At 38.7% G+C, this 60948-nt stretch overlaps 2 protein-coding genes and 2 long non-coding RNA genes across 24 annotated transcripts; 2 read left to right on the forward strand and 2 right to left on the reverse strand.

The window, feature by feature from the left end:
- The first annotated feature begins 20411 nt into the window (after nucleotides 1-20411).
- LOC148848461 (two-component response regulator-like APRR2) lies at nucleotides 20412-27154 on the forward strand. Of its 21 annotated transcripts, none has more exons than XM_088950031.1 (12): nucleotides 20412-20533; nucleotides 21379-21602; nucleotides 22441-22520; nucleotides 22648-22714; nucleotides 22991-23064; nucleotides 23171-23248; nucleotides 23368-23919; nucleotides 24088-24228; nucleotides 24778-25044; nucleotides 25390-25458; nucleotides 25571-25639; nucleotides 26437-27154. In XM_088950031.1, exons 2-12 carry the CDS (start codon nucleotides 21473-21475, stop codon nucleotides 26599-26601), a joined length of 1692 nt encoding a protein of 563 aa, XP_088806157.1. In that variant the 5' UTR covers nucleotides 20412-20533; nucleotides 21379-21472; the 3' UTR covers nucleotides 26602-27154. The 21 variants fall into 21 exon arrangements, with proteins under 21 accessions (XP_088806157.1, XP_088806164.1, XP_088806172.1 ...); XM_088950038.1 differs by having other exon boundaries at nucleotides 23018-23064; XM_088950033.1 differs by having other exon boundaries at nucleotides 20498-20637; nucleotides 23018-23064.
- Nucleotides 27155-47081: 19927 nt separating this feature from the next.
- LOC148848462 (putative ABC transporter C family member 15) lies at nucleotides 47082-59179 on the forward strand. Its single transcript, XM_088952646.1, has 11 exons — nucleotides 47082-47354; nucleotides 49752-52105; nucleotides 52539-52625; nucleotides 52713-53366; nucleotides 55001-55165; nucleotides 55293-55587; nucleotides 56202-56416; nucleotides 57177-57482; nucleotides 58273-58336; nucleotides 58419-58658; nucleotides 58818-59179. The coding sequence occupies exons 1-11, from the start codon at nucleotides 47348-47350 to the stop codon at nucleotides 58958-58960; spliced, it is 4530 nt and encodes a 1509-aa protein (XP_088808772.1). The 5' UTR covers nucleotides 47082-47347; the 3' UTR covers nucleotides 58961-59179.
- LOC148848463 (uncharacterized) lies at nucleotides 49416-53051 on the reverse strand. Its single transcript, XR_016101501.1, has 2 exons — nucleotides 52031-53051; nucleotides 49416-51951 (listed from the first exon to the last, which is right to left on the reverse strand). It is a non-coding gene; the product is annotated as an uncharacterized LOC148848463 (long non-coding RNA).
- LOC148848464 (uncharacterized) lies at nucleotides 55157-60472 on the reverse strand. The gene is made up of 2 exons (XR_016101500.1): nucleotides 60230-60472; nucleotides 55157-55729 (listed from the first exon to the last, which is right to left on the reverse strand). It is a non-coding gene; the product is annotated as an uncharacterized LOC148848464 (long non-coding RNA).
- Nucleotides 60473-60948: the final 476 nt, after the last annotated feature.

Consider the following 60948-nt stretch of genomic DNA (forward strand, 5'->3'; position numbering starts at 1 on the left):
ATATTTTTAAGGAATTAATTATATTTTATGTTTCTTGCATTTTAACAAAAACAATTTCATCCATATCTATCTATCTATCTATCTATCTATCTATCTATCTATCTATATACACACTTAAGAATTTCATGCCCAGGTAATTAGATCTGGTCAATTGGAGGTTAGATGGTTGAATATGCCTCCAGGATTTTTCTGTTAATTCATATAATTGTATTTTATCTATAAAAAGGACATGAGCCTCAATAATTAAATAAAGAGATTAATTAAAGTTTATAAATGACAAAATAATATATGATAAACCAATAAGATAGAATTATAGAAGGTATAATTATCCATAAGCAATGAATTCTAGGTTTTTAGAATTCAACAAAATAATAGCTAATCAGCTAACACCGTATGAACCTTTTATTAAGGTTTAAAATTTTGATATGCCTTTATGTATGGGTAAAAGTGTATCAGAGCTTAGAAATACACGGAAACTCCTTTTTTTTATTTTTTTTTTCAAAATTTAGTTTTTGGGGAGTTAAAAACATGTTTTTTTTTATTGAAAAAGAGTGGGGTCTTGAAACACTTGGAAACAGGCATATTGGGACCCACACGATATGATATGCCCGATATGGGGCGTATCTTATCGAAATTTTGAACCTTGCCTTTTATATTTCAAGTTTTGAGATCCAAAATTCTCAAATTGTTGAAACGACCAATCATAATGTTTTATATTATTAAAAATTATCCATCGTCAAAATTTCTTTCACTGATAAGATCATCTAATGAATCATCCATATAATTAATATTTAGATTTCTAGTTGCCTAACAATTTAGAAAAAAGTAAGCGGTTCCATTAATTTGATATATGCAATCAAAAACAATAAAAAGAAAAGAAAAGAAATCTGTTGGGAAGAGAAACAAGAGGTGAAACAAGGTAAGTGTATTTTGTTAAGAAGAAAATAGAAAAATTAACAAACCTAGAATACTAGATCACCCAAAATGTAAAATAATAAGGAAAAAATCCCACTTAATTTGACAAGAATGAAAAACAATGGAGGTTAATTTTGACCATTATTGCATTGAACTCTTATAAAACTCTAAGAGAAATTAAGAATTCTATTTACCCTATTGGCTTCTCATTTTACTCATTTTATTTGGCCCACAATTACTACCCATAATTATCAAAGTGCACCTACCATATGTTTTAAACTTATAAAAGCATAAACTATTTTTTTATTTATTATGTATTAAATTATTACTTAGGCCAAGTTTGAAAGTGCTTATGTTAAAAATAAGTGTTTAAAAACAAGTTCTTATTCGAATAAACACTTATTTGCATTTGGCACCTAGCTTTTTCAAGTGCTTATTTTAAAAATAAGCACCTATTTCATATTGGGTGTTTGGTGGTCTTTTTCTCCAATAAGCACTTAGTTTTTTTTTTTTCAAAATAGTAACTTTAACGATTGTGAAAAAACGACAGAAGACTTAATTATCGGCTAAGGAGGATTTATCATTTTGGATTGCAAAAATGACGAAAAAAAAAGAAGAAACCTTACTGGTTATCGACCAAAGAGAAGTTGTTGCCGCTGGTTGGAGTTGACAAAGAAGAGAACAAAATGAGAAGAAACCAAAGAGGATACAAAACAGAGGAGAAGAAGATTGATTAAAACAGAGTATACGAAAAAAACAAAGAGGATTGATTGTTCTAGGCTAAAAAACGAGAGAAAAAAATGAAATGAGAAGAAACCTTACATGGTTATGGGCCAAGGAGAAGGTGCCCTTGTTGGTTGGACAAGACAAGGGAGAAGAGAAGCTCAATAAGAGAACCCTAGATTTTTACATTCAAAGGGAAAAAAAGGAATTATAAAAATTAAGTGGGGATAATTTTGGAAGAAAAATATAGAATAAGTGCTTATTGAATAAGTACTTAAAAATAGGCTGGAATTTTGGGCTTATCTAATAAGTACCTATTTCGGGCTTATTTCCCAAACACCAATAGTGCTTAATGGTGTGGTCTTGGCCCAAAATAAGCACTTATTTTTAAGCACTCCCAAACTCGGACTTAATAACCACTAGTTCTCGAGGCTTATCCTTTCTAAGGATGGCAATTTTCCCTGTAAAATTGGGGCCCCTCCTTGCCCTGCCTCGAATGAGACAGGATTTCCCTAATATTAAACGGTGATAGGCTAGGGATGGGTTTGCATATAATTCCCCAAACCCGCCCTGAACCTAATCATAAACTAGTAAAATATTCCTCAGTTTAATACTATTTTCTAAAATTCCTCTAAGTTTCTCCCAAATTCTTAAAACTGTCGGATCCCAAAATTCAATTTTTTATAATACCCCATGCCATAATTCAACTCTTAAAATATCACAAATTCCCATAATCATATTTCTTAAATACCTCTAAATGAGATGTATTTTTAGGCAGTCATGTTGGGGTGAGGGAAATTCAGGAATTCCTAGTCCTCGATGAGGGTGTGGGTGCCCTGCCTCAAATCCATCTCGCCATTAGGGACAGAGAGGGGAGAGAGAGGGGGTTTCCTGCCCCGAACTAGCCCTGTTGCCATTCCTATTTTTAAGATTCACACCTTGAGGTTTGAGGCTTATGCCTCTTTCTTTATAAGGCTTAGATCCTTTGCCAAAGTTATGAGGCATACAAATCTTTTGGCAAAATCCATGTGCCTCACACAAGGCATACACCTTGTGTATGCCACAAATCCATATGGAAATGGGCTCCACAGCCCTTCCACCCATTTCCCACAAATCCATATAAAAAAATATAGGGAGATGGTTCAGCCCAGCGTCAGAATTTAGTTGGGGTAGGTGTCAGCTTGGAATTGATGCCATTTTACGGGGCGGGCACTGGTGTATAGGATGAAGGGTTTTTGAAATTTTGAATGTTTATAGATCTGCAGTGAAATTCAGAAATCTGTATTGGGCCTGTCCGTACTTTTCCGAAAAGTAAATTGTAGTTCACTCATAATTAAGGATGCGATTGGAGTTGGTCTGAGTTATAGAATTATGGCTAGGCCCATTCAAATTTTGACAAAATCCCAACCCAATCCCACTCAAATTACAACCCTACTCCAAATATATTGTAGTTCACTCTCTATAACGTATTTATATGTAACTTGTCCATCACTATAATCTTGGTTTTGGCTCAAAATACTCCATGCCAGATTAGAGATTAGCTTTCTTCTCTAGAGAATCATGACGAGCTAAATCTCTCTCAATGTATAACTGTCTTTGAAGTAGAATTTTGTGACTAGAATATGGGCCTCCATAGCGGCCCAGGCCTCAATAACATTAATACTTGACCAACTTTAAAACCCACACTCTCTCTGAATGTAACTCTCATTATTACAAATGATTTTTCCCTTTTTTATTATCTCTTTTCATTTGAAAATCCTTTGAGGATTTCAAAGATACATGCTCTGTATTATCTCATTATTACAGCAAAGTTTCATTCAAACTCTGTGATTTGGTTCTCTAAGAAAAATTGCAGTCTTGTAGAATTTAGTGAACTTAAAAAGCTATGGTCCAATTATATATATTTATATAGAACAAAAAGATCTGATCAATTTTCTAGCTAAGGTGGGGTCCATTCAATGGTGGGACATGGGGAATCTCCATCTGCTACCAACACAGCTTCCAATATGATATATTACAAGTAGGAAGATTTTTGCTAAGTTCTTGTAGAGAGAGTCATGTGACAGCCAAACCTAAACTTTGATGGTTGGTCCAAATAATGAAGAAACAGAACAATTTAGCAGCAATCACAAACCAACAGATCTGTTGGTTTATAGGTATTGTTTATATTGACTCTCTCATATTTGGCTTATAGGTATTGTTTATGGTCTGATCTGTCAATAAATTTTTCTTTGGGTGCAGTTGATCCACTGCTCTTTCATAGTTTATAGACTAATCCCTGCCGAAGCTTGAGATGGTGGTAATGGTTAATCTTGCTTATGGAGGGAAACCCAATTGATGGGCTCCATCTTAGTTCGCGTAGGGCAAAAGCACCCTAATTGATCTCTCTCTCTCATTAAAAGAATAAATCAGTAAATCAATTAGCTCATTTCATTGAGAAAAGTCCAACCTACGTTTTCTTCATTTGTTGAAAAGAGTTTACAATTTATCACATGACCATTGCTGACGAATGATGGGAACATTAGTAACATGGTCAGTTTACAGTTTAATCCGATCTTAGGGCATGTCCTAACCGTACATTAAGAACATCTTCCATACTTATATTTATTATTTGGAGAGATGATATTCTCAATACATGGTGGGATGTGAATGTAAGGTTGGTGTGAAGAGCACTCAATGAAGAGCATATCCTAATTCAATAAAAGACTGAATGAGAAAGCAACAAAACTTGCGCTATCATTATTAATTAATTAATTAATGGTTCCAATAACAAACACCATCGTCGTCATTCAAGTCTTATTTCAACTATATGTGATTGGCTATATGAATTTGTTTTGTTATGTGGTTCTTTTTTACTTGTTATATTTTTTATTAAATTATGAGTGACTAAATCATTACTTCCCACTTTCATTCATGTCCTTTTTGGTCTGTCCCTCGCCCTTATGGCCCTTCTCAACTTGTAATAGACTATTTTTTTTACAAGTGCTGTAGGTGATCTTTTTATCAGCCTATTAAGCTATATTTGGTTTGATCCAAAAAGTAGGAAAAGGTAGGAAAACCTTTACAAACTTTATATAGATTTCCCTACCTTTCCCTACCTTTCCCTACTTTTCCTTTAAATTTTTAATTTTTTTTATATTTTTTGTCAGAACAGGCTGGCCATTTGAGTTGAACGGTTGGACCGTTCGTACCGATAACTGGACCCCTGACCAATTCATTTTTAAAAACCATGCTTCTCACCCATCGAAAGTGATCGAGTACTCGTAGCTTCAACATGTTCACATAATACAATAACCACATTAAAAGAAATATACAATAAGGAAAGATATCCAATAAAAGATAGGACAAGACATAACTCAACATCTGATCATTGGTGAATTTCATAAGAAATAGCATAAATTGATGGTTGGGAGGTGGGAGATGCTTGATTGTGGTCAAAGTTTAATAATAAGTTGAAAGTGCATGTGATTGGTTACATTCAAGGTTCAAATTTTCAGTTGTTGGGCTAATTTAAGTTCTATTTGGTATCATTATCATTTTTACTTGTAACGTTTTAAGTTGATAAATACAAATTTTATAAGATTATGTATTTTTTTTCTACCACAAATGTTTTGAGTTATTCATAAAATATTGGATACCATTGTTGCTTATTCGGGAAAGTAAAATTTAGGGTTTTTATTATACATAGTAACACCCTAATTCAATGTCAATATTACTTTTAGTGTAAGTGATTATCTGATGTAATATGACAAGACAATTTCTCAAAAATTTGTATTGACCAAAACGGTGTTTGACAAGTAGAAGTGACAATAATATCAAACACATCATTAATAATTTAAAATCCCTAAAAAATTTAATAATTACTTAAAGTACGTCTAAAGTTTTAGAACCCATTTTAAAGACTCTTATGGTAGGTATGATGTAATATGACAAATACTATACACCTCTTTTAGCTATCTGTCATATTCCCTTTGCATGTAACATTACGACAATTTTAATATATTTTAGAAAATCCAATTTTCCCTTTATTTAAACAAATCCTCTCACAAAGAGAAGGTTTTGACCTTGACTGATACAATTCCCCTTCTTGCTCTATTTGCTCCATGCGAGAGCTTGATTAAAGCATCCGCATTCTACCTTAATTGGAGCCAAAGTACTGGAGCTAATTCTTTGAACAATAGCATTCCCATTTGGTCGTAGGCTTAAAAGTTTGGGAGCTCGATTGCTATTGTTCCCACCATTCCCATTTTTTGTCTCTGGGTCGCAGCTAATTGGTTCGATTGGCCGAGTCGAACGGATGCATCGCATATACACACCTATAATATATATATATATATATGTTATATATTATTTTATATTTAATTTTTGTTTTTAAATTCAGTTTTTATTTTTATTTATAAAATATTAAAAATTGTAATTTTTGGCCTTCGAAAGTTTATATGCATTGAGTATGCAATCTGCAACCTGGTCATTGGATCGAACAAATCAATAGTTGAATTGGCTAGGTCAAATGGGTCTTGACCAAGTCAACGTTTTTTTATTATTTAACGGGTTTTGACTGAACCAAACTTGGAATCTTTGTAGACCGACAATTCGAACAGTTCAACAGGTTAGATCAACAATGGTTGAAAACATTATTACAACCACCTACCTCACGTTGTCAATTGATAGAAGTGATCATGGTTGGGCTGGGCTTTGCACTTACAATAAGGGATATAGCCAAGGCTTAGGCCCGGTCCCACTCGGGTTCGATGCTTAAAACATAAGTTAGGCTGAAGCCTAAACGGGCCCAGGCCAGGCTTGAAGTAGTAGGCCCGGCCCAACCCTGAAACCTAGAATTTTCAGGCCAATTCGGGCTGAAATAATCACCCTTATCTATTAGGGAGCTAACTGTGCTCCATCAAACCAAGCGGTAGACTACAACCTCCATAGAACCGGCCTTGTTGATGCTCTCATCTCTATTCTCTTCATGACCTGCATTCTGTCAATTATCAATTGCCATTGTAGTTCCATAAGATGATATATACACCATAGCATCTTCATTCCAACAGAACTTGGAATTGCAAGTGACATCATGGGGAAAATCAACCTTCTCCGATCACCCAAACAAATCGTTTTTCTCATATTTCATTTTGGCGATTGCTATCGGTTGGCCTCTAGAGGTGCAGCCCATATCTGGTCCAAGAACTAATGTTTTCAATCCGTCATTAATTCGGCCAGTCGAATCATTCGAATTTGTCATTTGGTCAAAATTTCGGTTCCTATTCAGTCAAGACATGTTAGACAGTAAAAAATCGTTGACTTGGTCAAGAACCATTCAATCTGGCCGGTTTGATTGTTGATCCGTTTGATCTGGTGACCGAGTCGCAGGTTGTACAATACATGCAAACTTTCGGAGGCCATAATTTTACACTCCAATGTCCGATTGGGGTATTTTTTTATTTTGGGTAACTTTTCAAGATCTAAACATCCCAAGGTGACATAGGCACCTTGCCCCACTATTTTCGCGAAAAAACCCCTTTTTGGCTTAAAATTACAAATTTTAATGTTTTTATAAATAAAAAAATTAAAAACTGAATTAAAAATGTAAATTAAATATACAATAGTACATATAACATATCTAAAACAGATTTATACATTTATACACTATTTATTGCTAAAATATATATTTACACATACATATATATATATATATATATATATATATATATATATATATATATACATATATATATGGCATGGTCTTAACTGTTCGACTCGGCTGGTCGAACCGGTGACCCATAACCCAGAGGCAAGAACAGAATTGGTAGGGACTGAGCATTGACCATGCATGTGGCCAGTGAGGTAGGTCCTAACAATTTGAATTGGTCAATTAATCCCTTTGCATGGTTGAAGAGAATTCACATTGAGAACATTCTCGTATTCGCCATTGGGACTTGGAAGATGTTCCCAATACATGGTTGGGATGTATAATTGGGCGTCAATGCGATTTCGAAGTAAGAATACCTACCACTACCAAGCCCAATTTTTCGTAATTTCATAACGATATTCCTGAAGCTTGGAACATCACCACAGTTTTAAATTTAAACTAATAAATAATGGAAAAAGAACTGAAGGAGTTGCAACTGTAATGGGAAGCATTACTACAAGTAGACCTGTTCATGACCGGGTAGTCCGATGGGCCAGTCTGGCCTGGCCTGGCCCATTCTAAGTCGGGCTTGGACATTATTTTAGGTTTGCGGGCTCGGGCTCGGGCTTAAAACATCAGGCCCGACCTTTTTTTGTGCCAAGCTTGAGCTTTCTCAAAAAAGTCCAGCCCGAACTCCGGCCCAACTTGATAATATATATATTATAATAAAAACATATTTTATTTAATAAAAATTATATGTATATATATATATATATATATATAGAGAGAGAGAGAGAGAGAGAGAGAGAGAGAGTATTTTTTCTGTGTTTCTCTTCTCTTTTTTCAAGTAATAGTAAGAATTTTTATTATTTTTGAGTTTTGAGGGTTTTTAATATAAATAAAACATTTTTTTATTAAATAAAAAAATCTGTTTTCAAATTTTTGATCAGGCACGGGCTTCAGGCTTTATATGGGAGTCAGGCTAGGACTCGACTCTAACTACAAATGTATAACCCATTTATCTTTGACTTAAATCTGTTATAGGTGGCATTGTTGCAGACCGCAAATTAATAGATCAGTTCCACTCAGCCAAATACTGAATTCTACATTGCCGCACAGTGTGCCACTCTCTCTCTCACTCATATTATTAGTGGGGATGGTAAAGAAAGGAAGATTAAAAGACCCACATCTACGGAGTTTGCTAAAAATCAGTTACAAACTTACAATTTTTGAAGGTTGATTTGCCCATGTAGTTAGTGGAGTTGATTTCTTTAGATAAATGGTCCATGTAGTTAGTGGGCCTATAAAATTGTAAAATATGGTATTATAGAAACATTGAACAATAAAGAACAAAGAGAATTATTAGAGAGAGACTGAATATCTTAATCTCTTCTTGGCAGTCAGGCTCACTTTTATATTAGCTCGTGTGTTTATATCATATAGACACAAATTGTTAATGATAAAATTAATACAATGGTGATGGATGCCTCGATCCATGAATTAGGTAGCGGGTTTCCTATCTACATAGAGGGTGTATTAATATCACCACTCCAAATCTTTTCTTTAACAAAGTGGTACTCTACCTCAATATTTGGGCTACACTAAGTCTTTTGTCGTATGACTCGTTGCTTTATATTTCGGCATTGTTTGGATATATTTCTATTTTTGTACTTTTAATAGTAACAAAGTATAAAATACAAAAAATGTTTTTACTTTGGCCTTTTTGCTTTAAAAATCGTTTGGGTAAAAAATTTGTAAAGTATGTTTTCTGGAACAAAAGAATCATTTCCTGTTTGGTAAAAGCACGTCTGTTCGTACTTCTGATGATATAGTTTCCAGTGGTTTGGTGGCTGAGACCGGTGATGGTGGTGTAATTCCGGTAGCAACGTACGGAGGTAGGGCCGATAGTTGTATCAAAAAAGGTGGTTGCACGTGACCACCCGTTCGCACGAAAATGAAAGTACTATTTCGTCAATGGGTTTTAAAAAGTATAAAAGTAGAAGCATAAAATATACAATACAAATACTATATTGTACTTTTCATATTTTTATACTTTCAAAAGAATCTACTACAACAAAACAAATATTTGGATGAGTAATGCCAAGTAATTTAGCAATTGGTTTTACATCCTTCTGAAACAAGCTTGGTATTGTGATTCATAGGTGTATCAACTAATTTACATCCCATCATACTTGTCTCCTCAAGTTGGAAATAGTTAGATGGCATGACTTAGATAAATTTTAGAAATATTGTTCTGCTTTTTTTTCTTTTTTTAATTTTTAGCTAGATATAACACTTTGTTTAGAGAAGGTCTTATTTTTTTCTTCTTTTTTTTTTTAAATCTTTAAAAGGCAAATTTTATTCAGTGGTTTCCAGAATACAAGCAAAGAAAGAAGTTGAAATAAAGCAACTCAGTCTAAAACATGACAAAATAAAGATAAACAAACCAAATTGCAAAGAAAGAAAATTGAGTATCAGAAAAACCTCGGCAAGTTAGGCCATGAATTGGGGTTTTTCCATGCCAACTTATTTGAATGGAAAATAGGATTCATTTGAATGGATTTTCAAATTCTAGGAAAATTTAGCATCTTTCTAAAGAAATCAATAAAACTCCTAAATGGATGAGATGAAAGACTTATTCTAGCATGGGTTTGAAATTTTGTTTCTTCTCCAAATGGAAAATTTGGAAAGTAAGGTCGGGCATTTATTGCTAAACTTGAAATTTTATTGTGTATCTCAAATTGATATGGATATGCCCTTCATAGATTGGATAAGATCTGTAGACTTAGCAAACTAACTAGCCGGGTTATCTCCAACTAATTATTTTTACTTTTCAGGAGAGAGAGAGAGAGTTGAAACCTCCAATAAATAAGTCTAGCTATTAAAAGAATTTTGATGAGACCATCTCATCTCTTTCCTCCATTGGTCAACTACTTATGTATTGTGTGTGATATTAGTAAATTTTATCCACACACTCAGCGAGGGTAATAAATGCCTGATTACTTAGCCAACTTGGATATTGATGAATGTCGCTTTCAGGTTATTGAAGAGGGATCTCATCTTTCCGAAAAATCTCTCATACCTATTAAAACAAGACTACATGAGAATTCCTTCATTACGTTTCGATTGAGTTTTCATTGTTTTCATTGAGTTTTCATTGTTGAATACTTGAATTTGCGAGGGAGAGATTTGTATTCTCGGATTCTAGGGTAAGGCGGGTTATGTCCTCCACTGTTATTTATTTTTCATTTGATAATAATTAATAAAATCAGCTTAAGAACCCACCCTTTTACCTGTAACAGAACTTAAAATAAAAAAGAATCAACTGAACACTCAATAGTTAGCAATAACTTTCATCCTCAACCTTTATAAAAGCCAATCTCAAAAGTTGAAACCATGTTTCCTTTCTAACTCCTAACCATGGTTTTAAAATTGGATTGGACCGGAAAAATCGAGAATCGATCAGGTTCTATTTTATCTAGAATGGTATTATTTTGCTAAAAAAATTAATGATTTGGTCAGTAAACCGTTGATCTAATAGGTCCAATCATTCAAAATGTTTGAACTATCCAACAGTTTTGATCATTTTTTTTTATTTTTTAATTTTTTATCAAAACAGTTCATCCTTTCGATTCAAATGATCAGACCATTCCACCTGAGAATTAGATTCCTGATCAGTTCATTGTCCTATTCAGTTTTAAAAATGATAAAGACTGATTTTAAAAACAATGGGCGGCACCCATGTGCATGTCTCCACCATCTTTAGGCACATTACGAAACTGGTAAGACTGGTTTCAAGCAATCCAATTTTTATGATCCACCAACCATGAGTGGCCCATCACAAAAAGCTTTTCTAGACCCCCTCCTAGCTTTTCAGCTCGAAGGCTGAAGGACTTTAACTGCTTGGATGACACCCCAATCAAGCATATCTTCCAGTTCCTCGGTGCATAATATTCTCTTTTCTCTTTTTGGACTTTTTGGCTATTAATGGTGGCTTTTCTTACTTTTGCAAAGCCTGAGGACTTTTTTTTTTGCCACGTGGCAAGGAGAATTGCTCAACACCTGTCACATTGGTTAGTCGATAGAGAATGTATTTTTTTTAGAAATAAATAGACTGCATTCAACCTCAGAAATTTGAAATTACAGTCCCCTTCTAATCTTTAATAACCCCTTTATAAATCACATCCTACCCGTAAATTTAACATCAATTCACGGTCAGAATTCATTCTACCTATACGATGAAACTCAAATTTATGAGGTGGACTGAAAAATAAAAAACCCTTTTTTTTACTTATCACGTGTGTGCAAGTGCAACAGAAACTGTCCACCTATCTATCCTTCATGCACGATAAGGGCATTTTCGTCTTTCAGCGAAACAGTAATTTTCGGCAACGACCACTCTGGGTTATTCTCGTGAGTCGTGAGTCGCAGTGTCGCACACGGTGCATCCGGTCACGGTTCTCACGTCAGTATTAAGTGGTGATGCCGGATGCCTCCCAGTCGCACGTGATCGTGACCCTTTTAATTTGTGGACAACCTGTCTAAATTTCACTCCTTACCTTTTTGACCTTTGGGACAAGCTTATCTCCGATCAGGAAAAATCTATCTGCCGGAAAGACATTATTCAAATCTTCGATGAATTTGATTAAGGTGATGTTTGGCATTCATGTTGATTCTTCTTTATTGATTTTTCAAAACCAGTGTTTTTTAAAAAATCAATAAAATTTGTTATTTGATATAATTTTTGCCATTTAAGTTGATTTTTGAGAAATCGGCTTCAAATCTGTTTGGTATTGATTCTCAAAGGGTGATTATTTTTGCATTAGAGGCATTATTAGTCGGGAGTTGTATGATGCATAGGATTTTTGACTGAATTGCAAATTAGAATTAATGGGCTTTTAAAGAGCCCTAAATACTTATAAACATGTTACCACAAAATTTCATAGAAGATATTCTTCATATAACCCTTCATCAGATTAAGATTTCAATTTAGGTTATCTCATTGGCCAAGATATCCATTCCTTATATGCCCTTGATCACACCATTTATAGACCAATCAAGTGGTCATAATATATTAATGAGTTATATTTATTAAATATATTAATAGGATTTATTAACATTATTTATAGACCAATCAAGATATCCACTTGTTATTTTTAATGAATATAACTCATTTATAAACCAATTAAGATGTCAATTTGTTTGGTTCATTGCCATAACCCCCAATTTACCCGTAACACCTTATCAAACCGTTCTCTTCGAAGCGCCTAAAAACCCCTGAACACTGCCATCAAACTCAGAACCTCCTAAAATACATATCCTTCAAATTTCAACCCAACATTCTTTTATCTACCCTTTCATCAAACCAAGATTCCCTTTCGGATCCTCTCGTTAGCCTATAGCACTCACAACCCAGATCTCCTTGATCCTGACACCTCGGAACCGATCAAACTATACGATTGGACCCTAAACACACCAAAGTATCTATCCATAAACCATAAAGTTTCAACTCAAAATTTCCTTATTTGCCCCTTTATTGAACAAATATTCTATTTTGGATCCTCTTATTGACTCAAATTTCTAGGATTTTGGCCTTTTGGAACCAATCATGTGTTGCCATCAGATTCTAGACATTCCAAAAACCAAACCGACAAAAATTTAACCCAAAATACTTTTGTTTGCCCTTCCATCGTACCAATATTCTGTTTCATAGATCCGAATTGACCGAATCAAGCCCTTTCAAGATTTTCCCGATTTGGGTGCAGTTTGGCCAATTTGACCCTACTAATCAACCCAAAATGCTCAACAACACCACCCTACCAAATTTTAACAAACAATTCTCTCATTTCCCCCTCCACCACACCAAAATTCCATTTTAAAACTCTATATTGATTGAATCACTATCCTTCTAAATCTACCTAATTTGGGCGTATTTAGGCCAATATGACCTAACCAATAAATTCAAAATGCTAAAAACCCCACCCTATGAAATTTTAGCCAAAATACCTTCATTTGCCCCTTCCTAAAAAGAATCCATTTTGACTAAACTTTATTGGCCCACATACGCAAAACTGCTACATATGCTCAGATTTATCTCTACCCTTCATTTCTTTTACTCAAAATACCCACCATTAGATTATAATTGTAATTTTAACCTCCTTAGACCCGAGTTTACCAAAATATCCCCTAAAATTACCAAAATACCCATTGAAAATCCTAAAATTATGAAACTATCCTTAGCTTCCACTATAAACTTTTCATTGGAGTTTCCACTATAAACTTTTCATTGGAGCTAATGAGTTATGAGTTATAATTATTAAATATATTAATAGGATTTATTAAAATTATTTAATAATAATATTTGTTAAAATGTATAAGAAAATTAAAATTACTGGAATTTAGCATAATTTATTTATATTTTCATTATTAGATAAGTATAAGAGAAAGTACAATAATTTTTGGTAATTTTCTGAAATTCACTCATATCTTTTTGTGATTTTTTTAAAGTTATTGGATTTTAGTAAAAATAAGAATAATTTGATAGTTTGTGTTTAGTTAATAATTTCTGAAAATACTGATAATTTATTTACGGTATATTCTTTGATAACTTTTAGTAATTTTCAGCTTTCAATTTTTTTAATAAATTAACTAAAACTATAAAAGCTTTATATTTCACTAATTATTATTATGGAAATACTTGTGATATATTTTTGGGTTATTTCTAATAGCTTTCTAATAAAGGTAATTAATTTTGGTAAATTTAATTTCCAAAAAGTAATCATAAATTAATAAGAATAAATAAATAGAAATTATTAGTGTTAATTATTAAAATATATCAATTATTATAAAAAATTATAATTAAAAATTTGTGTTGCATATAAATTAGGTAATTTTTTTATAACTTTTGGTAATTTTTGATAATTAACATTTTGGTAATTTTAAATGGCTTTATAATAAAATTAATTATTTTTATTAAAGTTAATTTTTAGAAATTACTCAAAATTAATAACAGTAAATAATTATTAATTATTACTACGAATTAATACTGATAATTAATTATTGATAATTAACGATTAACAGTATAAATACTGCTAATTAATACTGTTAATTAAATTAACAGCAATTATTAACGACATTTATTTATTAAAACGTTCGGATATGTGTCGGTTTAGGCTCATATCTACATCGTATCCAATCCATTTAACATAGGCCATGCCACAGAGAGAGAGAGAGATCATCTACTTCGTGCTGACCTTCTCCGGAAATTGAGAGAAAGAGAGAGATTAGGGAGAGTTTAGAATTTAGCCAAACAGATTGATTGAAAGTTTATAGTGGTTATGGGAAAGACATACTTGAACCATGAAGTCACAATACACTCACAGAAATCTACGGAAAGAAATCAAAGAATGCCAAGAAAGAAATAGAGAGAATAGGGAGACGATGGAAGAGAAATATAAGAAATATAAGAAACAACTTGAGGCAATTGAGTGTGAAAGACAGAAGAAAGAACTTGGGTGATGAAACTGACCTTCAAACTGATGAATTGAAGAATAGAGAAATATAAGAAAGAAGAACTGGTGGTTGAGCTTCGACCCTTGTATTTTGTCAAAAACAATGTCTTCCCGTTATTACTGTTCATCAAAAATAAAGATGGTTTACAACAGAAAAAAAAAATGTAAAGAATAGAGAAATATAAGAAATATAAATTGGGCTGACCTTCGATCCTTGTTTGAGATGATCTGGGTTCTGATCGTGAGAATAGCGAGTAAGAAGAGTTGCAATAAAAAAGAAAAATTACAGAAATTGGTTTCTTAGTTGAATACTACTAGGAGAGATGTGATATATCAGGTTTCCTAGAATCCTGATCATATTAAATCTTACCGAAATTTGATCAGTGGCAATTCTATGACGTGGACTAGGCCTACTGAGGTGTTATTATGAGAGAGCGAGAAGGGAGTGACGAAGTGGCTTCATGAGGGAGCAAGAAAGGCTGAAATAAAGATGGTCTGAAAGTTCTAGGTTGGGGTAAGGGAAAAAGCTCAAGCTATGATGTGGCATGTTTCTATTTTAGTATGTATATATACACAACATGCATGAAACACAATATACACAAAACGTAGTATACACAAAAAATGGCTTCATTCACTATTCAACGTTTGTCTTGTACAACTTTTACAAAATTTTGTATTGCCTTGAAAAAAAACAACAAAATAGATGGAAAGTATTACAACAATAGAACAAAAAAGAAGGGGGGAAGTCTACGCCTGTGCCTCATCATTGCAAGGAGGGGGAATGGCGTCTTCGGTTAGTTGGGCCTCGGTAGGAGCGTCAGGGATCACTTGTAGTCACTCGGCATCAAAATCTGGTAGCACTAGTAGAAGTGCATTCTCGGCGGCGGCGGTTGGCTTTTGGAGCTTCTCCCTTTTCCTCTGGAGCTTCTCCTTCGCGGTCTTCTTCTCCTTCTCGGCCTTGTTGGCATGACCCATGGCCAGCCTTGTTCGGTCCCCTAAACCGATGAAGTGTAGACAGGCCTGCCTCAAAACCGATTAGCGAAAATAAAAAATAAAAACATATACCTAATGAAATATTGAAGAACGTCTTACCTCGACCAAATGGTACAGGCCCTCGTCGTAAATGGATTGGGGGTCGCTTTGCAAAAGGCGGTAGCGATCCCTCAGTAGGATGGATCCGCTAATCAGCTCCTGGCTGACCCCCTTGTCACGGATGGAGTCCCCCTCTGGGATCTGCCATTGGGGGCAGAAAGTCTTACCAGCCCCTTCGGTCCTCTCGGAGACACCTTGTACTGATGGAGGGGTTGACGAAGGCCCGGATGGGTGCTCCCCAGGCATGGACCTCTGCATCACCTCCTTGGCCTGCCTATCTGTGTTGGCAAGCTTCTGCGGGGGCTCCTCCCTCGGCGTGCCAGCAGCGGGCCTCTTCCTTCCTGCCTCGAGCCCCTCCATGGGCCTCTTCAGTGCCTCTTCCCCAATGGCAAGCCTCTTCGGTGTCTCTTCCCCGATGGCAGGCTTCTTTGACGCTTCTCCCCCTTCAGCGCCTCAACCGTCTTCACCAACAAACATTCCTTGGCATCTGTTGGCACTTCTGTGAAACAACAAAGGAAAACAGTTAGCACATTAGTGAAAAAAGAAAAGAACGTGGAAGACGCACTAACCACAGAACCTCTCCTACTGAAGGGGGTTGGGCTAATCCCAACAAAGACTAGGGGGACCTCCTCCTCCACCAACGACTTCACCTGGAATGTCCCCATCACAAGCAAGTGAACTACTATTGCAGCCTCTTCATCTAAGAGCGGTGGGGGACATCTCTTGACGATGACGTAGGCCTCCCCCCAGTCGAACTTGAAGCGCCAGCCCTTGGGGCAGGAGAGAAGAACTTATCCTTCCACTAATGAATGAACGAGGGGTTATGCACTGGCTTCCCCCTCCTTGGGTGGAAGTAATACATGTTGGCCTCGGAAGCATGCTTCCTCGGTACGACAATGGTGCGGAATAGTCTCAACATCAGCTCACAGTGGTCCTGAGGGCATTGAGTATGAGCTGGCTGATAGTGATGTCGTACCACTCAAGCATTTCAGAGATTAAAGTTTGGAGGGGAAACCTAAGGTCAGATTCTAAAAAGTGCTGGTAGATATAGATTTCCCCCTCCTCAAGGGCCCATGGTCTAAAGCTCACGTCGGGGACCCACAGGTTATAAGACTGGGGTATGTGGAACCTCTTCACCAAGGATTCGACCTGGCACACTTCTAAGGAGCTGTCAAACTCCGAACGTGGGACACCAGCGTCAGCCACCCTTTGGGCAGCACTCCCTCCCACTGGTCCGACGACGATTTCCACGGCATCGTCCTGGGAGAAAGGAGATCCCTCAGGCTCCCTTGACGATGTTGAGGCTGTGCTTTCATGGGGAGAGTCCTTTCCTTGATGACTGACCTCATCATCCCCCCGAGGTTAACCTCTCCCTCAAAATGACTACTTCCCGTTGAAGGGGAGCTAGAGAACCCAGAGAAGACAAGGGAGAGGGGGTTGCGGGAGAGCTCCCTCCTGAGATGTTCGGGAGTTCATGGCACTCAGGACCAGAGTCTAAAAATGACATGTCTTGATTACCTAAGAGAGGGTGAAATGTCCCGAAGAAGGGAAGAAGTAGAAAAGTTATGGAGAATTAAGACTTAGGAAGCTGCGTTCACTTGAGAATAAGGGTGTCTAGGTTCAAATGGAGAAGAAAGTCACTGCCAAGGCCCTTATTTAAAGGAAATGAATGGCCTAGATTTCTCTAAATCTGACAGCTAAAACCAATATGCTCCCACTATCCAACTGTGATGCGTCACCTAGCGTAGACCCTTGGAAGACGAAATGACGCCTAAAGTAACGATTTAGATCAATGTACACGGATGTGTGAGCCCCCTAGCGCAGGCCCTCGGAAGACGAAACAACGCCCAAAGCAACGGTTCAGATCGACACAGATCCAACAGATGCGGGAGCCCCTCTCTCCTGCGAACCAATCTCATTGCACCTCTTAGCGCATGCCATCGAAAGGCGAAACGATGCTGGGTGGACCACGAAGATCGCCCTCAGCAACCTGCCGAGCGAACCATAAGGCCCACTCATCACGGACCACTGGGCGGACCGTTCAACCTGGCAAACACAAGACCCCTAGGACAGTCGTCCCCTGCATGGTAGCCCTGCTAACGTGACTTGCCCGTGCATGAAACGGGACACCCCCGCCAAGCCAAGGCATCCACATCGCTCACGCTTCCGAACTGAAGAGGGACGATGCAAACAGTGAAAACGATGCCACTGCAGGACATCCCTCGGCTGATGAATCCGGAGGCATAACAACCACCACTCCCAACGACCAAAACTGAAGCCTTACTTCGGTTACTACCATCATTACGGCAGAAGCCAAGGCCTCGCCTCAGTCTTGGGAGCCCAACCCACTAACGCCTGTTAGCGTCAACAGCAATCAGGGAGCCCTACTGCCACTATACGGAGCCAATCACATAGTTTTCTAGTGTATCCGCCAGGGCTTGCAGGCTGACCTCGTACAGATTTCATCCGAGGCGTTCATCTACACCTACCACCAGCACACTTAAGTATAAATAAGAAGTAACTGCCCCTTAAAAGGGGCTAGAACAGAGTAACTCCAACATCACTCACTCATTTACTTCTTGCACCTACATTGTCCTCCTATCATTAATTCAGGGAGATCTAGTGCATCCGAGAGCTCTCTCCAAGAGCACTTTTGCACTCTCCCCTGCTTTACACATCGTACTAACTTGAGCATTGGAGCCTCTGCCTCGGGTATCCATTCCAAGGCCTCTGACACTCCTTGTCTTGCAGTAACTTTGGTCACCAGGAACTTTGCCTCGGCTTGTGGTCCTCGACCACCATAGTCCTCGGAAGGAGCACCTCACCTCGGCTTGCAGTCATCGGCTTTGGGCAACACTTTTCGAAGCCTTGGGGTCCTCGACCAACCCTCAGAACGTGAAGAGTGAATTTACCTCGTTATTTTTGGTCAATCCGTGTAGAAACGATTACCTAGGTAAGCTTTTCATGAGAAACACTTACCCGAGTAAGTGCATTTACCCATGTTCTTTTATTTCTTTTGTAAATAAGGCAATGACCATTCAAACCATCAAAATTGTTGAGAACATGAGCTATCTCTCGGCGGTGAATTCCATGATCAAGCAACAAAGTAACCTTAAACCAATGAAGAATTGGGGATCTATAACAATTAAAAGACATTTGAGCTTTAAGGGTCCGATCTGACCTTCCAATTCATCCCGAACAAAGCAGAGTAGCGGACCAATTTCTTCTGCCGTTGGTACACTTAGGATGTTTGGTAATTAAGCGGTAGAGAGAAAAGCCATCAATCCCAACGGAACACAGGGAAAGAAGTTGGGTCGCGAAGGAATTCCAAAGATGCAGACCTCAAAAGTGGAATTTTGTGAAAGAGAACTCCTACTTCTCTCTCTTCAAGTCCAATTTCTTGAAAGAAGGGGAAATATGATCGGAAGGCTGAAACCTCCCTTAAAATAAAAATTATTTTTATTTAAGACAGAAATGGAATACACAATTTAATGATAGTAGTAACAGCAACAACATCAACAGCAGTAGCAACAACAACAACGATGGTATTATTATTCTTATTATTATTATTATTGTTATTATTATTATTATTATTATTATTATTTAAAATTTATGCAGGTAGACATTTAATACAAGCATTTAAATTTATTTTTAATCATATTGTTACTTTTATTGATTTTTAATTTCTATCATATATTTAAAATTCAAATAATTAATATGAAAAAGATTTGATACATGCAATGCACGTGCTTAATTACTAATTCTATTAAAAAACACTATAATGCAAAAACATATCTTCTCATCTTATAACGGATCAAAATATAGCATACCGAAAACTATGATTCCAAAATACACCACGTTGGTGTAGTGTGTTATGGGATGAAGGCCATGAAGCACACCTTTTCTAACCATACAATAAACAAACCCTAAAATCCTTAAATTTAGGCTATATTTGGTTTGAAGGAAAAGGTAGGAAACCTATACAAAGTTTGTAATGATTTCCCTACCTTTTCCTATTTTTTCCTTCGAATCAAACACAGCCTTAGTGAAGTTGCTTCATTAAAGGTGTGGCCACGACAATAAATCAAAGACTTAGATTTTTAGTTGTTTCAGCGCAAGCACACCTTTTCTAACCATACAATAGAACAAACCCTAAAATCCTTAAATTTAGGCTATATTTGGTTTGAAGGAAAAGGTAAGGAACCTATACAAAGTTTGTAATGATTTCCCTACCTTTTCCTATTTTTTCCTTCGAATCAAACACAGCCATAGTGAAGTTTCTTCATTAAAGGTGAGGCCACGACAATAAATCAAAGGCTTAGATTTTTAGTTGTTTCAGCGCAAGTGTAGGCTGATTATCTATGAAACCAATGGGAAGAAGTGTGACTACGTGTTAGGAGGGCCGCTCCCATTGGATCGAGGTCAAAAGTAAAACCATGGAATCACGGGAGTAGAAAAGAAAAGGATAAAAAGTCAAGGGTAGATATGTAATTTTGTTGGATCATGCAATTAACGAGAGGAGAGCCGAATTTGGTGTCGTTAAGAATCTAGGTGAAAGTGTGAAGTAATTTTTGACCTTTTGCGGGAAGACTGCATATTCTGTGGCCTGGAGCAATCGACAGCAGCTGTACATAGACGCCACCATAAAGCGCACTATTACAAGGTGTAATTTAGCATTCTCTCTCTCTCTCTCTCTGCATGTTTCTGTTTACGAGTAAAGAAGAGTGATACCAGCAAATGTGAAGAGTTTGTTTGTCTCCTTATAACGTATGGGTTTGCATTTACAGTGTCTGGATTCTGTAATGACTGTTTTTTTCTATTTCTAGTTTGCTTTGCTTGATTCTCCACTTTTGGCTTGATCTGTCTCTTCCTATTTTTCTTGAGATTTGTGGGCATTTTCTTTATTAATGCTTTCTGAATTCTGTTTTTAGAATTGCGTAAATACTTTTCTTTCAATTTTCATTTGTGAATGAGTTTGGAGGTATTTGTTGACTATCATTCAATCAATAAGTTCTACTATTTCAGTAATTTTGGAATTTTGTTTGCTTCTTTGTTTATTCCGGAATATTTAAAATGGGTTTATCTTTGAAATTCTTGGTTTTAGAACTGGGCATTCACTAATAGGATCTTAGAATTTGGTGGGTTCTTCTTCCATAAACTTCTAGACTGATCCCTGAATATTTGTCGGGTTCGTCATATGGGTCCTGCTGAATTGTTATCTCGTGCTTGAAGCTGTTCTGTTTCCGGGCCGGTCTAAGGCTGTCTTTTAAGAACTTGACTGGTTTTTTCCCCTGGATTTATCTTGAATTTTCTTGGGAAGTTGGTTCGACATATTGAAGTTCTCTCAGACGTTATCTTGTACAGTTTTTAGCATTCAAATGTATCTCCAGTTCTTAGGAACTGTAATGTGTTTTTCTTAGTTATTATTTTCCTCATTCTTCTTCATAAGATAAAGTTTTAGATTGAGGACTGAGGATTTGATGTGGTCTTCTCTTTTTTGTCAAGCAGGGTTATGATCTGGGTCCTGCATAATTACTGGGATGCTGACAATTGCTGATCCTGGACATTCTTAGCTGACCCGAGAAAGGATGCCAAGAGAGCTATGGTTTTCACTGCCGATGATCTGCTGGGCTGGAAGGATTTTCCTAAGGGCCTCAGAGTGCTTTTACTTGACGAAGACAGCATTTCCGTGGCTCAGACAAAATCGAAGCTCGAAGAAATGCACTATATTGGTTAGGCATTTGATTTTCTCTTTTGTTCTTTTAAGCTTTATATTAAAAAATTCACCTCTCCTAAACTAGCAACTTGGTGTTTCTCTCTTCTGCATGTCTTAGCTTTCCTTTTTCATTTTTTTTGGCTGCAATTGGTGTGTGCCATTGTCCAACATGGTTTCAGGTTTTATTTGGTTTATGCATCTTAGAATAAACTGTGATGGTACGCAGGGGAATATCTTTTTTTAATGCTAAAAAGACTGATAATTAGATTTTTAGCACCAATAATGTTAAAATAAATGGAATTGTTAGGAAGAATTTCCAGACAGTTTTTCCTTTTTTTATTAACCATTTAAAAATCTCTCTTTTTAGCCAGTTTCAACCCAAATTTTGTTATGAGATGTTGAATACTCGTTTGAGAAATACTACTCATGCTTTTTCATATATTTGTTCTGCTGGGTTGTTCTGTGATCTTAATAGTTGTGTGTGTGTGTGGATAGTTGAAACTAGCTAGGAGTACATCTCTTAGGATTTGGGAATATAAATCTCTTATCTCTGTTTCCACTTTCCTATTTGTTCTCCATATACCTTAAAACTTCTATATTTGCTACTTACCTATATCAATGCATTCCTCTGCTACAATTCCTAAATTATCCATCTCCACACGATAAACTCATGTTTAAATCTCTGAAGGTGTTTAACTGATGTCAGTTCCTAACCCCATAACCACCCCCACCCAAAAAGAAAAGAAAAGAACTAAAGATAATACTCAGTCCAATGCATCTGGAGGGACAAAAGAAATTGATTTGATCTCAGATCTCATTTTCCTTTATTGTAACATTGTTTTTGCTGTTTTCAGTTTCTACATTCTCCAATGAGAGTGATGCTTTGACAGAACTTGTAAACAAACCTGAGAACTTCCATGTTGCAATAGTAGAGGTAAAGAAGTTTAATTGTAATCAGGGTTCTAAAACATCTGAATTAATATTCTTGTGCATTATAGACATAAAAATAATATATGTTATGGCATCTCACATATATGCCCATCTTGCATTTGTGGTTACAGGTGAGTGTGGGCAAAAGCTATGGGAGTTTCAGGTTCCTTGAGACAGCTAAAGACTTGCCAACTGTCAGTAAGTTTAATCAATTCCTATAGCTATTCCATTTTAGATATTATGTTTTGACATTGGCTTAAATTTTCTTTTTCTATTCTGGTTATTATAGAGTTAGCACAATCCTATTTTTCTTCTCTTTCAAGTTTGAACCATTGACTATTTCTAATTATCAAGCCACTATTCTTAGTCAATGGGAAACTAGAGAATGTTAATGTTGCATAAGAAACTACAAGAATGAGGTGGAATACAGATGATTCGGAGTTATCTTTCTCATCCCGTAAACATATTTTACAGCTGATGTATGGATAATTTCTGCTGCAGTGACCTCAAATATTCATTGTCTAAGCACTATGATGAAGTGCATTGCTGTAAGTTCTCCAATCAAGTCTCCTAATTCTCAAAAACGTTCTTTGGAATGTTTTACACATATTTTATCTATTCTAATCAAAGTCTCTAATTGCATAATATTTTCAGCTTGGTGCAGCAGAGTTCCTTCAGAAACCATTATCTGAAGATAAACTTAGGAACATATGGCAGCATGTGGTCCATAAAGTAAGATCATACAGAATAATTCCTGGGTTTGGGAAATTTTGATCTTTTATTTCTACTCAAATGCACTGCTAATGCCATAAACTAAATATTGGAAAATTTTCTGAGTCTATCCTGAACAGGCCTTCAATGCAGGGGAGAATGCTGTCTCCAAACCGTTGAAACCCATCAGAGAAACTGTATCTTCAATGATTCAACTCCAACTGGAAACCACCAAAGTGGAGCAGAAAAACATTTTAGAAGCAGAAAATGAGATTCAGGTCCACAAAAAGGGTCACGAGCAGTCAGTAGCCACAGATAGGTTGCCAGCACCTTCAACCCCACAGTTGAAACAAGGGGAAAGACTTTTGGATGATGGGGAGTGTCATGATCAGTCTAACTTTTTATTAGAAAAAGAGATTGAGGACCAAGGAGATCCCAAATTTGTTGAAACTACTTGCAACAACACAGTTGTGGAGATTACTGTTAAGGCAGAGCCATCACCAAGATGTGAAGAGGGTGGGATTATGGAAGAGGATGACTCAACTGATGGTTCTAAGACTGGAAATAGAATATCTTCTCCTCCACAGGACAAAGGAAGTGCAGAGGATTCTAGAATTGATGCTGGAAACTCAAAGAAAGCATCTGTTATTCCTAATTCATGTAGGACCAATATTAACAAGAAGAAGATGAAGGTAATTCATGCATATCCAGGTTGTCTAACAATTTGACTTGAAAGGCATAAGAATTACTTAACCCTGCCAAAAACAAGTACATTTTTTTAACTTCCAGCTATGACTAATAGATTTTAAAGAATGAAATTTGCACCAATTTTATTTGTTTTTTTTTTCTTGGGATTTCAGGTAGACTGGACACCTGAACTGCATAAACGGTTTGTGCAGGCAATTGAGCATCTAGGTGTCGACCAAGCCATCCCTTCTCGAATCTTGGAGTTAATGAAAGTGGAGGGTTTGACAAGGCATAATGTGGCAAGCCACCTCCAGGTCAGTGTAAGAAATGCGGTGTCAATATAACTTGTATTAACAAAATTATAAAAAAAAAAAGTTATTTGTATTAACAACATTAAATACAAAGAGTAGTATCATATTCCTTTAGCTATTCACATTTCAGGGGTTGCCAATTCTTTTTATTTTGAGTTCTCAAGAATTTTTCATGGTATTTGAACGCCATCGTTATAAAAGTTCCTTTACTTGAACATAGAAATTCCAAACGTGAATTCCTTCAGTGATTATAACCAATTGATCATTCCCGTTTTTTGCCATGCATAATATAATTGTTCTTTATTTTCTTTCTTAGTTTATAATCTAGATCAATGTAGGAAAATATCTGAGTATGATGCGCTAAAAAAATGTGGTTTAACAGTTTTGCAAAATGTTAATTATTAGATGGATGATTGTCACTGATTGATATGATTTTGAGTTACAATTATCCATGAAGTGGTTTGCCAATTTAAACAATCTTTATGCTATAGTTGTAGGAACACCATTGGCCCCTGATACAATTATCTGAGTGATTATTTCTTATCCCTGCAGAAGTATCGAATGCATCGAAGACACATTATACCAAGGGAAGATGATCGGAGATGGCAGCTTCCTAGAGACACCATCCCAAGGGTTTATCCTCATAAACCTGTCATGGCCTTCCCTCCTTACCATTTTGGTCATGGTTTCTCACCCAGTCAATACTACCCTGCATGGAGCCATCCTAGCAGTCACCCTTCCAGTGTTCAAATTTGGGGTCACCCCAGCTGTCCCACGTGGCAGTCTCCAGAAAGTTGTCCATGGAAGACTTATCCAGGGGTAATGTTGAAATCTTATACTTCCCAAGTACTTCAAGTGGTTAGATCCATCTTCAAATATTTTAAGTAACCCTAGAACATCATTCTAAGTGTTAGGTTATACTTCCCATTGTTAGAGTGCACTTTTATCTTTTATTGCAGCTTCTTGATTTAGCAATATTCACCTTCACAGGAATTGCCTCGTATACAAACATAATATAAAACAGAAGTATGGCCAATGTTGGTCCAGCACTGTCAAAAAATTAGTTCTATTGATAATACATATATATATATATATTCTATTTGGTTGATTATAATCTTGTACACATTAATGACTGTCCTTTACTGTTAACATCACCGTGTTCAGATGCATGCTGATGCATGGGGTTGCCCTGTGATGCCAATGCCTCAAGGTCCATATTCTACCTTTCCTCAAGTAAGTATGCTGATATATATATATATATTCATTTTTGCATTGTGTGAATATATATGTACAAATGCCTGTGTAAGGTTTTTATATATTACCATTGACGGTTGTTTGATTACAGAACTCCTTGGGATTTCAGAGTTTTGAAGACAAAGGCAACTTACTGGGGAATTACATTGACCTTCATCCGGTAACTAGAACTTGGAATTACGTGTTTGTTTCTACCTTAATATATCTCTGCAGTAAGTGGTGTAAAAGTGGGCTTACTTGGTTTACTCCATTATGACCCCTTTATGGATAGAACTGAAATAAATAAATACGAAATGGTAGACTAAGGACTGCAATCTGTGATGATTCTCAGAATCGGGTCAGGTTTGGCTTGTGGAACCAGATTTTTAGTGTTCATATCATAGCCTGAGTATGATGGTCCGACTGGGTTTGGTAAGTTGGCACTGGGGTCACTATTTGCCATCTTGTCATTTTTAGGCTAATTTGTAGTTCTCTTGCCATGAGAGTGCAAGTATATCATCTTGGATGAACCAGCCAGGAAATGATTGTGATTAGAAGTTTTGAGTCCACACTCCCACACAAAAAGAAAGCAAGAAGACACCCAATAGGTTAGTCTCTGAACCATGTAAACATCCAATCTCAATGTGACTCCATTGAATGGGGGACCTATGATACCTGGATACCTGCACAAGGGTGCCACATTGTGTCAGATATTTCAATTTCAAGTGTAAATTCCATATCCGATACCGTATCCGGCCATATCGTCGCCGGATTTGGGTAACGTAGACTGGGGGTTCAAAAGAACTTAGAAATTGGGCCGTGTACATTAATAGTTTGGTAACATAGTAGTGGACCTATCTCATCATTTACAGCACCCATATGCATGCACTAATAATGTCTATGAATGTGATGGTTGGTTGAAGTTCATATACTAAGATGCCCCTGTTAGTTGATGAAATGCCATCTTGTTTTATGCAGGCAGAGGAGGTAATAGACAAAGTTGTGAAGGAAGCAATAAGCAAGCCATGGCTGCCATTGCCCTTAGGCCTCAAGCCTCCATCAACAGAAAGTGTTCTTTCCGAGCTCCATAGACAAGGCATCTCCTGTATCCCTCCTTACAAGAACACGAATTCCTCCTGCTGACATGGCGCCAGAAACTTCTTGCATTAACGACAAAGACAGAAAAGTCTCTGATCCTATCCACCGCTCCTGACAAGAGTAGGTGGACTGTCTATTAGTTGAGATGATTTGGACGGTGGAGAATGGGCCACGTGTATGGTTGGCAATGCAGAAGAAAGTTGTGGCTGTGAATAGAGGATGGTTCAAACGTTCAATAGTAAGAAGGAACAGAAAAGGATAGATTAACAAACTTGATGGAACAAAGCAAATGCAGTAGGGAACGTTGGAGTTGTTTGTTTTTCTCTCTTGACATCATGAGACGGTGATAGATCTGGTCTGGGGGATGGGGCCTGCAGTTTCAATTTGTGCAATCAAGCGGACGGATCTCTCTGAAATCTGAATCCCTCAGTGGGGCCATAGACATGTTATAAACAAGAGAAGGGACACTATCATTACTCAACTGATGCTGCCGTGGCTATTTCTGTAGATAATGAGTTGTGAATAAAGTTAGAACTGATTTTGATTTTTGACTTTGAAATCAATTTATCCATTTATATGGGCTATTTCTCTTGAGAAATGTTCGGATTTGCAGATAGATGCTAGTGGGGACACGATATATGTGACAGCGCCTATAACTTGCCACGTGTCCTTTTTTTCCTTGTCCACCATTGAATGGGTCCCAACCAAAACGTTAAAAATTATATGGTTATAATCATAAATCATCTGATGTGCTGATTTTTTTTTCCTTTTTTGGCATGGATAAAGGCTAAACTACTAGTAGGGCCCAGCCCATTCCATTTTGGGTAGAGAAAATAAAAGAAAAATGTGCTTGGTCTTAATCTGATTTTCTTCCATTTCTAAGGGATGGTAATTTCTAATTACCCGTTCATACCTACCCGCCTTGATTTTTTTTTTTTTTTTTACTTAATATGGATTTTGGGGTGAATATGGGTTTTAGGATTTTACAACATTACGGGTACGTGTAAAATATGGTATTAGGCTAAATTCAACCCTCCTTGACCTTCAAATTATTAGGAAGCATATGAATTTTATGTATTAGATGTTGAATTTAATAATATATTGAATTTTATGTGAAGGATAATTAGTAATTTGTGTTTTTTATATGTCTTAATCAAATAATTGGTAATTTTGCTTTTGTTCATGTTATGTTACTTATTTATTGCTTATACATATCAAGAAATAATAAGAAATTAGATCCAAGTTCTAAACTCAATCCACCCTACCAGGGATGCAAACAAATTGGATTGGATTTGAGTCGGGAAATATCCGAATCCAATCTGATATTGTTTATGTTGGATCCAATCCGATCTGATCGGATCTGATAAGACTCTATTTGAATTCGAATCCTATCGGTAAGTCAGACCTTCAGATCTAATCCAATCTGACTTGTTTCCTTTAAAAATTAATAAATTATTAAAAGAAAAATAAAATATACTAATTCAAATAAAGTAAAAACAAAAAATACAAGTATTTTTTTAATTATTTTCATCATATATATACATGTTTTTATAAAAAAATATATAATATAATAAATTTATAAAAATATAATATAAAAAATATACTTATAAATAAATAAATAACATATATATATATGTATTATATATATTTATATTTATAAATATATAATATACATCAGATCAGATTTTCTCGAATTAGATAGGGGTGATCTGAATTCGACCAAATAGGATCGGATCTCAGATCCAATTGGATCATGATCCTATCCATTTTGCACCCCTAAATGCAAGGAGAATAGGTTCATGAGGGTTTTGCATTTTCATGTATGGAGAAGGTTTGGATCCTCAAAATCTGATCTACTATGGGTTTTGGGGCGGGTATGAATTGAAAGGTTTTAGGGAGGCGGGTAAAGTCTAGAATTTATAAAACCTTCCCAGAACCTGCCCCATTGCCATCCCTCTTCTGGGTTTTTACTATTGTCTCCTGCTAATATTAGCATTTAGTGCCATTTGGGAGAGCTTTCGTGCAAAGGTTTCTAGTGACAAGCATTGCAAGGTGGACCTCACACATAAAAGTTTAAAAGATATGTTTGGTGAACAGCCCAAAAAACCAGAATATGCTTTAATTAAAATTAATAAATCGATTTTCTGATAAAGCTAGTTTTCAGGAAAAGTGGCTCTGTCAATGCAGTTTTGGATTACATGCCAACCTCTGATTAGGCCCAAATTTGACAGGTGGCATATTTAGAGAATAAGGTGTAATACGAGGAAGCCATTAAATTACCAACTGATGGTGGCTTAATTGATAAATTACCTGGCTAGTTGTAGTGAAGACTTGTGATAAAAGCCCATTGCAACCCAGGGTTGGGGATTATGTCTAGGGGAATGGGCCCCAACCAAAACAGAAACCCATTAATTTAGCCCACATAAAAGAATCGGCTGATTCACCTGCAGTTAGGAATGGAATGGATTTTTGGATCAATCCTACCTGAATCCAATTCATAAGAATCAAATCCTATCCATTTTAAGTTAAGACAAATATAAATTCAATGATTCAATCTGACCAGCCCCCAAAAAAGTATCTCTTTTGTCAAACTGATAGATTTTCCCTTACACATAGTCTTTGATGGGCTTACAAAAGTCTTTCATTTCTTTCCCTCTTTGTATCGAGGAGCATTTTTAGTATCAGATTCAAGCATTTAGAATCCCATAAAGACATTTTAGAAAATTTTTGATATTAAAGCTACCAATGCAGTCTTATATGTTCAAGGATTAAACAGACTTTGGTAGTGCTTAGAAACTTGAGGGGGGGTTTAAAAATTTTCCAACAGCCATCCTTCCTCTTGGTAAAATCGTCTAAAAATCTTTCTAAATTTGTAAGTTTTAAATACCTCCAGATTTTTCTATTGGTGCTTGAACCAATCTTAGTGAACCTTACTTTTAACTTTTCAAAACGCTTGGGACATTTACCACAAAACTGGAAAACATTTTACTTTTGGGTTGGTTTTGAATTTTGTATTTTATTTATATCATAAATAAAATCTTATAAACAATTCTTGTCTATTATGTCTAATTTTTTATATAATTAATATAAAATGTTAGAGATGTGTCCAAATGTTTTCTATATAGTTTTTATTCTTTTCATATTTTTATATTTTTATCTTTTTAATTTTTATTATTTAATTAATTATGAAATCAATTGTTGACACATATGACCCAAAAGGTTGAATTGATGATCCGCTACAAGGAAAATAATTTAATTTTTTTGGTTCATTTTAAATTTTAAATTTTATTTTTAACAATAAAGCAATTATTATTTGTCATACTTGTTTTTTTTACACGATTCATATAAAATATTATACAGGTGTCTAAATGTTATTTACAAAACTTCATATAATTACATAATGTTTTTGTATTTTTAGATTTTTATATTTTTATATTTAATTATGATATCAAGGGTTGATACATTTGATTCAAAAGGTTGAATTGTTGACCCACCACCACAAAAAATAATTTTTATTTTGGATTGGTTTTAAATTTATATTTCATTCCAACATGAATAAGAATAATTATTATTTATCACACACTTTTCTTTAATATATATATATATATATATATATATATAGAGAGAGAGAGAGAGAGAGAGAGAGAGAGAGAGAGAGAGAGATGTGCCAAATACTTATTATTTATCACACAAGTATATAGGATTCAATAAAAAAATAAGGGATCCAATTTTTGCAATCACTATGTGCGGTTGTTGTATGGTTACAACTTGTTAGGCATTTTTCTTATTAGTCATATCTATCATACTAATTTTAAAATAAACATGTGTGATTCCTCTCTTTTTTTATGTATTTGAAAATGATTTAAACATAATAGAGTATAATGTACTTTGAAGTAGACTTATATTTATTAGAGTTGTCATGGTTTTATGTAAGGGAATTGATTTGAAAAATACGGTGATGCCAAACATGATTCTGATTCTGAGAAACAAAATGACATGACTATGCCAAACACATTGAAAATTTTTTGAATGAAAATTTTCAAAATCCATTCTTCTATGAAACGATTCTAAGAATGAAAATTTTTAGATTTGATTCCAAACAGGCCTTAGTGGCGAGCAAATTTTGAAAAAATCATACAAGTAAAAGATTCTTTATCAAGGCATCTCGGAGGCAGAGAGATTTTACTAGCAATCGAAGTTTTGGATGCATCTTTATTGTAGCTGGAACTGGTCGTGAACTTGTTCCCATGTGGTTGGTGCTTGAGGAATTGGTGAGTAAAGATATTGCAGTTAGAGAGGTCCTCTCAGTGGGGTGTTGAGCCATTGCAATATACTATAACCATTGGGTTCAATAGTCATTACGATTCATTAGCATCAAATAAAACCAACACCATATGACTTTTATTAGAATTTTCTCTGTTAGTTCCTATTGAGTTTCAAGGGAAGCATAATATCTTAATTTCCTAGTTTCAAGCAAAGAAAAAATTGATCTTCTTCATCTTCTTCATGGTACAGAAGATTGTTAAATTTATCACGGTGATTTTGGTGTGTTAACAAGAACGATGGATAACAACCAAACAATATAAAGGAACATGGAAAGTGAAGGTATCGGTTCAATTTTATGTAAAATAGTGGTATTAATTAGTGATGTTGTCCGATCCGAGGTGTTTCGAACCAAGGACACAATTAGATAATCCTACCAACTAGACAATGCTGAGGTGGAAGGAGAAACCCACACTAAGATCTGCAACCAGGAGAAAGGTCAGAGGCCCGAGGAGTTAATCCCCAAGTAGGTACTTCGACACTCAAGTCAATTTGATGTTGTCCGAACCGATGACACAATTAAATAATCTTGCCAACTAGACGAGGCTGATGTGGAAGGACAGAGTCATGCACTGAGATATGCAACCAAGAGAAGGGTCAAAGGCTCGAGGAGTTAATTCCCAGGTAGGTATTCCAATGTTCAAGTCAGTTGGGCGGAGAAATATGTAGTTGGGCAGAGCACACATCAAGATGGTAGCACAATAGCAAAGGATGGCTATGCGCTATAACTCCAAAGTCTAGAGGAGGGAATTCAAAACAGGAGACCTCGTCCTCTTTAAAGTCATAGTGCCCAAACTAGGAGAAGGAAAGCTTGGACTTAATAGGGAAGGACCGTATAGAGTGACCAGAGTCCTCGGCCCGAGCACTTACAAACTAGAAGACCTTGATGGAAACTGGTGCTGAGGAGCTAGAACACTAGGTGTCTATGGATGTACTACCAATGATTAAAGATGAGCATTAGCTGTATGCAGTTCAAGAAATAAAGTTTCATTTTGTGTTCAACATACAAACGTACAAGTTTCATTTTGGAGCAATTGATAGACCTGGCCAAATTGAAACGGCCAAGACCTAAAGCCAAATGAGCCCCAATAGGCACAACAGGAACAACGTACCTATCACAATGGCAAGAGGATGAGCACTGAACTCTGCACACCTAGCCGACTAATGATCAGAATAGAGCCAATCGAGGACCACGACTAGCCCACTCAAAGAGTGCAAAGCTCCCCAAGACTGGGTGCTCGGAAGCACTTCAGCCAACATAAGACCAGGGCCACAAAGTCAAAGACCCCAACCATCCAATGTCAGGACCAAGACCTCAGTCGGCATAAGACTAAGGCCACTAGGCCAGAAACCTTAGCCAGCGAGAATTAGAGCTAAAGAACTTGACTGGCATAAGACTGAGGCCGTTGACCAAAAAACTCCAGCCTCAGTGTCATGTTCGAAACCCAACTAGCCTAAGTGCAAATACAGAAGCATGGCCTATGGTCCTCATTGACCAACCTAACTCTGAAGCATAATAACTTAGAAAAAAAAGAAGGAAAAATAACATAGAAGGTGCGTGGCAAAAGGACCAAATTTCCATTAATGGCAAAAGATGATACAACGATTGTAAGCTCGACATACCGAGCTATGCACAACAGAAAAGAAGAGAAATATATAAGAAAATCAATCCAAGCTGGCCGTGTCATCTATAGGGTTCACTTCCTCAAGGGTAACTACGCCTTCGTTCGGGGCAGATTGCTTAGACACCTCAATATCGAAGGGACCATATTGCTCCACAGCCGCGATAATATTGGGATGCTCACGTATGACCCTCCTCTGATAGCGAGCAAAGTCGGTCTGCTAGGAGTCCGTAGCATAATCATCGAGGTCAATCTAGAACTCTTCGGACTCCTTGGACTTAGCGACCGCATCCTCCTCAACGTGCAGTAGCTTCGCCTCAACCTCCTCGGCCGCCTTCCTCACCTTATCACAGTCCCCCTTCAGCTCATGATCACAGCTCTTAAAATGTCATAGCTCCTTGTCCTTGGCCACCATTGCTTGTCTCGATCATCGCAGCCACCTCTACTTGTAAACCAAAGAACTCGCCCTCCCAAGCCTCGGCCATTTAACGAAGGACATGCATCCTATCGACCAGCATCGTCACTTTGCAAACAACCTGAAAAACACAAAGTTAGGGAGCATGGCCAAATAAATAAAAAAACTGAGGAGACAACCCTAATATCTCACCGCAATGTACTCCTAGATGGCCATGCTCTCTAGTACCCCGGTCGTGTAGTTGCTGGTCTCTCTTTGGATGCTAAGCAGCAAGATGCCCCTAGCGAATTGCTCGAGCATGCCCTCGGTCTCTAGAGTGTCCTCCAGACAAACCCTCCAGCTCATCCTATATACCTCAACCGCCAACTCTACCAGACCCGGAGATGGGACATCTAAGCCTTTTCATGGCATGGATCTCGGTGGAGACCCATCAAATCCAACGTCTACCATGTCCTCTTCTGAAGTTGTTTAGGTTACAATAGATTTTAGCAGACTAGTCTCTTTTGCTTCTTTCTCTCTTCCTCTTGCAGGTTTGAATGCCATATCTCAAGAGAAAATCACTTAATGAGTGCATGATCTCCACTCAATGGATTGTATGGCCCCTCGGACCAAGATCTACTGAAAGAATACAGTGAATAAGGGGCATTTAAATTTGGTAGAAAAAAGGCCAAGACATAAAAAAACAGAAAAAATTACTAGAATAAATGGAAACAATCCTTATGAGGAAATTCTGAACATCAAAATTGATTGTGAAAACAAGGTGGTAGAAAAGAAAAGGGGAATAACCCATGTCCAGCGGTAGTTAAGAAATACTAGCAAAAATATGACCACAAGAAAAGTATGAAACAGTACCATTTGGAAATATCCCCAAAGTATGTATTGGGTCAACAAAATCGGATATTTCCTAACAAAAACAGTAAAGTATTATGTAAGGAACATCAGGATAAGAAAAAATACGAAGCCACTGTCCCAAAGGGTAGCATTATGAAAATTGATATGTAGAACGAGGGCAAAATGGACATTTTAGTGTGTAGCATATTAACAGGGGCAACTGGAAATCGGTCAGTTCAAATTTCAAATGAAAGCTACTGGCTTCACGGGTAAAACAATAGAGGGAAAATTCAAGGGATTATTGCTGATAAGGACAACTTTTGGCCCCTAATATCAATAAAAATAATTATTTTAATATAATTGTTGGAAAATGTTAAATTTTTTGAAAAAACATCAAAGTAGGGAAGATATACTATTCACCTTCTTCCTTTGAATGGTGAACAACGGGTGGTAAATCTCCCCCACCTCCTTTCTCCCTCTCTCTTTCTCTCTCTCTCTTCTTCTTCTTCTTCTTCTTCTTCTTCTTCTTCTTCTTTTCTCACATATGAGTTCTTCCAAACTCAGAACAGAGCAAAATGGTGAGATCCCTATCCACTTTTCTATGATGCGAATGATGAGAAAAAAAGAAAGAAAGAGAAAGAGAGAGGGGAAGTACAAACAAACAACTCACTAGGTTTGTTGAAGAACATTTGCCGCACCTGAGTGTGCTGGGTTTGCTGGCTTCCCATCTACGACGACCTAAGTTTGACAGAACGAATAGGTTGTGGTTAGAACTCAGAAGAAGAAGAAGAAGAAGAAGAAGAGAGAGAGAGAGAGAGAGAGAGAGAAGTGGAGAGGGATCTCACCATTCACTGTGCCGAAGAAGAAGGTGAATAGTATATCTGTGCTTTTTTTATATTTTTTCAAAAAAAAATAATCTTTTCTAGATATTATATTAAAATAATTATTTTTATTGATATTAAGACTTAATTTGGAAGGAATACAAATGCAAATTTATAGAGTGCAAAACCTTGTATTTTATTTTATTTTGTATGTTTGCACAGTACACATTTGTATTTTTACTCCTACCAAGCTGAGCCTAAAGGCCAAAATTTGCCCTTATCGACAATAACCCCATAATTTTCAAAAATAATTTTAATATAAACAATCCCTCATTAATGAATCAAAATATTGACTCTTGGTTGGAAGGCAATTGTGTCGGCCAGCCAACCTCAATGAAAATAAAAATAAAACAAGAGGACGGCCCCATCAATGCATGTGTTCACCATGTAGAGAGCGGCTTAAAAAACCGTGGACAACCACATAACCATGATAAGCCATGCAGGGAGCCCAATGGGTGATAAACCCATGCAAAAACCATGGGAAGACTATACTTGGAAAAAGGTTAATAAGGAAGATGAAAGGTGGGATCAAATGGATAATACACCTCCTACAGATCCTTGTAGGCTAGAAGAGGATAAAAACGTTAGGTTTATCTCGTTGAACGAGATGGATGATAAGATAAATTTTAAGGAGCTCGTAAATAGGGAGACCAAAATAGGTATATAATAAAGGATACAAGGAGGCTATGACCCTTGGAAATAATGATAATTCAAGTATGAAAGAGCATGAAGCGAATACACATGGAAGAAGCATAAGAATTGGTGGTAATCTCATAAAGCCAATAGAGAAGAACCTAATGATCACTAAAGTTGAGAAGACTAGTGAAATAAGCAAACCCAGAGACTTGACCACTCTACAGGATAAGTGGTTGGAAATAGACCATTGCAAGGACTTGATAATCGCCGGAATTTAAGATTAATCTAATGCATTTTATGGAAAGGGATGGGCCAAAATTTTCGCTCACATAAAAGGATGAAATGAAACACCATCGAGAGTAAATGAAAACCTAATGGGATGGGAACGTATTTGCATGGAGTAGTAACTCGAGCCAGAAAAGAGAAATTTGGAAGCACTCCCAAAGAAGATAACCCAGTTGTAAAGAACATTAATATCAGAAAGATTGATCCACACAAGGAAAACCATGGTCTCCAAAACAACTCTACCATGAGACATAAAGGACCATACAGGAGAAATCAGAAATTTAAAAATAGGGAGGGCTCAGTTGAATGGAAGGATCAAGAGACTGCTGGTATGGATATAAAAATGAATCTTGAAAGTTCAAGACACTGCAGTGATCGAGGAGGATTATCATGGGATTGTGCTTCATTACTAGTAAAGAAAATATCCTTTTCCTTAGCATTCAATATTGAGCCAGTTAGGAAATCTCCCATTACATGTAGTCAATCAATAAAAGTCAATTATAGGACTGATGAGTTTGATAATGTTCAACCACCAATCTTAAATGAAGCCAAAGTAGATGATGAGGGCGAATTTGGAACTCCAATGATGTTGTGACACATGGCACCTCGGAACAACTAGGTAATATCCGGAACTATTTTGGCAACAACTTGTCTTAGTCAAGTTGATGGTGTCCCGCCTGGCGGCCCAGGCATGGCATGGCACAGGTGCGGCCTAGCCCTGGCGCAGCCTGGCACAGGCGCGACCTGGCGGCCTGACCCAGGCGCGATCTGGCAGCCTAGCATAGGCACGACCTGGCGGCCTAGCACAGGCACCGACTTGGCGGCCTGGCCTAGGAGCGACCTAGTGACTTGCAAGACATGCTCGCCGACGAATTCAGCATGCATATCCAAACACTCCCACGATCCTTGAAAGTTGGCTCACATGCCGAACGATCTGGAGGGTGGTCAACGTGCATGACGGTTACCTCCAGGAATCTCAGACCAGTTAGACACGACCTTCCGGAGCTCTCAGGGGCAGTACATGAGCATGGCCTATATAAAGGCACCAACCCCAATGACAAGGGGCAAGCAAGCATGTAAGCAAGTTCTAGCTCTCAGACTTTGTGATTTTTAGCTCACAGTTTACTATGAGAGTACTGACTTAAGCATCGGAGCGACCTCACCGGGTTAGCCACCCTGGATCCTTTGACATTTGGTTCCTTGTAGGTCTCTAAAGAGCAATGAAGCTCATCAATTCAGCTCGCCACCAGGCAACTCGGCACCTTGTCAGCCCAGCACCTCGCAGGCAACTCGGCACCTCACAAGCAGCTCGACACCTCACAGGCAGCCCTGCACCTGGTTAGCCTGGTGCCTCACAGGCAACTTGGCACCTAGGCAGCTCCACTTCAGCCTCAGAGTTATCGACCACTTGGAAGCAGACCAAATGACGAGGTACTTAGCCAAAAAAGTGATACATTAACCAAAAATTGTTCATCAATTGGCATCGTCTGTGGGAAATACTACAAAAAGCTAAGTTCTCATCCTCCGAAAGGCTAAGTCCTCTTCTTCCAGAAGTTCTCACCTTTTAGAAACTAAAAGCTCTCACTTTCTAGTTTCCATCTTTTATGAACTCAAAGACTATGCAGGAAGTTGATGGCTAACAGACTAAGCAGCTCTACCAACTTTATTTCAACTCGGATAACGCCTCATCAGTCCTCTTTGCAAGGTACCCTCTACAAAGATGAGCTCTTCGTGGCTTTTGCGGGAATAGGCGGCCAACAGACTACATGGATGCCCCTGCCGATCGAGCCTTCCAAGGCTCCCATGCGAGTTGGTAACCTAAAGTCTGTAGTGTTGCCCCCGTAGGTGAAGCTCCTAATAGCTTCTTGTAGGAGTGGGTAACCGACATCACTAACGAGGCTGATGCAGTGCAGCTGTAGCTCTAAGGAGCTGACTTGGCCCAGGCGTGAACTGGCGAGCTGATAAAAGACTTTATCTCCACATAAGACCTAGTTGCCTCTTCGGCATGGGAAAAATAAAAAATCAAGGAGACTGGACTACGAGTCGCTCCCAGAGCCTAAGGGCTAAAATACTGCATAAGACCCAGTCCCTCTTCGGCATGGGCAAGATCAAGGAGAGTGGATTACGAGTCGCTCCTAGAGCCTAAGGGCCAAAATACCGAACTAGTGAAGACCTCCTCACAATATAAGACCCAATCGCCTCTTCGGCATGGGCAAAATCAAGGAGCAGACTGCAAATCGCTCCCAGAGCCTAAGGAATTGAATCGACGCTTACGAGCTCATCGAATTATTCATTCTGGGCGAAAAGGAGAAATCTACTCCCTTCGCCGAGTTATTTTCGGCTCAGGAGTGGGGGGGCAAATGATGTGGGCGGATTTGGCCCTCCAATGATGTTGTGGCACATGGCACCTCGAAACAACTATGTGACACCCGAAACCACTTTGGCAACAACTTGCCTTAGCCAAGTTGATTGTGTCCCACTTGACGGCCTAGGCGTGACCTGGCCTTAGCGCAAGCTGGCAGCCTGGCACAGGCGTGACCTAGCGGCCTAGCACAGGCACCAACCTAATAGCCTGTTCCAGGTGTGACCTGGCGACTTGCAAGACGTTCTCGTCAATGAATTTGACATGCATATCCAAACACTCCCATGATCCTTGGGAGTTGGTCCATGTGCCGAACGATCTGGATGGTGGTCAACGTGCATGGCAATTACCTCCAGGAATCTGGGACCAGTTAGACATGAACTCCTGGAGATCTCGGGGGTGGTACAAGAGCAAGGCCTATATAAAGGCACCAACCCCAATGACAAGGGGCAAGCAAGCAAGTTATAGCTCTCAGACTTTGTATTTTTAGCTTGCAGTCTACTATGAGAGTACTGACTTAAGCATTAGAGCGACATCGCCAGGTTAGCCACCCCGGGTCCTCTGGCATTTGGTTCTTTGCATGTCTCTAAAGAGCAATGAAGCTCATCAATTCATCTCGCAACCAAGAAGCTCGGCACCTGGTTAGCCCATCACTTCGTAGGCAGCTCGGCACCTCACAGGCAGCCCTGCACCTGGTCAGCCCAGCCCTCATAGGCAGCTCGGCACCTAAGCAGCTCCACTTCGGCCTCTGAGTCATCGGCCACTTGGAAGCAGACCAAATGACGAGGTACTTAGCCAAAAAATCAATACATTAACCAAAAATTGATTCGTCAATATAGATTATAAAAAGTGAAAGAGTGCAATACAATGGACTATGTAAATCCAAGTGCTCAAAGTGGTGAGTTCTATCCAAAAACTTATTGAGAAATCTTAAAGCTTAACATGGCTAAGTCAAGCAACTCAAGTAAGGCCAGGAGAAATCTGGGTAGCCTATTCCTCAAGGAAGCTGAAAGAAATAAGGTAGAAGAAAAGATTAACAAGTAATCAATAAAGACTCATGGAAAAGGGTTGAGAGCATGAATTTGGACCTCTTAAGCGAAAAGGATGACGAGAATGAAGAGAACACTGAATGGGAATTGATGAGGGCAGATTTGGCCCTCCAATGATATTATGACATGTGGCACCTCGTGACAACTAGGAAAACTCCCAGCCAACAAACTTACAAAGTTGGTGACCCACCCGGGCACCAGTCTGGCCGGTCTGGCACGACCTGTGCGCGGCCTGACGCGCGCCTGCGCAACCTGCGCACGGCCTGCGCGACCTAGCCAACTTGGACCAGCCTAGCGCATGATTCGGCCAAGGCGCCCACCGACGAACCTGGCCTAGACACTGACCCGCTGACTGACACAGGCGCCAGCTTGACGACCTGATCTAGACACTGACCCGCCGACTGACACAGGCGCCAACCTGACGACCTGGCCTAGACACTGACCCACCAACTGACGCAAGCACCCCTCTGACAACCCGGCCCAGGCGCCGACCTGGCCGCCAAACACAAGTGCCAGCCTGACGACCTAGAGGAGTTCACCACCGTACCCCGGTTTTGACAGGATGTGACGAGTCTTACCGTTTGGAGGCTTTTCACCCACCTAACCCGCGATGACTCCGGTATATAAAGACCTCACCCCCCAAAGGGGAGGGGGAGGAAAAAGAAAGAGAAGTAACCCTGCTCTCTAGCTCTCTCATATTATCTTCAAAGCTCTCTACAATAAGAGTGCTAACTTAAGCATCGGAGAGCCCCCACTGGGAAAATACCCCCGGGACCTCTGATTCAATTCTCGCAGGTCCTTCAGCTCCTGCCGCCTACGAAGAGGAGGAAAAGATGCAGTTCTTGGAAGTCCCTCAGCTCCCGCCACCTACAAGGAGGAGGAAAAGATGGAGTTCTCGGAGGTCCCTTAGCTCCCGCCACCTGCAAGGAGGAGGAAAAGATGGAGTTATCGGATGTCCCTTAGCTCCCGCCACCTACAAAGAAGAGGAAAAGATGGAGTTCTCGCAGGTCTCTCAGCTCCCGCCACCTACAAAGAGGAGGAAAAGATGAAGTTCTCGCAGGTCCCTCATCTCCCGCAGCCTACAAAGGAAAGAAGACCACCTCATGCTGAGGGCAGTCGGATTGCGTCGCACCAGGGAGCTCCAACATTCTCTAAGGCATCGGCCGCCTAGTAGGGAGTTCGCCAGGCAGTTCGCCACCAGGGAGTTCGCCACCAGGCAGTTCGCCCCGAGGCAGTTCGCCACCAAGGCAGTTCGTCACCAAGGTAGTTCGCCCCCAGGCAGTTCGCCACCAGGGAGTTCACCACCAGGCGATTCGCCCCCAGGGAGTTTGCCCCCAGGCAGTTCGCCCCCAGGGAGTTCGCCACCAGGCAATTCGCCACCAGGCAGTTCGTCCCCAGGCAGTTCGCCACCAAGGCAGTTCTCCCCCAGGCAGTTCGCCACTAGGGAGTTCGCCACCAGGCAGTTCGCCCCCAGGCAGTTCACCACCAAGGCAGTTCGCCCCCAGGCAGTTCGCCACCAAGGCAGTTCACCCCCAGGCAGTTCGCCACCAGGGAGTTCGCCTCCAGGCAGTTCGCCCCTAGGCAGTTTGCCACCAAGGCAGTTTGCCACCAAGGCAGTTCGCCACCAAGCAGTTCGTCACCAAGCAATTCTCCCCCAGGGAGTTCGCCACCAAGTAGCTCGTCACTAAGGCACGCCACCACCGAGTCGAATAACGAGGTACTTTGCCAAAAAATTTTACATCACAAAACATTGGTACGTGGCCAAAAACGGTTACATCAATTGGCGTCGTCTGTGGGAACACGCTACAAAAAGCTAAGTTCTCATCCTACCAAAGCTAAGTTCTCATCTTGCCAAAACTAAGTCCTCACTTTTTAGAAATTGAAGATATCGCTTTATAGTTTACATTTTTTATAAACTTAGAGACTATGCAGGGAGCTAACGGACTAAGTAGCTCTACCAACCTTACTTTCAATTCAGATAATGCCACATTAGTCCTCTCCGCAAGGTCCCCCCTACAAAGATGAGCTCTTCATGGCTTCCGCGGGAGTTGGCGGCCAACTGACTACATAGGCACCCTTACTGGTTGAGCCTTCCAAGGCTCCCGTGTGAGCTGGCAACCTAAAGTTAGTGGTGTTGCCCCCGAAGGTCGAGCCCCTAGTAGCTTCTTGTAGGAGTAGGTGACCGGCATTACGAAGCTAATGCAGGCCAAGCCTACGGGCCACCTCACTACTTAAGACCCGGTCGCCTCTCCGGCACGGGCAAAAGTAAAAAAAGAGTAGACTACGAGTCGCTCCCAAAAGCCTATGGGCCACATTACTGCTTAAGACCCGGTCGCCTCTCCGGCATGGGCAAAAGTAAAAAAAGAGTAGATTACGAGTCGCTCCCAAAAGCCTATAGGCCACATTACTGCTTAAGACCCGGTCGCCTATTCGGCACGGGGAAAAGTCAAAAAAGAGTAGACTACGAGTCGCTCCCAAAAGCCTACGGGCCACATTACTGATCAAGACCCGGTCGCCTCTCCGGCACGGGCAAAGTCAAAAAAGAATAGACCACGAGTCGCTCCCAAAGCCTACGAGCCACACTAGTAATTGGATCAGCACTTACTAGCTCATCGACTTACGGGCCAAAAGAAATCTACTCCCTTCGCTGAGTTACTATCAGCTCGGGAGTGGGGGGCAATTGATGAGGGCAGATTTGGCCCTCTAGTGAAATTGTGACACGTGGCACCTCGTGACAACTAGGAAAACACCCAGCCAACAAACTTACGAACTTGGTGACCCACCCGGGCACCAGTCTGGCTGGCCTGGCGCAACCTGCGCGTGGCCTGACGTGCGCCTGCGCACGGCACGTGTCACAGGTGACCTGCGCGGCGCACAACACACGTGACCTGCGCGGTGCGCACGGCACACGCGAATTGCGTGAACTGCGCGCGGCTTTGCGCGACCTGGCCGACTTGGACCAGCCTAGCGCATGATCCGGCCAAGGCGCCCACCGACGAACCTGGCCTAGACACTGACCCGCCGACTGACACAGGCGCCAGCTTGACGACCTGATCTAGACACTAACTCGCCGACCTGATGACCTAGCCTAGACACTGACCCGCTAACTGACGCAGGCACCCCTCTGACAACCCGGCCCAGGCGCCGACCTGGCCGCCTGACACAAGCGCCAGCCAGACGACCTCGAGGAGTTCACCACCGTACCCCGATTCTGACAGGATGCGATGAGTCTTACCGTTTGGAGGTTTTTCACCCACCTAACCCGCGAGGACTCCGGTATATAAAGACCTCACCCCCCAAAGGGGAGGGGGAGGAAAAAGAAAGGGAAGTAACCCTGCTCTCTAGCTCTCTCATATTATCTTCAAAGCTCTCTACAATAAGAGTGCTAACTTAAGCATCGGAGAGCCCCCACCGGGAAAATACCCCCGGGACCTCTGATTCAGTTCTTGCAGGTCCTTCAGCTCCCGTCGCCTACGAAGAGGAGGAAAAGATGCAATTCTCGGAAGTCCCTCAGCTCCCACCACCTACAAGGAGGAGGAAGAGATGGAGTTCTCGGAGGTCCCTCAGCTCCCGCCACCTACAAGAAGGAGGAAAAGATGGAGTTCTTGGAGGTCCCTCAGCTCTCGCCACCTGCAAGGAGGAGGAAAAGATGGAGTTCTCGGAGGTCCCTTAGCTCCCGCCACCTAAAAAGAGGAGGCAAAGATGGAGTTTTCGCAGGTCTCTCTGCTCCCGCCACCTACAAAGAGGAGGAAAAGATGAAGTTCTTGCAGGTCCCTCATCTCCCGTAGCCTACAAAGGAAAGAAGACCACCTCATGCTAAGGACAATCGGATTGCGCCGCACCAAGGAGCTCCAACATTGTCTAAGACATCGGCCGCCTAGTAGGGAGTTCGCCAGACAGTTCGCCACCAGGGAGTTCGCCACCAGGCTGTTCGCCCCCAGGGAGCTCGTCCCCAGGCAGTTCGCCACCAAGGCAGTTTGCCACCAGGGAGTTCGCCACGAGGCAGTTCGCCCCTAGGCAGTTCGCCACCAGGCAGATCATCCCCAGGCAGTTTGCCACCAGGCAGTTCGCCACCAAGGCAGTTCACCCCCAGGTAGTTCGCCACCAGGGAGTTCGCCACCAGGCAGTTCACCCCCAGGCAGTTCACCACCAAGGCAGTTCGCCACCAAGCAGTTCGTCACCAAGTAGCTCGTCACTAAGGCACGCCACCACCGGGTCGAATAACGAGGTACTTTGCCAAAATATTTTACATCACAAAACATTGATACGTGACCGAAAACGGTTACATCAGGAATGTTGCATGCATGCTAAAGTTCTGGGAGATCCAGTATCATTGGAAGCCATAACAACCAAAGTAACCACATTGTGGAAGCTACAAAAATGGGTGGACATCCAATCCAAAGTATAGGTAATGGATTCTTCCTCACCACCTTGGTTTATTATAATTACCTAGTTCTTATGAAATGGAGAATGGGGTTCAACCTCCTCACAGTTATTATAGATGAAGCCAGCATTTGGGTGCACCTATTGGGACTCCCTATGGAATGTTGGACAAAGAAACATCTGTGTAATGTACTTAGACAAGTGGGTCCAGTTGTAAAATTGGATAAAATAATGAGAAGAAATTTTGAACTCTATTTCCTAGAGTTTGGGTAACGGTTAATCTTAGGAGGCCGTTAGTCCTTGAGATTCTTGCTACTATAGGGGCCGTTTGTCCTATAACTACCCTAAGATTATAGGGGATGGTGGGACCGAGGCAAAAAATATGTAAGAAAATCTCAACAAAAAGACCGAAATTTGGAAGAAATGTAGACACCCGAATCAATAGTAAATGTCATAAAGCTTCATGGTTCAATGGAACAAAGAATAATATAGTTTCCAAAGCCAAAGCTTTATCCAAAATCTAAATGGTTAGGCATGGTTGTACATTGTTGGTGCCCATTCAAAATGAGCTCCTATGGGTTAAAAAAAACTACAAGCAACCACTCAGCTAGTCGCTCTGCCCTCAGTCTCGATAACTCAGGAAAGGCAGAATGACAATGAAGAAGATGAGGAATTGAAGGATATTGAGGGTAGACATGGGCCATGACGCTAATGCAATCACGATGGACAAACTATCAGAAATACAGGAAGATGAGCAAAACAAAATAGATGCTCTTGTTTCTACATTCCCGCGAGCCTCTGCATTAGATAGTTGTGACAAAGGAAAAAAGAAATTACACCCAACGGAGGAAATGTGTCCCAACTGATCTCTCCAACAATGGAATCATGAATAAAGATGCTAGCATGGAATGTTAGGGGTGCTGGGAGAATGACACTCCAACGACAAAGTCAGAGACCTAGTTCAATATAATCAAATTGCTATTGCTGCATTACTTGAAACTAGAATTCAGTCTTTCGATGTTAGTAAATTTTCTAGAACTATCTTGTGAATAGTGGTTTAATGTAAAGCTTGTTGGCTACTCTGGTGGCATATGATTAATGTGGAAAAGCAGTCTTCGTAATGTAGATACCATCTACTCAAATGATAGAATGATCCACCACTTAGTTAATGACTGTGAAGCGCAAAAATTATGGTCATGCACCTGCATTTATGCTCCGCCAAAAAAAGAATGATTAATGTGGAAAAGCAGTCTTTTACTCCTTGTCTCATTTTCTTGTTTAACTTGCGCCCCCTCCTCGTGCCCCCCACCCCACCCCACCCCACCCCACCCCACTCCCCCCAAAAAAAAAAAAAATTCTTGGCTCTCCTTCTGTTTAGGCTTTCAACAAAGCCATTCTATTTTTCCATATGATGGCAGAGGGATTGCTAAGGCCATGCTTGCCATGTATTATTGTACGAATATATTATAGGAAGGGAAAATCTATGATACAGAAAGACATGGTACTATAATAGATTTGACAAATGCTACCACATAAAAATAAATATTGGGAATGCTATGAGAATCAAATTGTAACCCCACAAATCCCCTCACATCGGCATACGTAATACTACTTTATGACTTCAAGACTTTGTTTGCTTTTTGGTACATTAATTACCCGGATAAATGCAATTACTTAGGTAAGTTTTTCTTGGGAATCATTTATCCGGATAACTGCATTTACCCATATAAATAATGTAATGCCCATTTTAGCCATATAAATTTATTATTAAAAAGGGCATTTTTGTCCCATTCAAGTGTTGGCCATTTTCACCATAGGTGGAAAAGTTATTTACCCACTTAAAAAATTGGTATCACTCCCACAAAAATAAACTTTTCCTGGTCCCCACATAAATCTAAAAAAAAGAATATGGGATTCTTGATCAAAGAACCAAACCACCTTTTCCCATCTCAAAATACAAAAAAACAATACTCCCCAAGTCCCACTTTATGATTGACCTCAGCTCCAATGGCCCTATGAAGATGTCACTTCATGGATATGTAAAGTTCACGCACTTTGGCGTGCTCTTGCTCTTGGGATCCGTAAAGTTCAAGTTTTTATGAATGCCTAATACGTAGTTAAAGAGTATAGCGCCCGTGGTCGATCAGGTAAAATGGGATGAACAAACCTTCTATGAGGAAGTGAGAGACGTCTTGAATCTTTTTGAATACTACCAGTTAGTATATGTTCCATGACGTTTTAGCATAACATGGGCATTGAAGGCTAGAATAGAGAAAAAGAGAATTGAATACAATGAAGATGCTCCTAATTGGACAAGAGGTCTACTTTGTAACCACCCAGTCCTGGAGCATATTTGTAAGGTTTTTATGTGATCAATGAAACTATTGTTCGTTGTGCCAAAAAAAAGAGGGTTGTATAACTCATTTCTTCTGCTAAAAAAAAATAAAAAAAGATTAGGACAACCTGGGTCAACAGTTCAACCATTTGAGTTGAATGGTTTAGATGGTTTGACTAGATTAGGGCAAATGTTTATGTGGTTGTCTTTCTTTTCTGAGGAGAGGCTGAGACATAGATGGTTGTCAGCTAAGAAAGAAGAAAGAAAGAAAACAAAAAAGGAAGGAGAGAAAGGAAAAAAGAAAAAAAGAAAGAGAGAAAAGAAAGAAAGGAATGAGGGAAGGACGAGGAGCATTTTGTGTTCACCGTCAGTGACAGCAATGGTGGCGATGGCCTAAACGATTCCTGAGCCAAACGGTCTAACTGTCATGGTAAACCACGGTTGGAAAACACTACTATTTATTCATTAAACAAAGACTCGGTTTATACAAAAAGAGACTGGTTTTGCTGGGTGGGTCAATTGGACTATTGGACAGCAAAAGCCTAAAATCCCCCATGAATCTTCCTCGTGGCTGCATGGGTGGGCTGCCTACTAAGCTCCCACTAAAAACCCCAAACATGTAAATAGTTATTGCTTTTGTTATGTTGTGGTTAATTATTGTTAAGATGAAGCTAGTGGCGACTGAAAAGTGTTGGGTTGGGTGTTGCCTTCGACCCCAAGAAAACAAAATTAACTAATAATTTAGAAAAGAGAATCTCTCCTTCTGTTTGATAATCAATTAATTAATGTAACATCGATATGGAAAAGTTCAACAATTTCTGCAAAATATTCTATCCCTTGCGAGGAGTGATGAAATTTCCACTGAAACTAACCAGTCGTCGTCGTCGACGTCGTCATACAAATGACGAAAACAATTATACATATAAAACTAAGCTCCATCCCATCGTCGATACTTCCTAAATAGAGCCAGCCAGCGAGCCACACATTATTATAAGCAATTAACAACAAAAATAAAGCGCATGGGTGCTAGGCATAAATAGATATATAATTGGAGAGAGTCCTCCATTCTTTGAATTCTAAGTTCCGTGCCCCAATATATTGCTTATAGAATATTAGACTGAAGCGAACTTGGTATATCATGTATTCTAATAAAACAAATATCTGTTAGTTGAGTTCTTTCTTTGATACAACAATAGGTAGATAACATAGTTGCATGCACAAAGTAAGCACACAAAGTCAGTGTGCTGACAGTAGTAAACCACCTCCCATGCACCCATCCATTCAATGACTAGTTCAAACACACTTACAAGAGAAGATCTCACGGTTTATTCACTACTCATTATAGTAATGATACATCTCTCTCACTTGGCCATAAACAAATACATACAAATGCTCACCAACCTGAGTTCAAACAACTAGAGAGAAGACCCTTCAACAGAAGAAGAAGAATTAAATGGTATCCTTCTCAAACCCAACTACACCACAATGATATAAACTTGGCCTATACTGAATACTGTAAGTCTGAAACAATCTTCAGTTCTTCACCTCTCTCTCACTCTCTCTCAAACTGTATGGATTATCATTTGCCAAGAAAACCTTCTGGGGTTTTGATAGGATAGGCACGCCATCCTTATTACTGATCGAAACCAAAAGGACTTCGAATTACAGTATGCAAGGTAAGCTCTGACTGGTCTTAGGATAATCATTTCTGCATAAAAATGAAAAACATTTTTATCTTGATTTCAGGGAGATCAATTTAAATTTGTTTAGTTTGTTATGTTACAACTGATAAAAGTTGCAATTTCTGATGCTAAACATCTAAAGCTTATAGAAGAAATAGATACTACACTTTAGAAAGAAGACATATTTTCTACTTGTATATATGATGTATCTGAAGGAAAAAATCCTGCTCATCAAGGGTATAATTCAGCAAGTACTCAAAGTGGTGTAGAAACCGAGAGTATTGCTGCTTATATGAAGTAGTCTTCTTCCAAGTCTTCAGACTGGTAATTCTGGAAACTGGAAAATAAAGGAATATGAGTAAGGAAAATGAACCAGAAATTTGCACATTTCAGCTGCCAGATTGAGAGATCTTTCTAGTTCTATGCAATATAATTATTATTGAATAGTTAGATGAATGTTCTACACATCTCTTAAGGATTCATATTTCTGATCTTCTAGGGCTACATTTAGTTTGATAGAAAATAAGAGAGCAGAAAGTTGAAGGAAATTTCTTGAGAAATTTCAAAAAATTAGTTAAGAAACTTTCCCTCAACCTTCTATTTCTCTTTTATTTTCTGTCAATCCAAACATAAATTAGTTGTATGCAAGCTATATGCACATGCTATATTCAAATTTTCAAATGGACATCTTTGGTATATGGCCAAGTAATTGATTACTTCATATATAGTAGTAGGGATACCCAGATGGGAGCTATTAACTTTATTTCATTTAGAGTTCCATGGATGAAACATTTAACCTAAACAGTAAAGAAGAAACCCGACTCGTCAAGAACTGTAATATGATCATTACAAAATGTATGGGTTCTTAGAAAATCACGTTTCTAGTGGCAGTTCCCAGTAGAAAAATCTTAAAAGCTTAAGACAGGCCTAGAACTACAATTAATACACGAGTGGTGTACTATTTCAATTTCCAGTTATTTAATAGCTCTTGGAATTGTACAAGAATTTGAAGAGTGATTTTATTTAAAACATTCATGTGCTAAATGATATTTAACCTCTGAAGGAATTACAGTAGTGGCAGAAGATCTTGAGAAAGTTCATTCACTGGTTCCGGAAAGTTGCTACTTTACAATGTTTAGTTGAACATAAAATGGATGTGGAAGAAACATTTTCCAAAAAAGGAGTTTTAATTGTAGGAAAGTTGGTCCTCTCAATTTCTAGCTTGCAACACTTGTCTATGTCTCAACTAGACCTGTTCATAGGCTGGGTAGTTCGACAGCTTATAGGCTTGGACATCCAAGCCTGACCCAATAATATTTTATATTATAATATATATAATATTTTTTGTTTATTCTTCTTCTCTTTTCTCAAGCCATATTGAGTTCGTTCTTATAGTATTTTTAGGTTTTGAGCTTGTTTTAAATACAAGCAAATCAGTTTCGTTGTTGAGTAAAAAAACAAAAATCTTCTTGCACAATTTCTAGGCCGAGCTCAGGCCCGGGCTTGAATGTGTTCTGTTAATAAAGAGGCAGAGCGTAGCCCGAAGCTAGCCCAGCTCAGCCCATGAACAGTCCACTCCCAACTAATTCCAAGTTAAAACAAATACCGGGAAAACTATAAGGTTGTGTTTGGTTTGAAAGAAAATGTAGGAAAAGGAAGGGATTCCATACCTTTTTTTTCAACCAAACACAGCTTCACTATAATTCATTTTCCTCATTTGACGTACAATTAAACAGAGCCCTAGTCAAACACCCTAATGAGAGCTTAATGAAAAAGTACAGACAGGCCCAATGCAGATTTCTGATCTCCACTGCAGATCTATAAACATTCAAAATGTCAAACACCCCCACTCTATACACCAATGCCCGCCCATGAATTGGCATCAATTCCGAGTTGGCACCAATCCCAACTGTACTTTAGGCCTAAAAATTCTGACCCTGGGCTGAACTCTCATTCTCCCTAACCATAATCCGTTTCCCTATTGAGCATCATTTTCCAAGAAAATAATTCATTGTTTTTTTTTTTTTTTTGAAAGTGCAAACAGAACCCTAGTCAAACAGCCTAACGGGAGTCCGATTTATATTGATACTCTATTTCATAAGAGATGCCTACAGCCGGAACCGTACAAGCTCCAACTTTGGGATCTTCCATGAGGGATTTCTTATTTCTTATAACAGATAGAACAAGATTCTAACTGAAAAAAGGAAAATTCTCAATCAATTTCCCCCATTAAGTCTTCACCTGTTGTGAAATTCTTAACTCAAAAGCCTAAAATAGGGAAAGAAACATAAATCCCTACATGCTATAACTGTCAATAACAAAAACAGTACACGAATTTCATTTCTCAAGTCATTTGCTAATCCACTTGTACCATTTCTTGATGTGTATCAGATCCCGAGCTTCTTCAATATATAAAAGCATGGCATCACCTGAGATCACCATGTTTCTGGGAGGAAATCAGCATAGCTCTCCAACTGGGGTTCATTGGAAGCATATTAGTCCATTTCCTATGGAAAAAGTTCACTCTGTCACGCACAAGGAGATCAAACAGCAAAGAAGATGACTTCACAAGTCAACTTCAGATTGGTGTAAAACTTGGCCTCTCCTACAAAGCAAGCATTGGTTGCTCCAGTTTGCTATTAGTAAGCCATTGCCTCTTGCTTCTGATGCTACTGAATGGAAATGGAACCCATTGCAGATTTACAAACTTAGTCCTTCTGGGAGAAATCATGCAAGTGGTATCATGGTCAACGGCATTAGTTGTGGTATTCAATACACAGAAAGCAAGATCCATGATGCTTCCCTGGAATGTAAGAATCTGGTGGATTTATAGCTTCTCGCACTCCATTATCTGCACTGCTCTTGATATATATTACATTCTTAGGAACCATGGGTCTCCTGGAATCGGAGACTACATTGCCTTCCTTGATCTCCCAGCCTCCACCTGCCTGTTAGGGATATCGATCAGAGGGACCGCAGGCATCTCAATTTTTGAAACTGGCATTACAAACCCACTTCTCAATGTTAAAACTGAAAAGCATGCAGAAGAAAATAGGGAATCTCCATATGGAAAAGCTACACCTCTCCAACGTATCACCTTCTCATGGCTCAATCCACTGTTTGAAGTCGGGAACAAGAGACCCCTTGAACAAGAAGAGATCCCTGACATAGATATCAGAGACTCGGCCGGATTCCTCTCCTGCTTGTTCAATGACAGTCTAAATTGTGTCAAAAATATGGATGCTACAACAAACCCATCTATATACAAAGCAATCTTTCTATTTATCTGGAAAAAAGCAGCAACCAATGCATTGTTTGCAATGATTGGTGCTGTAGCATCATGTATCGGGCCATACTTGATTGACGACCTTGTGAAGTTCCTGAGTGGAAAGAAGCAGCAACACAGCTTGAGTGGGTACCTTCTTGCATTAGCCTTTCTGAGTTCCAAAGTCATCGAGACAGTGGCTCAGAGACAATGGATCTTTGGGGCCTACCAGCTAGGCCTTCGCCTGAGAGTGGCTCTGATATCCCAAATTTATAAAAAGGGTCTGTATCTATCAAGTGAATCCCGCCAAAGCCATGCCAGTGGAGAGATCATCAACTATATGAGTGTTGATCTCCAACGTATTGTGGACGTCATGTATTTAATGAACATAATCTGGATATTGCCCATACAAATTTCCCTGGCAATTTACATTTTAAGCAACAACCTGGGTCTTCTTGGCTCTCTGGCGGCATTAGCAGCAATGGTGATTATATTAGCCATTAACATACCCAATACAATGATCCAAAGGAGGTTACAGTCAAAGATGATGAAGGCCAAGGACAGCAGAATGAAAGCCACAGCTGAGGTTCTTCGAAATATGAGGACTCTGAAACTTCAAGCCTGGGAAACTCGATTCCTTCACAATCTTGAAAGCTTGAGAAAGATCGAGTACATATTGATATGGAAAGCACGCAGTTCAGCAGCAATCTCATCTTTTCTCTTCTGGGGATCCCCTTCCTTCATCTCAATAATGGCCTTTGGGACATGTATACCAATGGGGATCCCATTCACAGCTGGGAAAGTTTTATCTGCGCTGGCAACCTTCCGGATGTTACAGTACCCATTGTTCAATTTATCCGATTTGTTATCAGCAGCTGCACAAGCCAAAGTTTCAATCGACAGAGTCACTTCGTACCTCCAGCAAGGTGAAGTTCAAATGGATGCAGTCTTGTTTGCTCCAAAAGATGATTCAGAGTTCGATATCGAGATTAGCGCTGGAAAGTTCAGCTGGAATCCAGAGTCAAGAATCCCAACTCTTGACGGAATAGAGTTGAAAGTGAAGGGAGGGATGAAAGTAGCAATCTGTGGAACTGTAGGATCTGGGAAATCTAGTCTTCTCTCAAGCATACTTGGAGATATAATGAAGTTGTCAGGAACAGTGAAGATCAGTGGGACAAAGGCTTACGTTCCTCAGTCTCCATGGATATTGACAGGAACGGTCAGAGAGAATATCCTTTTTGGAAATCCATTTGACAGTGTCAGGTATGACAGAACAGTTAAAGCTTGTGCTTTGATGAAGGATTTCCAGCTCTTTCCCTGTGGTGACTTAACAGAAATCGGAGAAAGAGGTATAAATATGAGTGGTGGCCAGAAGCAAAGAATACAAATTGCACGTGCAGCCTACCAGGATGCTGACATATATCTTCTTGATGACCCTTTCAGTGCTGTGGATGCTCATACAGGTACTCAACTCTTTCAGGTAAGTCCTAATTGAACTGTTACAGTCGCTGAACAGTAGATTCTGATTCAATTGGTGTAGAGATTTCTTAACAAAATTACATTCAACTCAAACAACAAAGTTCTCAAAAAAAAATGTAACAAATCCTTCAAATTTCAAGAATACCTGGGCATATAAAAATGCATGGAAATGACGTGGGAAAACCTATTTTGGGGAGCCATGCAAGTTCAACAAGTCAATCTGTAGCCATGTCTAAAGCCTGGGTAACATAGTTCATAAATATCTAACCAATCATACGCTTATAAATGGGGTTCAAAGATGATTTCCTTGTAATCCAAAGACGAGTCTTCAAATCTTGATTTTGATTTAGAAAGATGCCAACTATTCTCCTGATTTCATTAACAAATTCAGATCAGACAAGAGCTTACCATTGAGCTTTGCCTATCCCATGCAGGAATGCCTGATGGGGATCCTCAAAGAAAAGACAATACTTTATGTCACCCACCAAGTCGAGTTTCTACCTGCAGCAGACCTCATTCTGGTATACAAGAGGCACCATAACTTCCCATCCATTTTCTAGCTTTAATGAAAAAAGTGTTAGATCAGAAATTAATAGAGTCTTTAACAGGTTCTGCAAGCTGGAAGGATCACACAAGCTGGAACTTTTGATGAACTTCTAAGACAGAATACAGGATTTGATGCATTAGTAGGTGCACACAACCAAGCTCTGGAATCAATCTTCACAGTCCAAAAGTCAAGTAGAACATCTGAAAAACCTCTATCCGATGGTGAAGCTGATACAGAATCCACAATAAATCCAGAGCTTCAGCTAAGTGGTAAGCATGATCCTAGACATAACCTTTCAAATGACATAACCAGAAAAGGAGGAAGACTGACACAGGATGAAGAGAGAGAGAAAGGAAGCATTCGGAAAGAAGTTTACTGGTCTTATTTGACCACAGTGTGGGCAGGGGCCTTTGTCCCACTCATAATCTTGGCACAGTTGCTCTTCCTAGTACTACAGATAGCAAGTAATTATTGGATAACATGGGCTTCCCCTCTTACATCTGGGACTGAGCCAGCTATGGAGATAACCTTTCTATTTTTTGGGTATATACTTCTCTCTGTCGGCAGTTCAGTTTTTGCATTCGTTCGAGCCATGCTAGTAACAACCGCCGGCCTTCTAATATCACAGAAACTTTTCATCAACATGCTACATAGTGTACTCCGGGCTCCAATGGCTTTCTTTGATTCAACCTCAACTGGGAGAATCCTGAATCGGGTTGGTAACATACAATAACTTATGTCTGGATGCTATGATACCCAGATACAGATACAAGGCATTGGATACAAAAGTTATGATAAAACATACAAGTATCCAACATGATAGAGCACCCATGTACAGGTATCAGGGTATCAGGATGGATGCATTTGAAGACACCAAATGAAAAGTATATAAATGCCTTTGTTTCAGCAATTATATAAGTCTGAGAGCTTTCAATGAAGCAAACTTAACGAAACGAGAACAGTTTGTCTGAGAGATTCCTTTTCTTTCTTTATTTAAAGAAAATATAAAAGCAACACCAAAGAATTGGAGAATCAGGTAATAGTATTCAGGCAAAAATTGGGCAAAAACAGAACTCCTATAAAAAGCAAACAAGAAAAGACAAATTTTAAGTTCCCAGCAATCCAAAAGACCATAGAAAAAAACATCAAACAAACAATCAGTGAGCCTGGAATTCAAAAACTAAAACATACACAATTAACGACCAACAACAAAGACATCTAAAAAAGGAGCTTCCCCCACACAAAGCCCCAAATACACATAACCAAAACCACATCCCCACCTCCCAAACTCCTATGCACTTATTTCTTAGCAGCTCTACCTCGTAAGAACCTCCCCCTCCCCGTGCTAACTCTACCTACCACGCCTGCCCTTCACTTGTTCAACTATAAATATTCTTCACTCTTTTGAAATGAAGAAATGAATGAAGTTACAAAGATATTATTAAATCTTGAATTCCAAAATGCACCCACATCTAGGAGTGATTCCTAAACCTCTAAAGTGATTTTTGAGAAACCCTATAGACACTCCAGGACTATCTCCATTACCTTTTGTTCTCTCTTGATTTTCTATTTCAACCTTTGAAATTTGAAAGCCATCAGGCATCAACAGACTAGAAGTAGCAACCAATTTACTCATTGAGTAGCAGTGCATTGATTTATAGTAAGATTTTAATTCTTCTCATACAAAGCCATAGTTTCTTGTTGCTTCGTCTTAGAGAGAAAGAAAATTCCCCTAGAAACTGCACCTCATAAAAACCCTAGTTTCAGGTGGTAAACTCCCACTGAACCTTTTAGCTTCCTTAAATTTGATCCCCCAATACTCATCTTGAGTCACTTTGAAGAATTCCTCCTATTTCTATAGTTCTAGAAGTTCGACTTTCTTTCTCTAAAAATTTTGGCATAACAAAGAAATTTACCCTATTTTTTCTTCTAAAACAATCCAGTAAACCTCTAACCTAAACTAACATTTATTACTCTTCCCTAACCTAGTGCACTTTCCCAACCCAAACACCCTCTTTTCATCCGGTTTCCATTGAAAGTTTCTTACATGTTACAGTAACCGACCCATGTCACACTTGTACAACAAAATTCTCCCAACCATCCATAGACACCACTTCCTCCATTCCACCAACCCCTCCCTCTAATAACAGAAAGACCATCCCTAAACTTATCCCCTGAACTCTAACAGTTGGAACAGATAGCAAGTCTGCCTATGAAGAAAATGAGGTAGCAACTGCAATGATGCATATGAATGTGTGGTGTGGCATATGGTTCAGAGACTTAGAAGGTGGATAGCATGAGAATCAAGAAGTTCCAGGTACTAAATAATTTTGTATATATTAATTGCAGGTATCTGAAGACCAAAGTGTTCTTGACATAGAAATGGCAGGCAGATTAGGTTGGTGTGTTTTCACATTTATACAGGTTCTAGGGACTATTATCGTCATGTCACAGGTAGCATGGCAAGTATTTGTAATCTTCATTCCAGTGACTGCAATCTGCATATGGTACCAAGTAAGACACTTCAACTGTCATAGTTTTATCCCTATAGTTTTATTTATAAGGGCATCTTTACAATTTAGGTTTGTAGGTCAACATCAATAGTACACAACATGAATCTAAATATATGTGATCACTGCAGCAATACTATACATCAATTGCAAGAGAATTGACCCGGTTAACAGGGATTCAAACAGCTCCAATTCTCCACCATTTTGTAGAGTCACTTTCGGGAGCTGCAGCAATCCGTGCCTTCAACCAAGAAAACCGCTTTACTGAGAGAAATCTCATCCTCATTGACAATTACTCACGGCCATGGTTTCATAACATGTCAGCAACAGAGTGGATTTCTTTCAGATTGAACATACTGTCCAATTTTGTGTTTGCATTCTCAGTGGTCTTTCTTGTGAGCCTCCCTCATGGAATTATTAACCCAAGTGAGAATCATGAGCATGCATTTTCACAAGATGCTTATCAGCAGGTAGACCGTAAAGATGGACCACAAATGGCACACCAGTGGACATAACAAATATGTAGGGCTTTCAGATTCATCCATCACTTGTCCCCCAAAAAAATCTCCTGCATAAAGGATAAACAATTAGATGTGTGTAATCAACTAATAAAAAATATTGTTACAGTATATTTCCTAGGTTGGATCCAACATATGGTTGGTGCCAGTCACTCACTTGCAGGCAAGATTCAAAGTATCAATATGATAAACCCCATATCAGGCGTATCGTATTGTATCTTTAGGTTTCCAATACACCTATTTAAACGTGTTTGGAGGAAACCAAAGTTTTTATTGTTTAAACAATATAAAAATATGTATAAAGCTGAAATTTTGAAAAAAAAAAATCTAAAAAACAATAAAAAGCATGTGGTAATAAGTATCAATACACCCCTGCCGGTGTGCCATTTGTATTAACAACCTACATCCTTATGGTCTCCCCAGTAAAGAAATTTAATTTTCCATTCTGCATATAACTAAGAGCAGATCTTTTTACATGAGAAGATCTACAAGGAGCTTATTTGGAATTCTATATCTTTACAGGAATTGCAGGATTGGCAGTAACATATGGTTTGAATCTTAACACACAGCTAGCCAATATGGTGTCCACAATATGCAATGCAGGAAATAAAATGATCTCAGTAGAAAGAATTCTACAATATTCAAACATTGCTAGTGAAGCCCCCTTGGTAGTTGAAGATTATAAGCCACCAAATAACTGGCCACATGTTGGAAAAATTTGCATCATTAATTTGCAGGTAAGACCTCTAACATGTAATCTTCTGTAATAACCAAACCAAACATAATTGGCTGAGCATTCATGAGGCATCTTATTGGATGTATGAAAAAAATCCATCTCAACACATGAGGGCATGCCCTCTCATCTCACTCAACAAGAGGGAGAGTGAGGGAGAGACTTCAAGTACCTCTTCCAAGGAGATGAATGTTAGTGAATTCCAAATTCCACAAGGAGATGAATACGAGACCACAGAAAAATCATTCATGGATAAGTTGTAAAGGCAAGGTTGACCACCGATTACAACACAACTTTTTTCATAAATAGGGCACTCCCTTTTAATTAACAGAAAAAATAAGTGCAACAACACCTTGGTCAAATAAAGCATGATAACCTTACAGGGGTGTTATTATCTTTCACTACCTTCAGCTAGGAGTGCTCCTTTCATCAGAAATAGCGGGTGCTCCAACAACAGGCTAAAAGAAACATGATTAAAAAGTGGATCATGATTCATTGGGTACATCAAGATGAAAGTAGGATGTATTCCCATATCAATCATTGGTTTATTGCCATCTTGACAAATGCTCCCCTTGATAGTTGGTACAGAATTCCTCAATAATTGTCCAAGTTCATGTTGCTTGTACATAATTTCATGTTAGTTGTACATAATTTCATGTTAGTTGTATATGACAGCCTAATTTCATGTTAGTTGTACACAATTTCTAATCTTTATATAAGCAAACATCTCAGATTTACTTACAATATATTTCTTGTTTTCATAGATCCGATATGCAGAGCATCTTCCATCTGTCTTAAAAAATATTAGCTGCGCAATTCCAGGAGGGAAAAAGGTCGGTGTTGTGGGACGAACAGGCAGCGGGAAATCAACTCTAATACAGGCGATATTCCGTATTGTGGAACCCAGAGAGGGAAGTATTGAAATTGATGATATAAACATCTGCAAGATAGGCCTTCATGACCTGAGATCCAGACTTAGCATCATTCCGCAGGACCCAACAATGTTTGAGGGGACAGTAAGAGGAAACATGGACCCACTAGAGCAATATTCTGACAGTGAAATATGGGAGGTGGTTACTTCTGTCTAACGAGTTCTAGATTAAAAGATGCAAAATACAGCTCAATTCCATTATGTGGGTTTCGGATTGGGGTGTATATGATTCCCAAAATTATGTTGGCCCTGGCATGAGTTGCTAAGGATATGATTTACAAGATACTCTTTAGAAACTTGTCGGGTAGCAGAGGTATTTATGGGTAAACGCATGTTAGTTTTCCCATGGCTTGTCAGGTTGAAAAGTTGAAATATCTGCTTCCACTTGACAAATCATCATATACACCCTATACGGAACTTATTTTTGATCCATCACCTTATAGGACACAGTTTAGTTTCTCTTCATGGAATACCTCAGGTAGGATGGAAGGTACATAGAATCTTCCTTGCTCTACCCTCCTGTGTGTGTTGCACACATCCAAATGGAACCCATTATTCATTTGTCCCATCAAGCATGTCTTTTAGGTCAAAAGTTGACTCAGTTAGTTATCTACATCATTACCTTTTTTCCTAGAAGCTTCATCTCATTGCTTGACTTTCAAAAAGAATTGAACTGAAGCTCAGGATCAACATTTGAGTTGAACCACAGAGAAAAAAAAATTCCTTGGTCAAACTTGCTGATACTAGTTCCAGGCCCCTTTGGATGCAAGCCACACATGCAATGAAAATGTGTTTCTTCCATCCTAAACCGTCAGACATTAGTATTGCTCTTACATATTCACTTCCTGTCATTATAAATAACATTAAACTTACACTGGACAGAATCCAAAGCGCAGAAAGCTCTTATGATCTTCATTGATTATTTTCAGGCTATGGATAAATGTCAACTTGGTGACTTAGTGCGTGCAAGGGAAGAAAAGTTGGATTCAACAGGTGAGCTTAATGAATATGAACTGAAATCCACAGCGAAGTGTTTTGGATTCTCATATTTGAATTACTTGCTTGTCTATTACAGTGGTTGAGAATGGAGAAAACTGGAGTCTGGGCCAGAGGCAACTATTCTGTCTTGGAAGAGCCTTATTAAAGAGAACCAGAATTCTTATTCTAGATGAAGCCACAGCCTCCGTTGATTCTGCAACTGATGGTGTGATACAGAAGATCGTAAGTCAGGAGTTCAAAAATTGTACTGTTGTTACCATAGCTCACAGAATTCACACAGTTATAGACAGTGATCTAGTTCTGGTTCTCAGTGAAGGTAAAGTTCTTTTCTATTGTTAAAGGTAGAATTGAAGTTACTTCTAAATATTAAAAAGGAAAAGGGAAAAAAAAAAGATAACAGAGCTAAGCATGCAATTACATTTTCTTACTGGTTTAGTACAAGGAACTAAAATTGTCGTGTTGTGATTTTGAACAGGAAGGATTGTGGAGTACAACACCCCAGCTAAGCTACTGGAAAGAGAGGATTCATTCTTCTCAAAGCTTATTAAGGAACACTCTTTGAGATCACAAGACTTCAACAGCTTAACAAAATTAAAGAATGAACATTGCATTTTATAATATCTGTGAAGCATAGAACTTTTTATATTATTCCAAAATCAAGATTATATGCTACAAAACAATATTGAGAACTACAACAACCTAGAACAAATGAAGAATAAATTATTCCTCATACTGATTAGGGAACAGAACTGAGTGCCCTGGGATGGAGAAATATATCTATCCGTTTTATCCTCTTCCAGACAAAAATAGAGCAATAGGTTATTATGCTTGTTTCTATTTCGGCTTGAGCACTTATAATTCCGTCATTTCATTTATCCAGAACATATCCATTGTTAGTAGTCTATTAGATTATTTCTCACCACTCTGATCCATGCCCCCAAAGCAAAGATTCTATAGAAGTTTCATCAATATACAACAAGTTCATAGAAAAACAACAAGAACAACAAAGAAAAAGATCATTTTAAACCATCAAAATATCATTTGATGTTCTACTTATTTATAAAAAACAACAATAATAATGTGATTGATCATTTTCAAAAATAACAACAAAACTTATTCAGTATGGCCAATAGAGATACGGAGTTGCTACTCTCCTTCTGTTCCATCTAGTTGAATGGAACAAGAACAGTTTAAATTCTAAAAAGCTTTCATACAAATAGGAAATTCATAAAGATAATACCTTATCCCCGCATAAATCGGAAAGGGCCAAATTTTCGTAGCCATAAATGGAAGATTCCATCAATGTAATCTATACTTTACCGCACTTTAGTTATACAATTGTAGTACAAACAGAACTCAAACAAGAAAAGAAAAAAAAAAAATCCTAAGCAAACATGGAAAATCCAGCACAGATATTCTAAGCCATGGTTGAAGTCCCATTCTCTTTTTTTTTGGAAATGGAAATCCCATGTTCGAAATTTAAGCCTCCATACCAAACCCAAATCCTTTAAATAGTTTCTTTCCTACCCAAATCAATAAGCATCCTAAGCGATTATTAATACCCACGAATTTCAATGAGAAGAAAATTGCCCTTGTATTATTTTGTAAAACTAAAATATAATAAGGTACAGACTCTAAAACTATTTCCTAGAAGCCCTCCAAATTTTTGGGTTCTAGTCTTCCTTGAATTTCCATTTTCCTTCTAAAAGGTCATTATTTGATCATTTGACTTCTCTTCTAGTCCAAATTCAACTATTCAAGAGAAAGACAAGAAAAAACAATAAATTCATAAATTTCTAATATCTGGATAACATAGAAGCACAAGAAGATATCATCGAGTACAAAAAGAAAAAGAAAAAAAAAAAAAAAAAAACGAAAAGAGAGTACCTCATTTGCAAGGTCTACTGTTTGTCAGCCTCTGTAGTGTATTGACCCAGAAGAAGCATTTCTTTCCTGGCTTTCGTTCGAATGTTCTACCCTCTGCAGAAACGTTTCAACCAATTTTTACGGTCTCAATCAATCGTATTGCACCGCGTTTCCATTCAAAGTTTTTCAATACAAAGCCGGGTAGTAGATCAACCGGCCCTCCATGCCGATTAGGGTGGTGTTTAATGTATGAGGTCTTTGATTAGGGTGGTGTTTGGTATGACTTTCCTTTATTTCATAAACGATGCCATGTCATTACCAAATCAGCATTTGTCCCACCATGCCAATTCGTACATATAGATATGAATATAAGTTGATTTTGATTTATGTGTGTACCAATCATAGGCGAAGCATTTATTTACTGTTTTATTGATGTGATGTTCAATGGTATTTAGTTCTTGACAAATCCAAATAAAAGAAAACATTTACCAACCACTTTTTCTTGATTTAGAAGACAAATCAAGTACGAAGGGTTATTTAATAAACGAAAACCATGCCAAACATGTATTAGATTATGGCTTTTGTTTATTAGATAAACTTTTGTACTTGATTTATCCTCAAAACCGAGAAAAAGTGGTTGATAAATATTTTTTTGATATTTATTGGCAGCTAGATGCCACTAGACGCCATTAGGCACCATATAAGTGGAACATTAAATAATCCACAAGAACTCTACCTAC

The sequence above is a fragment of the Nelumbo lutea genome, chromosome 6, assembly GCF_056320005.1.
Source record: "Nelumbo lutea isolate HS-2025 chromosome 6, American lotus-T2T, whole genome shotgun sequence".
Lineage (NCBI taxonomy): Eukaryota > Viridiplantae > Streptophyta > Magnoliopsida > Proteales > Nelumbonaceae > Nelumbo > Nelumbo lutea.

Bases quoted from the DNA above. Each gene is read 5' to 3' on its own strand.
- LOC148848462 (XM_088952646.1), top strand. The intron at 52,626-52,712 runs GTATACAAGAGG...AGTCTTTAACAG, and splicing joins CTGCAGCAGACCTCATTCTG to GTTCTGCAAGCTGGAAGGAT. The intron at 58,659-58,817 runs GTAAAGTTCTTT...GATTTTGAACAG, and splicing joins AGTTCTGGTTCTCAGTGAAG to GAAGGATTGTGGAGTACAAC.
- LOC148848461 (XM_088950031.1), top strand. From the start codon at position 21,473: ATGGTTTTCACTGCCGATGATCTGCTGGGCTGGAAGGATTTTCCTAAG. The intron at 21,603-22,440 runs GTTAGGCATTTG...TGCTGTTTTCAG, and splicing joins CGAAGAAATGCACTATATTG to TTTCTACATTCTCCAATGAG. The intron at 23,249-23,367 runs GTAAGATCATAC...TATCCTGAACAG, and splicing joins GGCAGCATGTGGTCCATAAA to GCCTTCAATGCAGGGGAGAA.